This window comes from Tinamus guttatus, unplaced genomic scaffold, assembly GCF_059628265.1.
Source record: "Tinamus guttatus ecotype Peru unplaced genomic scaffold, ASM5962826v1 Tinamus_guttatus_pri_ptg000056l, whole genome shotgun sequence".
Lineage (NCBI taxonomy): Eukaryota > Metazoa > Chordata > Aves > Tinamiformes > Tinamidae > Tinamus > Tinamus guttatus.
This window is the reverse complement of record NW_028288590.1, coordinates 2,962,569-3,033,985: the sequence shown is the minus strand read 5'-3', so window position 1 is coordinate 3,033,985 and position 71,417 is coordinate 2,962,569. Positions and strand designations below refer to the sequence as shown.

At 40.1% G+C, this 71,417-nt stretch overlaps 2 protein-coding genes across 2 annotated transcripts; one reads left to right on the top strand and one right to left on the bottom strand.

The window, feature by feature from the left end:
• The first annotated feature begins 15,714 nt into the window (after window positions 1–15,714).
• On the top strand, window positions 15,715–49,828 carry NSMAF (neutral sphingomyelinase activation associated factor). Its single transcript, XM_088540136.1, has 31 exons — window positions 15,715–15,798; window positions 24,276–24,365; window positions 24,455–24,533; window positions 24,626–24,693; window positions 24,782–24,818; window positions 27,489–27,539; window positions 27,941–28,012; window positions 28,421–28,468; window positions 28,573–28,625; window positions 29,110–29,239; window positions 30,195–30,266; window positions 31,070–31,178; window positions 33,268–33,444; window positions 34,425–34,504; window positions 35,660–35,750; window positions 35,842–35,905; window positions 36,037–36,088; window positions 37,062–37,182; window positions 37,447–37,578; window positions 39,170–39,212; window positions 39,648–39,811; window positions 41,408–41,516; window positions 42,375–42,433; window positions 43,216–43,283; window positions 44,941–45,008; window positions 45,243–45,366; window positions 45,962–46,045; window positions 46,535–46,685; window positions 47,328–47,430; window positions 48,410–48,519; window positions 49,469–49,828. The coding sequence occupies exons 1-31, from the start codon at window positions 15,746–15,748 to the stop codon at window positions 49,561–49,563; spliced, it is 2,757 nt and encodes a 918-aa protein (XP_088396262.1). The 5' UTR covers window positions 15,715–15,745; the 3' UTR covers window positions 49,564–49,828.
• A 1,915-nt stretch (window positions 49,829–51,743) lies between these two features.
• On the bottom strand, window positions 51,744–61,934 carry SDCBP (syndecan binding protein). Its single transcript, XM_010222326.2, has 8 exons — window positions 61,860–61,934; window positions 58,896–58,974; window positions 56,261–56,370; window positions 55,802–55,960; window positions 54,366–54,541; window positions 53,148–53,319; window positions 52,598–52,689; window positions 51,744–52,188 (listed from the first exon to the last, which is right to left on the bottom strand). The coding sequence occupies exons 1-8, from the start codon at window positions 61,908–61,910 to the stop codon at window positions 52,134–52,136; spliced, it is 894 nt and encodes a 297-aa protein (XP_010220628.1). The 5' UTR covers window positions 61,911–61,934; the 3' UTR covers window positions 51,744–52,133.
• Between the last annotated feature and the right edge of the window lie 9,483 nt (window positions 61,935–71,417).

Genomic DNA, 71,417 nt, shown 5'->3' with positions numbered 1-71,417 from the left:
AGTAGAGAGTTCAAATTTTGCAGGTACTCATAGTTTTATTTTTAAATTTTAATGGTCTAGATTCTCAGTTTGGGTAAATCATTAGAGCTCCGCTGATGTTAAAGGAGCTATGCCAAGTTACATTAGCTTAGCATCTGGCTTCACAACCTTTTTCTCTTGTATCAAATTCAGCCTTCAGAATTTATGCACTAATAATTTGTTTAAATCCTGTAACTATTTTTGTTTTCAATTTATTACAAGTAGATATATAGCTCATTAATTTGTGAAAAAAGAACAGGCTTTATGCAGGGAAAGTTGTGGGCATGAAAAGGAATAAACTGGACTTTCCCCATTCAGACCTCTACCGAAGTTAGTGGAAACGCTGACTGAGTAAAAACGAGCAAAAACAAGTGGACAGATTCTCTACAGTCTCTGCAAAGGCGAGGAGGATACCAATATTGCCTTTTCTCTTTTACACTCAGATACAAGGCTGTCCAGAGTTAGAAGATGACAACGTAATTTTTGCCCTCAGTCTCAATGTCTATGAATTTTAAGAGCAGCTAGACACCCAGATCTGTCAATTCCCTATCTATTGGTACTCATGGTTTGTTTTTGTTGCTTATTCCTTTTGACACCTGCGTGCTTGTATTTAATCATCAAGGATCTGAGCATCCTGCATGGTCCTCTGTATTCCAGGGGACTACTTAGGCCATGTTGCCACGTTCGTGGGTGAGAGAACCACAAAACTGAGTCTTCCTAGCAGTGTTCCTCAAGAGTCAGCAGGAATACTTCCAGTGAGTCCAAGAGGATACCTTTAGTTTTATTAGGAAGTTCTAACACACAACTCTTCCAAGTATGTAGATCTTTAACTATCATTACTTGCAATTAACAGTTGGTTAGCCAAAGCATATTAGGTGCATGCATCTTAAGAATTTCTGAGGATTTACATAATTATGAGAGAAGGTAGAATTGAATAGCAAGCTATGGATCTGCTCTGTTACCTAGTGGCTAATCAGGGCTGACTGAAATGGTTAAACAGTCGAGTGAGTGGAGTGGTTGAGCCACAGCCATCTCTGCATTTTATTCCATTTTACTCAGTTAGAGATTGAATACAAATCTGGTTCAAGAAGGAGCATAAGGTTCCTAGCAGACATACAGCAGCAGGAAGGATAGCAGTGCCCATGCCAACCAGGCAGTATACTCACTGCTCAATGAGACAGACCTGATGGGTCTCCCTGTATCCATCCTCCTGAAAATCCCCTGAAAAAGAAATAATCAGGAGATGCTACCTTTCGGTTCAAATGACTGTAGGTTAATTGCTTCTTGCATTTTTGAAAACCGTCTTCAAAAAATGAAGAAAGAAGAAATTATGCATATTTGCTGTACGACCAAACACAATTTACCAAACAGTCACAGAGCAGCAAAATAAGGAGAGGGCAGTTCCTGAGCTCCCGTGAAAAGCTATTCATTCCGAGTAGAACCATAATCAAAATTCCACAATTAATTGAAATGATGATAATCTTAACCAAAGCTGTAAAAAATCAGGTTTTGTGTTGTGTGATTCCGGCACACTTAGGGGAAGTGTAAGAGACTGAGACATGTAGTAATGGAAAACGTTTATGACTGTGTGTGGTATCAAAGGAGTATTTCCCAGCCTATTCTTCATTGTTCTGTTCTGGTTGTCTGGTAGTGGGTTTGTGAGTCTGAAGTTAGGTTTGATGACCTATACTTTTATTTACCATGTATAAAGTAAAAATGTTCATATTTCCTTACATATTTTCAAATACAGTTTGACTGTTACTGCATAGAACGATGTCATTTCTCACATGTTTTATTTTAGCTTAGCATTTATCTAGTTTCACGAACATGCTCAATTTGTTGTAGTCAGACTAAATATAGTGAGCACATAATCAGGTAGCCACAAAACCAATTCTTAAGCCAAGAAAGCCAAATTTATTCTTATTTACCCCCTGTGTAAACTCATTAATTTTCAGGAGTATAAGTGAGGGCAGAAATTGGTTGTACTCTGGAAATCAGTACAATTTAACATGGATAAAGGCACTTGACATTATAAATCCAATGAAAATTTTGACAACGGACTCACTGACTGGCTAGTTGCAAATGTAGCAACTAATGGAAGCCCTTGTGAACTGTGCAGAACTCAGAGCAGCCCCATATTTCATGATAGCTGAAAACAGGAAAGTGAAGGGATGTGACAAAGAAGTGAAGGCCATCAAAAGCCTCTGTCTGAACTAGTTGGATGTGGATGACAAACGTGCAGACAAATGATCCAGCGCTCCAAAAGTGGTAGCACATTCACAGAGGGTTTTTTCCCCCATCTCAGAACGAGTATCATCTACATCTCCTACAAAAGTGACAAGAACGTAGTAAGTAATAAAAGAAGTATGGAAAGTAAAAATGCTTTAGCTATGACTCTAAAGACTATCAAAAGAAAAAGCATTGCCTTAAATACCAAGCCAGTGTTTCCTTCCCCTTAAGCTAGGACAGACACATGTGACATCATGGAATTTCCCACACTCAGCTCTGTGAAAGTCCCTCTGTGCAAATGCTGCTCTTGCCGTCACAACTGCTCTTTTAGGAGTTTTGCTAAAAAAGCGGAGGGTAGTTGCAATCTGCAGCATCATTTCTAGAGCTGGCTGGGAATTTTGCCTCACAACATTCTGTGTTTACTGATTCATTAAAGCAAAACCTATCTATGGGAAAGGGCTGAATGTAATCTCCACCTGAAAAAAGAAAAAAAATCCCCCTCGCTTTTGAACTTTCTGACATCTGCTGTTTTACATTTCCAACATAAATGTTGCCTTTGGAGGTTACAAATAGTTTTGTTTTGAAATCTATATAGCTTCCTCATTGAAGAAGTCAAACTATGCAATGGAAAAGCATTATCAGAACAAAAATATTTTCTTTGACCTAACCAAAAGATTTTTTGACTTCTGCTCCATGAAAATTTTCATTTTTTCTCCCTTTTCAAGAGGGAAAAACATTTTGAAATCTCAAAATGCCTGACAATCATGTAATCCTTTATTACTCTTATCACAGCCTGGAAAGACCAGGAAAGGGCACTATTTAATTGACTATTTCTCAATTCTCATTTGGATTTCTAAACACAAATAAAGAGAATACAGATATTCTCCTGGATAATCCCCAAAGTGGTGGCTTGACTTTGAGGGTTGCGATCCCTTCGTAAAAGGCATCCCTACAGTGGATGGACAAAAACAATCTGCTGGCTGCAAACTTGAGCAGAAACACCACTGTCCTAAATTCACAGATATTTCTACTATACTTTATGCTGAAAGGCTTGATTTGGTCTTTAATACTTTACACTGAAAAAAAAAGAGATTATTTTTTCTGTTCAGAAATGTATTCCATTACTCCATGGTGTTTATAGTATGCCATGAACTTTAACAAGAGAGAAGGAATACAGCAAGCCAGATTTCACAACTGTTTCTTTGGTTTATGTTTGTTTATGTTTTAATCTCTTTTATGTCTGAAATTCTACTCTGAACAAAACAAAGCTCTTTCATCAGGCCAAGCCTTAAAAAAATGCATTTACACAAAAATATTCTTTAGCATCAGTGATTAATATATATACAGTGTTAGTTTAGTGCCATCAAGTGACCAAAAATGGGAAACAACACCTCTGCTTGCTTTTTTCTTTTTTTTTCTTTCTTTCCTTCTTTGTTTTTCTTTTCTTTTTTTTTTTTTCTTTTTTTTTTTTTTAATCTAAGGACCTGTTATCCTTTTGATACAAGTACAGAGAAGTAGCTTCACAGATTTTCAGGAGTCTATTTTTAGGGCATTTCTAATAAGAATACAGGTTAGTCTCAAAATGCCTTGTATATGTTGACAAACTTAATCCTCCTCTTCTTTTCCCATTTTAAAATGTTTGAATAATTTCACTCACTTCCCTGTCTGTAATTCAATAGAAGGTTTCCCCAAGGCCAAAATTCACACCAGTTTTTATCATATGGTACATTTTATCCTTCCTGAGGCTTTAAACTGGTTTTCTTAATTATTTTCTGAAATGCAGAGATGAGCCCTGTCAAAAAAAAGCATCCTAAATGGAACTAAAAGGATAAAATAAATAAAATTTGTGGGCTTTAGATTTTATTAGGCCCGCTTACATTATGTGATTGAACATTGCATAAGCAAGTTCATCTCTTGCAAATTTGTAAGAAAACATTTCCACAAATTGTTTATTTTTCCAGATTTTATTTATCTAAATGAATATATGTAAATTACTTTTGAAACGCTCATTAGTGTAATTGCTAGATAGAAATAAGTTTCTGTATCTCAGAATTCTTTTTGTTTTTCTCTGGAGCGCAAATAATTGCATTTTCTACTGGGAATGAATGTGTCGTAGTAATTTTCCACCAGCAGACGGAGCTCTATAGCAATCGCCAGGTAAATGCCAGGCCCAGGAACTGGCAGTAATGCAATGGAAAAAGCTTCACAAAATGCCCTCAAAAGCCAAGTGAGAAGTTTGAAGAGCTGTGGATCCACACACAGCAAAGTAATACAAACATTCTAAAACCCAAAATAATTCCCTAGAGAGTAATAAGCGAGCTTCAACACTGGCCTGCCAGAGCTCTGCTTCTCAAAAGCAGTGGGGAGTCCGACTAAAAATCATACTTTTTGCTTGATAGCTTCAAAAGCAGAAGTAATTCCATAGCGGATTTTGTAAAACTCTCAATGATTGTTCACAGCATCTTTACCTTTACACTTGAAACAAATCTACCCCGTGTGCCACAGAGAGTTAGCACTTGTAACACTTGTGCCTATAGATCCCGGTGAAATATAGGGAAGAAAAACAAACTTCTGTGGTGCTGCCATTTCACAAGAGCCTGTGGTTTACAGCTGAATCTACTCTGTGAACAGCCTGCTTGAATTAAATGCCCTGCACATCCCCTGAGCTTTTACAGTGGCTTCATGTGGCCTGTGAGTGTCTTAAGAGCACCGGGAGCTGGGCAATGAGTGTTCATTTCAACAATATCTACATTTTAAACGTGCATCTAAATGTTTTACAACATTTTTATCTTTTCATTGTACTTGCTCCTGTTTTGTTTCATGTTTCCCTATACATGGGTGAAGTTACAAAAAAAAAACAACTTGAATGCTTTTAGCTTCTTAATAGGGTTTCTACATCTCTCTAGAAAGTGGCTGTAGAGAACAGAACCTAAATTACATATCCTGAGACACTTAACAGGGACAAGAGCCTAGCAAGCAGCAGAGACAAGCCAGAGAAACCTCAGCACTAGTTACAAAGAGATACACCTATGTTGGCAAAAATTGGAAAATATTTTCTAATACAAAAATTAATTCAAGTATCTCCTCTAACTTGCAAGGTTTCAGGTTCTGGAGGGATCCAGCTACTGTTTTAACGACTGACTGAGAAGCGGTCACTGTAGTAAAGAAAAACATGAATATCAACCAGATGTTAACAGTGATTTACAGATTTACAGAATTTTGTCCTGTACATACTAACATTTTTCCTCTACTGACAACAACTGCTTATGATCTCATAACTTACAAAATATACTTACTTAAAAAACATTGTTGTTTTGGTTTTTGGGTTTTCTTATGGTCCAATTGCCACTGCCATCAGCAATGTAGTTCTACTGTCACTGTTACTATATAATGTAGTTCTACACTTGTTGTAACTGATTTAGTGTCCTGAATCTGAGCACAGAATCTGGATTTAGTGTCCAGAACCTCTGCACAGTATACAAGCAAAACCGAAAGATGCTCCCTGTCCCAGAGAGTTTACTATTTACTTAGCATAAAGAGGTAACAAATGTTTTCAGACAGAAGCTGGGGAATAATGAGTCAGAAATGTGCGGCTCATATGCAGAGCGGGCTGGGAGAATGCAACTCTATGTTGGGCACACATGTGGTGATCAAAAACCATACTCCTGCCTGGCTTTTATTTCTTCTCCCATCTTGCCAAGCCTATGGCTTCCCTCTTCCTCACTATGACTCATTCCTTAAGTTGTCAACACATCCTTTTATATTTGATCATTAAAGATCCTGAGTACACAAGCTTCTTTGCAGGCAAAGGATCTGAGGCTCAAAGCCTCAGAAGAAGAGCAGGTGACTTTTGGTTTGGGCTTTTAAAAACCCTTCCTAGTGACTTAAAAGTATGTCACTGCAACATATGAACCTTTCAATATTTACCATGCCTGAGTGACAAGACAATCTCTGCTTCACTGTCCAAACCATCTTTCCAATATCCTTTTGAAATGAGTGATCAGGTACCTTAAAGCTGAACAGCTCCTTTCATTAATGGTCTTTCCCTTTAGGAATCTCAAAAGTTGTTTAAATACTGGAACATACTGTGAGGAGCTGTTCAATTTATTTTCTGCATATTGCTAAGTGATGTAGTTCTAAGTAATTTCTTACATCCTTTTCTGTTTCATTTCTTTGAACAGAAGGCCACTGAAGTCAGGTTATTATAATGAGGCAGCAATATCAAATACTGTATTTCTCTTTCAAATCATACCAAGTGGGAACTCTAAATGCGGTACTGCAGAAATTACCGTATGCTTGTGAGTGCTGAGCAGAAGCCGAAATTGGTTTTGGAAAATGTTCAGAGCACACAAGACCCTAGAATTTCACCTCTGTTCTTGGATTAGAAGCAATCTACTTACAATGCACAAGCCTTGCTTTCCTCTCCCCCGCTAAGCAGTCAGCTGACAGTGGCTGTTCCCACCACAGCGCACGCAGGATTTACAGAGCAGTTGCAAGAGCAGAGCAGGAGTTGAATACCCGGGGAACTTCCCTCCGCACAGATCCCCTGGAGGCCAGGGCGCCTCTCCCGGCACCTCTGATCACCCTGCTCCCGAGGCCAGCACGGAGCAGAGGCTCTGACATTTCTGTTAGAGGTTGCTCCTCAGTGTGCGTGATATGGCCGGAAGGGCAGCTTAATCTTTGAGGCAGTTTTGAGGTTGCTGTTAACTGATAACATAACATAATCCATGACTGCTCTTTGAAAGCCATCTCCCGCAGCAATGCGGCCCATTTTATCTAGCTGCAGTTGTCTTAAAATTAGATGTCTAATTCAAGACAGTCATCTGGGCTCCTTTTGTTGTGAGAAGATCCTGCGGGCAGCAATTCATTCTCCTTAGGAGGGTGTCTGAGATAAGAGCAGTGAATTGCCCATCTTTCTCCATGTTGTACAGGAGAAGTCTGGAAGACTATCTTGGACTGGTAGCTTGACACATATATATGACTAAATTTAGGTGAGAAGAACTCCATCCTTAGTGCCTCAAATACAATTATTTGCTGAAGAAATTTGCTCTGAAAAATCCTTCTGAATAGAAGTGTTGTATTCATTAGTCACTTCTCCAGCTGTTCGAAAACAGCATAGATCTCTATTGACTGGTGACAGGAGTAACAGAATTTTCCAGTCAAGAAAAAATACCACTCTTGCATTCACCGCTATATTCACAGGACTTTGATATTACACATACAAAATGTGTCACACTTCCTAGATGGAGAGGCTGTTGAAGAAAGGGCCTTTCTTGTATGTTCTCCACTAAAAGATAAGCTGTTTAATTTATTTATTCCAGCTTTGGATGAGCTGATCTTACGATTCTCGCATATCTCAGTTAATCATTCAGTAGTAACTTCTGTATAAACTTACATTCCCATAATGAGCTTGCCCATTGTTTAAATTCTGATTTATGGAAAACAGGCTATAACTAATCATTAATTTAGAATATATGTTACAGAAATATTACATGCCAGCATGTAAGTGCACAAATTACCTAAATTATGGATCTGAACTGAAATGGAAGCACAAGTATTACTCTATCATAGCTCCTCTTTGCTGGAAGAATTCTGTTTGGTACACAGCAGTTAATGAATAAATGGTCTAACATAGCATAAATGGTCTAACATAGCGGGGATTGTTACTTATGGAAAAATATGCAGGCATTTAAAAAGATTCTTAGCCAGAATTTTTAAAATCTCAGGTCAAAACCTAACTAAGCAAATTAAATGGCTTAGTCTCTTCTCTAAGAACATTTCAGTTCTTCTTTTGCTTTCTTTTCCCTACCCAACCTCTAGCCAAACCACCCCCTGCCAGGGGAAGTACTTTCTACCTGAACGCTGAAACTGTTGAGGGAGGGAGGCTTCAGATTTGGGCAGACTGACAATTTATAGAGTGGGATTTGAACTTTCTCTTCCCTTTTCTTGTTTTGTCTCTGCACCTTCTTAAACGTGCGGTCACATGCACTTGCTCATAGGAAAATAAAACAAGGCACCAACTAAATGTTCTGCCATCAAATCAGCTTTGCCCCTACAATAGAGAAAACCAGAAATATTGTAAGATACTTTTTAAACTTTAATTGAAGTGATATGTGGATGGATAAAATGTAATACAGAGATTATCCTGAACCGTTCTATTTTTGTATCACTTCCGCATAATGTATCTCTCCTGAGCAGACGCTCCTCCTCCCCTAGACTACTTTGTCTCCCCATTACTATCCATATTTATTTTCATTCCTGTTATTTGGAGTACAAATCCATTGTCCCGAAGACTGTACAAATCTATATGCAATGAGGTCTCTAAAAGGCCTTTCCTTAAAATTAATGCTGGCTACAGAGAAAATCATTCATCTGCTTTTCAAATTTAACATTCGTGATGCCATATTTATCTATCCGACTCATGCATCTAATGACATGAAATATGTATGTGTGTGTTGGGAGGCAGCTAAGCCATTGGCTTTGTAAAGTAGCCTGGTTACTGAAGCCATTCCTTTAATACCAGGCAAACAAGGATAGTTAGGATATGAATCACTTCCTCCAAAGACTATGGGTTTAAACTTCAGCAGCAAGAAATGCCAAAATAGCTTCCTAAATTTTACCTCCAACAACAGCAGACATCTATAGCTCAAAGCAAGAGAAGAATTTAGTGACAGCTTAACTCTTCTAAATTGCATTTACAGTTGTCCCAAGAGATCTGCGCTGTCTGAGAACTGAGTAGAGTTTTTCTATGTCATGCCTTTGCCTATAGGCCCACAGTTTCCCACGCTTGCCTACACCAGCCGCGCTGTAGCTTCTGAACAGTAACATCCGAACAGTAACATTCCAACATCCAACCTGGATGCCGAGAATCCAGTTCTCAGCTTCTGCGTGGCTAAAAGGGCTGTGAAAACGGGCTGCTAGTACCATTAGCAAAGGAATACAGAGTACAAGAAACACCTAATAATTCTGTGACTGGTAAAACCCAAACAATTTATAGTCAAGCAATACATTTAAGCATGGATATAGTTCAGAGGGATATTACTAGAAACATTATTTTTATATAAAACCTTCAATTTATATTGCTGTGTAAAATGCTTGCATGAAAATCTTTTTCTTATACAACAACTTTAAATGCTAACACTGCAAAGTCGCCTATAGGATTGTTTTGCTCCAGGTAAAAGTGATAAATTTGCTCATCGACAAGAATTGGTTTAATTAAAATTGATTTTAAATCAGTTAAACACTTAAAAGCTTCGTTATACACACATACAAACTGATTTATAGCTAGCTCAGAAAAACATAGCAGAAGTTAGCATATATAAGCTGATTACAACCTGCCTAACTGTGTCCACACTAGAGCTTGCAATGGAATGATTTACATGATTTTTTTTTGCATGTTCCTCCAAGTCATCATTCAGATCGAGGCAACAGATAAGCCAAAGCACATCCAATTATTGCTGCTGCTGCTGCTGTTGACGTTATTGTCATGTTATTGTTAGCAAGATAGAAGCAACATGTATTAATTAGAGATTTACTATTGTAGTTTTTGAGAACACTTAAAATGAAAATAAAGCGCATGGTACAAAAAATTGGAGCTAGGAACTACCTTACAGAATTTAGTCTGATCTAAACTTTTTCTCAAAATAACTTTTCAGTCAAATCTTCTACAAAGTATAACTTCACTAAACTACAAACTTACTTTAAAAATGCTTCATAGCTAGGAAAGTTTGGAAGAAAATGCCACATAGCTTAAATGTCATTGAAAACCAGCGCGAGGTGACTATGTTATTTTCCATGAAAAAAATATGCTTCTATTTTTTGACTAGAACTGTAACAATATAACAATAGTTTATAACAATAAGCTAAAGCATCCTTTTCAAGATTTCCTTTTGGACAATGCGTCTTGGGTTGGCATTGCCATACATTGCAGAATAAATATACTATTGGGTGGATCCTTGAAGGATCCAGGAGTCTCATTATGCTCCCAGCATTTCAGTGGGAATTGTAGCACTGGCTCCAACAGCTTCAGTTAAGCCTGCCCTGAACACATCTAAAACTTCTCATTATAATAGAATGGATTGATGTGGAACACTTGAACATTGTATTTCATCACGCTTTTCAGGTACTTGGAGGACAAAGCTTTACTGGAAAATACCCTGGAGAGTATTTGCCAGAAGCTCACTACTGTAGAAACCTCCCTTAAAAAACAACTAACGTGGCATATACATATGTATATGGAAATACAGTACTACACCTGAGACCTGAAACCAATATTCACAGTTATATAAATATTGGGGAGATAAATATTGATATGTTCTCTCCTATTCACACACACAAAAAAAGAAAATCTGTTTAACTGTTTAAGCTTGTGTCGAGAAGTGGGCATTGATAGGTATTTAGTTGACACTACAGGAGTAAAAATACAATGGTACTACATCTTGCCATTCTGATGTTTGCAATTATTTGCTCTCTGCCAGTTTCTTCAGGAAAATTAAAATGAGCAGGGCTGTTTACTTAAAGAACATAAGCCAAGACATGGACTTCATTAACAAGGTGCTGACAATAAGATACAGAATGGAGGAAATTAGACAGATAGCCAGGATTACAGCAGCACTTTGCCTGAAGAAAGATCAATGTTTCTAGAGTAGGAAAGTGTTTTTTGGACAATCTGCGCAGAAGTAATGCCCCAGCATCCACAAAACCTCCTCTTCATCAGGATCAGAACTATTATGCATATGGAGAAGAGAAGAACTTGACACCATGTACTTAAGAAAAATAAACACAGCAATAATCAGAACCATCCTATGGAGGAATCAGACGTAGATTTATCTAAAGACCTGACAATCTTCTCTGGAGCACCACGGAAGTCATAAAACTCACCTACGCAATCTGAAGCTTCACCAGCGGTCTCAACTACTAATGGTCATCCATATTGGCACTAATGCTACTACCAAGGCTGAAGAGTAAAGAAGCAGTTTCAAGGCTATGGAGGATAGCCAGAGATTACACTTCCTCTCCCAGCCGAAGAATAGCCCAGCAGGGGTGACAGCTCCTGGAGCTGAGGGCACAGTTTTGTGGATGGCTTGACAGAAGGGTCTGAACTACTTGACCATAGGGTTTTGTTCCATATGTAGAAACGTTGTCCACTCAACGCAGAAGAGAAGGAGCATTTGAGGACACTGTTTCACAGAAATGGTGAGGTGTTTTTTCTACCAACATTTGAAAGAGACTTTGAAAGCAGACAGCCACCAAGAGCAAGATATAAAAGAGCAATCATGGAGAGAAGGAGAGAAGGAGGCGAGAGAGAAATTGATAGGCATTAAGACAGAAAAGAAAATCATGAGCAACTTGGAAAATATCTTGGGATATTTGTAGACAAATGAGTAAAACACATTAACTTTGGGGGGGGGGGGGGAAGTAGTTTAATAGCATCGCAAAAATGCAATTCCTCCTCTTCGAGAGGAGCAAGTCAACACTTTTTCTGAATTTTTCAGGGCAATTAATAAAGATATTTAAAAAGCTTTCTCATAAGATAAACATCAATTAGAAAAACAACATGGCAGTACATAAAAGGTCCATCAAGTTCTCCTAATGTTATATGGATGATTTTTTGCTTCAAGATACAGAGGAAGTTATGAAAGATATTACTAACTTGAATTTCATGGCAAGGAGGGAGGAACTGATTTTGATTTCAAAGACGGAAGGTAAATTGGGTGAAAGTGATCATGAGACAATCTACCCAAAATAGACTTCTCTGTTGTAAGAAGAAGAAGAAGGGAAACCATGCCCGCACCGCCAGCTATGGATTGCATTGTTAGGTAGAAATAGTTAAGCTAGCCGTCATCAAGGTAGCCTGGATACTAAAAGCAGGCTCTTCATAACAACAGCACAACTCATTCTATATGAGCTAATTAGCCTCCTTTCTGCATGGTCTACATCTGAGCTCGATCATTTAAAGCTAACCTAGATTGTTTACCGAGAAAATAGACTTGTTTTTTAAATTAAACATACAATAGCAAGCTATCTTGATATGAAAAAGAGGGAGAGAACAGTGCAAGCTGAGGGAGACTGTAAGTCCCAATAAGGGGACATAACTGAAGATGGATATAAAAGAATAGGATTAGCTTTTAAAAATAAAATCACAAAACTTGCAGGACAAAATAAGTGACAGGTGAAAAATGATATAAAGGACAGCAGGAAAATGTTCTGGAAATATATTAGAATTATCCAGATACTTGACTAATTTTACCTTTTTAAAAAAATAAAGAATAAAGACTATAAGACTATATTTATTCAAGTAAATAGAGCCTGAAGAATTTGCTTTAATAATATAGCTAAAATAATCTCTGAATTCCTAAAAGACTACGCAGGTTCCAGGAAACTGGAGAAGTATTAAATGTGTCTATCCAGAGAAAGCAAAGCTTTCCAGGTGAATTTTAATTCCTAGATGTATTCTGGAAGAAAATTTCTGATGAAGCAGGTAACTTAGGTTTGCCAAGAATACATAATCTAAGACTAATTTAATGTCTTTTAAAAAAATCTATTTCACTGGTTCACCAAGACAGACAGTGGATTTCATAAATCTTGAAATTAGTATAATTTTGAGGGATTAAATATTTATTAAAACATAAGGGAAATGAAGTTGTCATGAAATTACCAAGCAATAGACATGAGGCTTGTAAAGAGGCAGACTTGGAGAGTATTTTCAGTGAGATCCCAGAAGGATTGTTAGTTCAGTTCTAGTCAATATTTCCATTAAGATGTAACAGAAAGTAGTCGTATAAAAAAAAACCGTGTTTTCCAGCAACATAGCTAGAAGGTAGGATCAAAATTATTTTGCTAACTTTGATACATGTGTACAATTGAAAGAGTAAAATCATCAAGGCAAATGGTTACACATGAGAAGAATTCAAATGTAGAGCTCAAAATGGGGAGAATAAGGTAGGCAATATAGAAAAGTCAATGAGAAAAATTAATGATCTATCACAGAAAAAAAAGACAAATTTATTTCTGGAATGTATTCATAGAAGTCCCTTTCATGTGTAATACATAGGATATAATTACTGTTTTTGGTGCTGATACCTCAGGAGGATAAAGACAAAAGTAATACTGGAAAGAGCTAGAGGAAAGCAGTAAGAACCAACCATGCAATGAATGCAGTCTACGAGAAAGATTAATGAAATTGTTCTTCTGCGAGAAGAACAAAAAATTATATGAATAAAAATGTATATATTTACTCGTGCACACACATTTTTAAACTATATGTGAACAATATAATACAAATTGTCCATTTCCTCTGGTACGCGCATGTATGGACAACAAAGAATGCTTCAAAGAAATTCCAAGATGGATATTGGACAAAACATGCACATAAATACTGTTAAACATTGGTGCAAACTAAATGCAAGTGTTGTGGAATTTCACTCTAACAGCTGTTTTTATAAACCGATTAGAGAAACAATCCTTTTGGATGATCTATAATGTGGTTTTCAAGCTATGGTCTATCACAAGATCCTGTCTCTGAGAGGACCTACTCCATGAAGGACCCGAAAGGTGATTACAAAAAGCAAATCTATTCTCTGTATATACAACAGCTCTCTTATTCAGGTTCATGGGTCCACAGATTGAAAATATCTGAAAAACATTGGTCTACGTATATCCAATCTCAGTGCAGAGATATGATTAGATAATCTCTTTGAAGCCTACAGGCCTATAATTCTTTTATTCCTGTGTAACAATCCCCTCTGTGACTATATTTTTTACTTATAGAAATACAAACAACAATATTTTGTTGTTATGGCCACACCTGGAGTATTGTGTGCAGTTCTGGGGTGCTCAGTACGAGAGGGAGGTGGAACATAAAGAGAGGGTCCAGCATAGAGCAATGAAGATCATTAAGGGACTAGGGGAGCTGAGGCTGTTTAGCCTGGACAAGACAAGATTGAGAGGGGATCTTATCAATATGTACAAATATCTGAGGGGAGAATGTAGGGAGGATGGGGCCAAACTCTTCTCTGTGGTGGCCGGTGACAGGACAAAGGGTTATGGGTATAAATTAAAACACAGGAAGTTCCATCCGCATATAGGGAAGAACTTCTTTCCTATGAGGGTGAGAGAGCATTGGAACAGGCTGCCCAGAGAGGTTGTGGAGTCTCCTTCTCTGGACATCTCCCAAACCCACCTGGATGCTACCCTGTGCCATGTGCTCTAGGTGTCCCTGCTGGAGCAGGGGTGTTGGACTAGATGATCTCTAGAGGTCCCTTCTAACCTCAACCATTCTGTGATTCTGTTATTTTCCTGCCTCGCGAGAGATTGTGTCAATAAAGGCATTATAGCTTGTTCAAATAAAATGACAGTCATATGAATGACAATGTGCAGGATTGTATTTATTTCTCCTCCTGTAGAATTTTTCTTAGATTTGGAACACCTGGCAGAAGAACTTTATCTCCTACCTAGGCAGCATCTGTCACATAGATAACAGCCGCAATGAACCTCACAGAACTTGCTTTATACTTGCAGCTCTCATTTAAAGTAAATACTCTAAGCTCTTTTGGGATGTCATAAAGAGTACATAAAAGAGTGCTTATGATTAAGAGCATGTTTATTATTTGCTTTTAAGAAAGTTTTCACAAAGTATTCATTGCTGCCAGTAGAATTGCAGCTAATACTGGCTTTGAGCACAGAAGGCCCAGTCAAGTGTGCAGATGGATACAGGCTCCAGGGAGGCGCTCCAGCCTCCTGCCTGCTCTTAGGCTGCACCATCACATGTCCAACTACTGCTACTGTGGAGGTAAAACGTGGAGAAGAGCAACCTGAATGTGCTGCTGTGCCCATGCACAAGCAGGTTTCAGCACAGCCCTTGCCTCCCTCGCTTCCTGGGACACAGCTGTGTGATGGTGCTGGCATGGAGGCAAAGGCTGGTGGCCCCGTGGGCAGCAGCGATGGAGGAGGCAGAGGCTGGGTGCCCTGCAGGGTGGTGTGGATGGGGAGACAGAGGCGGGGGGCCGTGCAGGGTGGTGGGGATGGAGAAGGCAGAGTCTGGTGACCCTGCAGGGTGGTGTGGACAGGGAAACAGAATCTGGTGGTGGGGCCTGCGTCCAGGGCCACGTTTTCATGCCAAGCTGCCATCTCCAGGCCAGTGTGAGCTGGGGACACAGGCAGCTCCTGGGTACCAGCAGAAGCTCGAGCGAGACCGATGCGGTGGGTGAGTGGGTGTCCCGCCCCACGGAGACCCCGCGCCGGGCAAGGCTCGCTCTGCCCCCCGGGAGCCCATGCACAGGGCCGGGCCGGCCCGGGGCCAGGCCCGTCCTCCCGCCGGCGCCGCGGGCCGCAGAGCCGCGGCCGCCCGGGCGAGGGCGCAGAGCGCCGGGGCCGAGGCCGGGGCCTCCCTGCCCGCTCCGCGCCGCTCCGCTCCGCGCCGCTCCGCCCGCCTCCCCGACGTTATAACCGGGGCGGGCGGCAGCAGAGCGGCCGCCTCGGCGGGGCCTGCGGCGGCCCCATGGCTTTCGTCCGCAAGCGGCGGCTGGAGCGGGAGCGCTGCTCCAAGGAGAGGTGAGGCCGGCGCTGCGGGTGCCGGGGCGGCGCGGCCTGCGAGGGGCCGGGGTGGCTGCTCTCCTGCTGCTGCTGCTGTTGTTGTTGTTGTTGTTGTTGTTGCTTGTGCTGTTGTTGTTGTTGTTGCTTGTCCTGTTGTAATGGAATCGCCTGCGCTGTCCCCGGGGAGGCAGTGGAAGAGAGCTGGGAAAATAATAAGTGACGATAGTACACATAGGGTTTTGTGGCCCTTATCAGGTGACGTTACAGCCATGCTGCAATATGTATCGTGGTTTCTTTTCTTTTTTTTTTTCTTCTTATTTCTTTCTCTTGATGAGAATAATTAGCTTGTTTTCAGCCTTTAAATTGCAGACTCTTTGGCAGCTCCTTGATGTGTTAAATGCAATTACTTCCGTCCCTCTGTCTGACTGTAATCTCTATTTTTTTTCTGTTCCTGTAGCTATCAGAAGTGCATAGAAGAAAAGCGTGTCACATGTGCTTGCTGTGTATCCTGAATTTAATCTCCTCCTTCCAAGCTTTGCAACGTGTCTTTGTTTATTTAGTTATTTTATATATATGTATATATATTTGCGTGGCTTGCCTGCACCTAATCTGCTGCAGGTTTCAAAACCTCCAGCAGTTTTGGTGCTGCCTCAGAGGAGAGACCTGCCAAGCAGGAGTGACGGGAGAGGCTCCTGGCGCCACGGGGGCCGCTGGGGTGTCCCGCTGGGAAGCGGGGCTCCCAGGCGTCCCCTTTCCGGCACCGAGGCCGGACACCCCCGGATCCCGTGCAGGCCCCGTGCGCTGGCCACGCTGTGGTGTTTGGGTTGTTGCTGGGGGGAAAGCACATCACGGGAGCTCTGACTCACGGCTGTGCGGCCTCTGCAGCTCGTGAGGGCGGTCTGAGGTGCGCACCGACTCTCTTCCTCGGGTATCTTGTTGCTTCCAGGGGCTGCCGTGAGTTAAGTTACATATGGAGGAAAGCAGGCAAACTTCCTGTGCGGGAGGCAAAGATGGAGTTTCTCAGTTTGAGCTTAAATGCCGGAGGAAAATATACGAGGCTGGCAATAATCATTGTGATCAAGATTCAGAGTCTCTTACTGAGATCACTAGAAAAAGTCCAAGCCTGGTCAGATTTGTCCCAGAGAAAACAGGCTTTAAATCCTTTTCCAAAAGCCCTGGAAAACAAACTGACTTAAACCAGTGTTTGCCAGCACTAGGGATTTGCAACTATTGAAAGTCTCTAATAAGAACTACTTTTCCTTGGTTATATTTGCAAGCCTTTTAGATCTTTTGTCTTATTATTTGGGTTTGTAATTTGAGCACATCAAGATAAGTCTTGTTCTCATTTGTGCTTATAACTTTTCCCATGTAGGTATCAACAAAAACATTTCTCTATTGCTTTCGCTTGCTTAACAATGCTTGTGTTAAATAAAAATCAAGTTATATGTATTTTGTACCACGTATTGAATCTTTTTCTATGTTCTAGTGTTTTTTTTCTAAATCAGGAAACCTTGAAATATTTTTCCGAAGTGATTTAAAGTATGTTTTTCTTTGTGTGTGTGTGTGTTTTTTTTTTTTTTTTTTTTTTCTTCTAGTTCTGGCTTCTGTTTTCCTTATAGTCCTTCCTTAAAAACGCAGAAAACTTCATTTTTAAAACTTTAATTGAAGGGATAGCTACTGAGAACTTGTATGCTAGCCTTTTTGCTGGGTATTTGTTAGAGAGACATCAGAACCTGCTCAAATGTTTTATGGGGAAATGTCCAGGACTTCTTGAAAATCTATGGCAACAGTGTTGCGTTGTTTCTTTGTCCTTTGTTGGATAAAGCAGTGAATAAACATTTAAGATATAAAAACTGAGTAAGACTAGAGAAATTGCTTCAGCAGGAGGAATAACAAAAAGACAGACAAACCCATTGTGAAAATTAGTGGGTAAAAAGTTAATCTTATAGCTGGTTTAGAGGTGGGGGAAAGATGAAATTAGTTGCAAGTGGTCTGAAGAAAAATTGATTCCTCTGAACTAATTGGGTGGTCCACCTTAATATCTGGTGACACAAGCTCTTAGCTTATATACAGTTTTCCAGAAGAAAGCAGGAAAATACTAAATGGTTTTCTGTGTTGCTTGAAGAGTAAGGTTTCCTTTACTTTGTTTCATTAAACAAATCCAGCTCCCTATTGCTTCGAGATAAATCTGGAAGGCATCTTCACTTTACATTTGTGTACTGGTAGACGTCCATTTTTCCCAGGTGTTCAGTGTACAGACATGTGAGATTTCCCTTTTTGAATTAATATGATGCTGTGTGCATGCTTACAAATTTAAAGTATCTAACATAAATGAATATGAGTTTTAAAATAATTTTAATTCTAAAGTTTCAAGTGAAAGATGTTGTTTGTTTGTTGTTGTTGTTTTTTTTGTTTTGTTTGTAAGCTTGCTGCTTTCTTTAGAACTCTGTTCTTTGGGAAATTGTGGGCAAGGCTCGCAGCTGATACAGAGGTATTTTATAAACAGTTTTTTGGTCTGTTCGTGTGCACTGTCCTTCCTGTTGAAGGAGTCAATGTGTTTTGCTGTTAATATCCCTCCTGCAAGGCACAGTGTTGACAGCGTGTGGGTCCTGCAGGTACAAGGTCTTTGATGTGATGACTGACTTAAGTTGTTTTTTTAAAAAAATCTGTAGCCTTATCCCCCTCTCTTGGGGGAGAGCTTCTCTAGTAAAAGCTTTTATTCAAACAAGTGCTTCCTACAGCTGGCATAAGCAGCAAGTTTAGTTACTTTGCTCCAAGTAGGGTGAGGTTTAGTGTTATGCTTCATTTTACGCAGCTGTGGGCTGCTTGCTTGTCCTGGGCAAGGTGCTCCCATGGTTTCGGGTCAAGTGGTTGCACATTCTTAAGGTGTCAGCTCAGCCCCTTGGTTGGCTTCAAAGCATTCTGCCCCAGTCTTCCAGCTTGGGCCCTTCAGGTGGCCTGAAGAGTTGCAAAGGAGATGAAGCGATGCCTGCTGTTTCAGAGCAGCTTGTGTTTATGCTGAATAAGGTGTTAGCTGCATATTTTCATGCTGTGTTTTTATTTTTTAGAACTGTGCTAGAGTGTACAGGAAAAAATATGCCTGTGTTTGTTGTCTAAGTGTGCAGCGCTGCAAGCTGTTGAGTTCGGTGGGAGTTGGTAGGACTGTTCCCACAAGCGAAGCTTAAAAGTGCTTATGTTGGAGTCTGCAAACAGAGCTACTGTGTCCCTAATGAAGGGAAAGAGTTACTCAGAGTTCCAGGATTATGATATTCTCTGTCCTTTATAGATGGATTGATAGTTTGACTTTTTAATTTTAATTTAATTCCCCCCACCTTCTCTTTATATTCCTGGATCTTAGGTGAGGTCTTTGCTAACCGAAGTGTAGAAGGATGTTTGCATTAAGCACAAAATAATTCTGAAGCAGACTAAGCCTGAAACTCCTGTTTGGGGGACGTTTGGCTTCTAAGCCTCTGTATGTACTTTGTAAAATAAGAACACAGTGCTTGGCTTCTCTGCTTTGTGCTTTGAGCAGTGCGGGGAATGTTTGGGTGCTATTTGGGTTCCCAAACCACGAATGCAGCAGGTGACATCATATGAGGTTAAGCTTTGAAAGTGTTTTCTTGCAACTTAATATCTTACCTGATTTTCTTGTGTGTCCTGGGTGTGTTCTTGACTCATGCTCCCTAGCATTTCTCTGAGTGGCAATTACACAAGAGCTTTCTTCAAAAAGGCAAAAATGAAACACTAACATCCTTGTTTTTCAGACAAAGCCTCGAAAGAGCAGCCAGAGTTCTCGACTGTTTTGTTCACTTGCTACACTTATGTGGTACTCATTTCTTTCTGCTGCTGTAGATAAACTTCTGTTTTTCTTAGCAAGGCCCTTTCAGGAGAGAGGAGAGGAAAAAAAAAAAAAAACACCTGCTTGTCTCTACTCATTCCATTTGCATGAGAATACCTTTAACATCATTTTCATGTGACTTTTTCAGGCTTTATTAATCAATACTTTTTTTTTTTGCTGGGAAAATACAGAAATAATTATATCTACAATAAGTTTTCAAGCAAAATTATATTTTGCTTTCCTTTATTATAGTCACTTACCTCTTCATCTCAAGTAGGTCTGTTGTGTATTATTAAAAGATTAGTGCCTCACTCCACAGGTTCTGTGTGTTTCTAATGCCAGTTAATGCATGTGAGAACTGAAGATGCTGTAGCACAGCAGATGTTAGGACCTTCCACAAGGTTTTCTGTGGGGGGGAAAATAGCACGATATAAAGCTATATAATTATCCACTGCCTTTTCCCCTGTCCCAAGTCCTTAGATTGATACAACTGTGACCAGGTTCTGAGCAAATATTTAATTTATTTTTTGACTTAGAAATAGCTTACTTCAGTTGCAGAACTGAGAAAGTTCTTTTGTTCTTTAAAGTTGTGTGATTTTTCTCCTTAGCTATGCAAGTTCTTCTTACAGAAGGTGCTACCTCCCCTAATATGTCCATGCTCTTTAATAGCATGTTTCCCCTGCCTTTTCCCCTGCCCCACACTTCTGCTGTTGACTTCAGTTGTGGTATTCTCATTAAATTTGAGTCAGAACAGCTAAAAAGCCCTTCCTGCAGCTCTGAATGTCAAAATTTTCCCTGAATGGATTAACATAACTGCACCCATGGCCAACTTCCCTAAACTGAAGTTTTTATTTTTGTGTATGTGCTAATTTGATGTTGTCTTTGGGTGAAAGTAGCTGGTCTTCACAACTGTAAGTAGCAGTTGCTGAGGCCTTAACCATTGGTAGGGTAGGTTGGACAGGAGAAGTTACTGACCCTTCTTTTAGGGTCAGCTCCTCAAATGATCAACTATATTAAGCAAATCCCTTTCTGAAAAGTTTCCTGAAAGCTTGCTTGTTATTGGTGAGGCTTTTAGGATGAAGCCTGTTAAGAAGCTGAAGTGTAGGGCACTGAACATGTTTGAAACTCTTGCCCCTTGTAGTTGCTTTCATGGGATTTGGGCTTTCTTTGAAAATCTTGTCTAATTTATTCACATCTTTGTCTTCTACAAAATGAAATTACGATTTTTTGAAATAGCCTCATATGTCAAGTTCAAGTATACCAGATAAGTGATCCCTGAATAGATGATTGCAGCCCATTAACTTCATCATAACTTCATTAGTATGTTGTGAGCAATAAAATATCACAGGGACTATAAAAATTTATGAACTTAAGCATATAAAATGTCTTGATTATTAGGAAGCTAGCACAAATACATTCTACAATGCAGTAAGGTTTTACTGCTCAATTTTGATCCGTGTTAACGGATGCTTTCCATTGATTTTCCAGGAGAGTGTGTCTAGTTAGAGGAGGATAGTATTGTTAATAAATGCTAACTAAATGGTTTATACTTGGGAACCTTCAAGTATCACTTGGGTTATGCATTTTGAAAACGATTAAAATGAACTACTACTTGATGCTCAGAAAAATAAATCAAACTTGATCCTGATACATCTGCCTGAAAGAGAATAATTTCTATTATTCATCTTATTATGGTACTGTAGGAATACAAGGCAGCAGTGTTTGCGTTAGAGCCATGAGCTTTGTCCAGTTACTAGTGTTTGCTGCTGATTTAAAAGAGGAAAGGAAGGGAGAATTGCTGAGAGCAGCTGAGAGGAGATAAATGCTAAAAGCTCAAGGGAGTTCAAACACACTGTTAATGGCCTGTGAAAGAGTGAAACGTGCTTGACTTGTGTATGCAAGTGGTTGAATGACAGTAGAAGAAGGAAGAATAACAGTATTTTCCTTGGCTTGTGATGTCTTTAATATATTATTTTGTCTTGATGTAGAAGTGTTTCTTGGTTTGAAAAACACTGCCTATCCAAGATAGGTGGGACTTTTGAGAGGTGACATTTTTGTGACAGAGTCTTTTGATTAAGCTTTATGTAAATAAATAAGGGCTTAAGGAAGCTGTCAGGTTGGAGAAATGACTCTTAGAAGCCTGAAAATATCAGAAGAAAATGCAATAGGAATAAACAGGCTTCAGGGAGAGCAGAAGCAAACACAAATACCTGGAAGAGACTCTGAAATCAACTGGCAGGTCTGAGAGGTGATGGAGGAAGATGTGAAAACATGTATTTAGCCAAAAAACTCTTGAGTTTGAGGGTAAAATGCTTCCAAAGGAGTAAGAAATACTACCCATTTGCAAGACAGCAAGATATGAGATTATGAAGTGAACATGTTATGGTGGATGTTACTGGTGGCTGATACAGCCTTGCTGAAGAGCTTTGAATCCAAATATGATAGCGCTTGCTAGAGCTGTGTCTGCAAGATGCAAAATTTCAGAAATTTTAAATTTGTCCTAGATGATTTCAGTTGGGTGCTCTGCTGAAAATGAGCTTGAATGGTAACTGTGGGACATATGACCAATTCTCAGTCATGTTTAGCGTAGACTGTTTCTCCTGAAGCTTTTTTTCTCAAAATGCAGAGCTAGGCTTTCTATTTCAGCTTCCTGAAAATGATTGAAATAAGTATGAGGAGAATAATTAAACTACTTCAAAGGCACTAAGGCCTCCAAAACTTGTAAGTCTACTTTATAACTCGTAGATATATCATGGTTTTGTAGGTTGCAGTAAGCAAAGAGACTCTTTGGTCACTTGAAGGATGGGCTTCCATGAGAAAGGGGAGGCAACTGGTACTCTGTCTCTTGAAAAAGATTTGAAGGCAAAACCCCTAAAACTGAATCGGAAGCCAGAGATAGAGACCTATACATTAGCAGCAGTTGGGATAGAGGCTAAAGTGACTTTTGGAGCTTTGTGTTGAATTTTCTTTAAAAAACATTTTCGAGTGGCATATTCTGTTCTACCTTGTATGTTTTTAACGTTGTGACATTAGCTTTTCTCAAGGGATGAAATACAGGATTTCGAAACAGGAAAGGTAGAGAGTCCACCGACCTTTTTGAGGAAGCTGCACTGCGCTAGGGCAGCGGTCTTGGAAGTAGTCTCTCAAGAGAAGGATTTTTGAGCACATGCACTCAGTCTTGCTGGTAGTTACACTAAGCAGAATGGTTTGCTGTAACATAAACACGACCAAACTTATCGGAAAAACATTTTTTTCCGATAATACTGTTGTTTTCTGTGTGAAATAAGCTTCCTTAAAGAGCAGGCAGTTCAGTATGTAGCTCATCTTGAGGTGTTCACTGCGTGCCATTTATATAGGGCCGTGGGGTGTGTGGTATGTGTCACTGGCGTTGTCCTGCGCGTTTCACGTAAAGCCCCTTGCTGGTCCGATGCCGGATTTAGACTCGGAACGTGGGTGTGAAGAAAAGGAAAGTTCTTCTGCTAATCAGGCCTGTGTTGCTGAGCAATTGGTGCATTTGTAAGGGAAATGATTTAAGATGGAGCCAAATTCTTCTCAGTGGTGGCCAGTGACAGGACAAGGGGTTATGGGTATAAATTAAAACACAGGAAGTTCCATCTGCATATAGGGAAGAACTTCTTTCCTATGAGGGTGACAGAGCCCTGGAACAGGCTGCCTAGAGAGATTGTGGAGTCTCCTTCTCTGGAGATCTCCCAAACCCACCTGGATGCCACCCTGTGCCACGTGCTCTAGGTGTCCCTGCTGGAGCAGGGGGGTTGGACTAGATGATCTCTAGAGGTCCCTTCCAGCCTCAACCATTCTGGGATTCTGTGAACATCTTTCTGCTCCTCCTGCTATGCCAGTACTCATGCAGTTCTCTGCAGCTGGAGCTCACAGGTTTGCCCTGTTATAAAACGAATGAGAGTCACTTTTTAGTCACTTATAGTGGTTAATAAAAACTAGCTGTTACGTGATGCAGTTTCATGTTATATCTAATCTGCTCGGGTTTACCTTGTAGCAACGCTGGCCCTACTCTAATCTTACAGTGAGCTACTTCATAAAACTTCTTCAGGCCATTCTTTGGGGCGGGTTTAGTTCAGAGATAGGAGTGTTGTGTGTTTGAACCAGTGCCATCACTGGCACAAAAACAGTGGAGAAGAGTGACTGGAGAGGAAGGTGCTGCCTCCTTAGAGCCAGAGAGTAGCAGAACTGTGATGTAGAAACTATGCCTGTGTTTTCTGTTGCCACTTTAAACCAGTATAACCTGGTTATGTTTCATAAAGCTCTCATCTTGTTCATGCCAAGCTGCTCATTCCTGCCCTCCTTTTGTGTTGGTGTGTGTCTTGACTGGGCTAAGGTGATCAGATTACGCTAATATATTTTTTAATTTTATTGGAATAAAAAAGGCTATATTAGGATTGTTCTCACTCAAGATGTATAAAACATTCACATGCCTTGCCTTGCATATGCTGGGAGATCATCTATCCTCATGTGTACGCACATTTCCACATAAGTACATTCTTTTAGAAAGTCAGTTTAATTGAATTCATACCAAGGAGGGGGAGAGGGACAAATTGCTGAAGACTTCCAAACATATGGTGCAATACGATACCTGTTCTGTGCTGTTTTCTTCTTGAATAAACTATTTTTTGTTTTGTAGGTTTTCCCTGCTTCATCTTAACCTGGAAGAATATTATTTTGAGCATCACACAGCTAATCACATCGTAAATAAAGGCCGCAGAGATGAAAGGTACAAAGCTCTTACCTACAGTCGTTCACAGGGGTCGTTCTAGTCCAATTATTATTAAAACATGTACAACTACTTTTTGTTCCTTTCAGAAAAATCAGAGGTTCTCTAAAGATCTGTTCAAAATCAATTATTTTTGAACCTGATGAGATCATCCAACCCATTATCAAGGTAAACAGTGCAATTATACAACTTTTTGGTAGCTTTGGATTGCTTTCAAAAAGCTTTTTAAAAACAGTATATATTTCTATAACTTGCAACAGATACCCCTGAGAGACTGCGTTAGTATAAAAGCCCCAGAAGACAATGAAACAAATAACCCTTTCATGTGGTAGGTGAATTAAGTTACTGCATATTTGCATTTGACTCTCTTTAAAGCCCAAAGCCCTGTGTCTTCAGATATCTTATTTTCATTTCAGGGATACATCTGGAGGGATTTCTGTTATATGTAATCAGGTAAGGACTACATATAATAATTCCTTAATATATAAGTGAGAAGTGGTTGTGTTCTGTATCTTTTTTTTCCTTTAAGTGTGTGCGCTTTTTTCTTCTCCCCCTACCTGTTAACAAAATTAGTTGGTGTCGCAAACCTCCTATTAATGTGAAGCTATTGATGCTGGGAATCAAATTATTTTTGACTTTTAGTGGATTATTTTGATTAAGCTGAGCTTTTTGTACTGCGCAATTTGCAAAGGAGCTTGGGACAATTTTAGAATTGCATGGAAAGGGGGAATAAACTGTTTACTTAAATTTGTTAATACTCATCTCTCGTTTTGTTCTTGCTACGGTTTTCTGTAGCTTTCTCCTACTTTCTGCAGCTTGTAGTGATAAGGGCAAAGCCATCTTGATCCTTTGGGTTCAGCTTTGTGCAAACATTGAACTCTGCTGTATGTGTACCAGATATCCTTCTAAATATACTAACATTTTTGTAAAATCCATTACCTTAAACAAAGGAAAACTGATAGCCTCGCTCAGTTGAGTATTCCTGAAGACAAAAAATGAGCTCAAGCACTTACTTTGGTCTACTTTGTAAATGTTTATGGATTTGATTAAAGTAATCAGTATATTTAATTTCATATTTGAAACTGCTTCTATGAAGACTGTTGCTTAGTTAGTTCCTTGTGTCTTCATTTTTATTGTGTATTGAGGAATCCTTTTGTTTAAGGGATTTCTAATTATGTGCCCTGCAGACCTGGTGATCAACAACAACAACAAAAAAATAGTTGAAGTCTTGCCTTTTATTTCATTGCCCTGTTTTTTGCCTCCACCTTTTACCATCAGTATATTTTCTGAAAAGTAGTTCGAGTATAAAAATATCTTGGAGGAAAGAACTAACTTGTGAAATGGTCTATGTTGGTTTAACCATGTTTAGCTTGCCAGCCATTCTTATATCATTGGGGAAAAGATCTAGAATATCTTGATGTTAGTGTATGCTATATATTTTTTCTTATAAAAAGGGTAGACACTTCTGAATGTGAAATATATATTAGCTGCTCTTAATAGATCACAACCTAATTACAAAGATTTCTTTTTCCTATGTAGAATTTTTCTGGTGGGAGAGTGTATTTAGTAAACAGGTGGAACATATAAAACTTCGGTATTTTCTACACTCTCAAAACCCATTCCAAAAGCACAATTGGATAAAAAGATTTGTTTTAGTTAATACACTATGAAACAGAGCAAGCAAATAATTATGCATTAGATAAGCTTATTTTCCATCTTTTTTTGAAGTAGAATGGGAGGAAATTCTTCCAAATGAAGGAGGTGAATACTGTCGGCTAAAGCTTTACTGTTGTTTATATGTCCTAGAGTGTGCTTATGTGTACTGCACACTTCCTGTGTTTTGGGTTTTGGAGGCCGTCAATGCAGAAAAATGTTTGCTTATACAGAAGCAAGACAGGTGCAAAGTCTGGTCCGGTACTGATTTTCTTATGGCCTGATTCAGGTCTGTGAAAGTCCAGGTCAGATGAAAGGCACCAACTGCCATTATTATTTCATGTGATACCTCAAGGCAGCGTGTGCTAGTGACCCTCTAAGCGTTGTGCTCTGCTTCTGGCAACCTGTCATGCGGCAGTGGTTGGCCCCGTGGGTCAGCCCATGCTCTGATGTGGGCAGTGTTGGTGCGTGGTAGCTACCTTTTGGCTAGGAGACATTACCTGTCCTCATAGGGCTGGTGTTCCTCCTTGATGGAGGATGTTGCTTGAGATGGCTGCCCCAGAGCCTTTGGGTGGAATTGTGGAGCCCAAGCCCTAGTGCTGGGCCTGCTGAACCACGCTTGGGGCTGCGAGTTGGCCAGTCTGAGCCTGTCCTCTAGACAGAGAAACCTGGCTGAAAACATCAGCTATTTTTTCAGTTCTTTCAGGTGACAGGCAGTAAGGGGGTTTCTACAGACGGATGTATTGGGGATTAAGTGTTTTGATAGGGGGATGTGAGAAGAACCTTCTGAAGAAGGAGAGTAGTTTCATGTGTTCTGGGGAAGAGCCTTTCAAATCACTACCAGTGAAACAAAGCTGTTCAAAAATGTGCTATTGAATGAGAGGAGAAATATGATGATAATGGGTGATTTGAAACTGGAAGTAGAATCTTTGACAGTGCAAAAAGGCTGGGAGTTCATCTGAAAAGGCTTGTAAGTAATTTGCCTTATGCAACCTGTGCCGTGTGCTCTAGGTGTCCCTGCTTGAGCAGGGAGGTTGGACTGGATGATCTCTAGAGGTCCTTTCCAACCTCAGCTGTTCTGTGATTCTGTGCGATTCACTGTTACGTGGCAGAACATTAAAAGCATGAACTGCAAAAGAGGTGACAGAGGAACATTATGTTAAATGAAGTTAGAGCTATTGTCTTTAACCATATAATCTTCAAGGATTAGAATGAGAGAAATGAACTGTTTAAGTAAGCTGCTAATCTAAATTAAACGCTGCTTTTTTTTTTTTTGTAATTGGTAGTTAGCTGTTACAAGAGGTTATTGTGTAGTCTTTTGTGTAGTTCCACTAGGATAGCCACTTAATGCAGGACAACCCCTCCCCCCTTTTTTATTTTAACTTGCTTAAATGGTATGGTGAGTTTGACCATCTTTATCAGTAGTTAATATTTTCAGGCCTAAGTCTTCAACAATTTTTATTCTTTTAGGTTTTTCTCTTTAAAGAAAGAAACATTATTGGATCCTATAAAACAGTAAGAGTAAGTAGACATTTTTCACTGTTCTTGGGGAATTAATGAAGTTCTATGTCCATGTGAGGGAGAACCTCTTTCCTGTGAGAGTGACAGAGCCCTGGAACAGGCTGCCCAGAGAGGCTGTGGAGTCTCCCTCTTTAGAGATCTCCCAAACCCACCTGGATGTGACCCTGTGCCACGTGCTCTGGGTGTCCCCGCTTGTGAAGGGGGGTTGGACTGGATGATCTCTAGAGGTCCCTTCCATCCTCAACCGTTGTGTGATTCTGTGAAAGAAATTGTATTCTTATTTCTGAAAGATCAAAGTAATTGCAGCCTCTGAAAAATGTACTTTGAGTAGGTTTTATAGTGTTTTAATTTTGGTTTAATTGAGTTTTATACCTATTCATAGTGAACATACTTTTTTTTAGGGTAAAACTGAATACTTATTCCAGCTGGATGTTGCTGGGAAACTGGGAGATGTTGTACAAACTCTTCATCAGGTATATGCTATTTGATATCACTGCATGTTTTGTCACAGCTTCTTTTTTGATGTTTAAGGGAAAGTTTCTTTTAAGTATTTTGAGTAACTTCTCATTCTCAGGGTGTTTTTTTTTTTAAATCTCTTTTTAAAATGCAATAATTGAACATATAGCATCTAGTTCCCCTAAGACTACATAGAGCAGTCTTAAGCTCCTTCTCTCAGTTGTTTTCTGTGTAGAGTAGTAGTGTATATATGTAACATAATAACATGGTAATGAACAAACAAACAAGAAAGGCCAAGAAAGCATGTGTTTTCTTTCAGCACTCTGTCACCAAGAATGATAAATTTTCCCTAGTTTCTGTTGACTACTGAGTTGTGTGGATTTGAGGTGCCTGTGGTATTTCACTTAAAGCTTATTCTTCTTCAGCTCTATAGGGCCTCTTGTCTAGATAAGCTGGGAGATCAAGCTGCCATGGTAAGTACCTGATGAATTTTATTGCAGTCTGACTATTAGGAATGAAATGTTTGCATTTGGATCATGGACCATATCAACTTTTTTCTTCTCTCCTCCTCCATTAGATAACTGCTATACTGCAGTCACGTTTGGCTAGAACTTCATTTGATAAAAACAGGTATCTTTCTAACGATTTTCTATTGAAAAATGTGTTTCAGTTTGAATTAGCCCATTGTTTCAGTGTTTAATAAGTGCATATTTGGGACACTGTAAGCTCTCTAATTTGGAGAATTTTGATCCATCTTAGAACAGAGATTGAGAAACTCTGTGTTGAGAAATAAACCTTTTTTGTATTTATTCAAACTGTTAAGATTATCCATGAATTTGTTATAAATGAAGCATTAGTACGTGCCAGAAAGACTTAATCAGTGTAGTTACTGTGCTGACAAGGGTGGAGAATAACTTTCTGTTTCTGGAGCATCCAGACTTAAAGCAGAGGCCGGAACAAATGACTCTTGGTATGTGAAATAATCTGTTAGTAAGGCCCCAATCCAGATGTCCCAAGGTAATGAGTTAACCAAATACCTTTGTAAAGAATTTCAAAGGGTGACTTTCTCTAAGTTAGATCCCAAGATAAACTTACTGCCTTTCTTCACTTGCAGATTTCAGAGCATTTCTGAAACGCTGCATATGGAATGCAAGGCAGAAATGGTGACACCCTTGGTGACTAATCCAGGGCACGTGTGTGTCACTGATGCGAACTTGTACTTCCAGCCTCTTAATGGATATCCTGTAAGTGTCCAGGAAACAGTCTCTCGTGTGGATAAGTGCACCCTGCTCTCCTGGTGGACAGTTCTCTTTTCTGTATCATTTCTTTTAAATGCACACGGAGCACAGCTCTTAAAAGGCTCAACTTTCAATTACGGTCGAGGCTTTTAGTTTTCCTTTATTTTAGGCAGCTCAGCTATATTCAGCATGAGTTAATATACTGAGATGTTCTGTGTTTATTGTTTGAAGTGGACCTTTTGCTGTCAGAGCACAAAATGTCTTTGCTAATTGTCCATTAATGCAGAAATGCGGAGTAGAACACCTTTTTAACATTTCATTCAAGATAAATTCAAAATCTTACTCCACAGTGCAGTTTCTACCTAGTAAGAGCTTTGTATATATTTAGTTCATGTCAGAAGATCTTGGCTATGTGCAGAAGAAGGGTTTTTATTCATGACTAAATGGATCATTCCTTCCTCTAGCATGTCATGGACTCGTTAGTGCTTTGAAGCTTTGTTCCAGAAGTGGCTACAAAAATCTCAGCAGACCACTAATATGTTTAAAAACGTGTTGCATCACTGGTGAATGTGAAAAACTGCCATTCAGTTTCTGTCCATAAGATGGCACTATTGGTGAATGCTTTGCTGAAAAGCCCCATGGCTTCCTTATTTTAGCATTCTATTTTTTTTCTTGTGTGATTGTCACTAGCAGAAGGTTGAAATAGTAATGCACTATTTGCGTGTGTGTGAAATGCTTTGTTATTTATGGAAGAACCAAAATAATCTGTTTTTTAAAGTAGCTGTTTAAAAAACACTATTTTGATGATAAAATGGCATGGGTGGGTATTGTCATACTGCTAGTATTATTAGTCCAGAGGAAGGAGAGAAAGAGGAGAAAAAAAAGTGAAGGGAAAGGGTTAATATAAAAGAGTGTATAAACTAATGTTTCCTTTTGGAATATCTTTATATTTTCCTCACAGAAACCTGTAGTACAGATTACACTGCAAAATGTGCGTCGCATCTATAAAAGACGACATGGCTTAATGCCACTGGTAAGCTCAATTTATTTGTTACTTCATTCTGTGTATGTGTTTTCTTAAACTGACCAGCTGGCATGCAAATTTAGGTAAAACTTAGCTCTGTCTTAAGAACTGTGGATTAAATAGTGAACAGCACTCAAAGATGCAGTCTGGCTTTGAAGCGTTTGTTCCCTGCATTGTCAATAAGATGAAACAGGGAGAGTGAGCTGTGTCAAGGATGAAAAGTTTGTCATAAGCAGTCATCGTAGAGGGAGGGATAAGGGAGTACCTCTCAGAGGGCAGTTCATCCCACTTACCTCAAACCCCTCTTTTCCCTCTCCTGTTGCACTTTCTCTTGGGATTGATTCATAGATGGAACCTGATGACTAGTTTAGACTGACACTGACATGGAACACGAGTCCTGGTCCAAGTGACTGAGGGTTAAGGCCAGTGCTGCAGTGGCCTGGAGCTTTGTGCTTTTACTAAAATTGCAGTCTCAAACAGAAGCTTTGCCTCAAAACACAAACTAAATGGGCATGTGATGCGTAGCTTCTCTCCATTCATACAGACCATAAAATGCATAACCTGCCCCTAATCAGTTTGGTGGAGCTGATCTGTGCACAGCTGCAAACCTATTTGCTCCCTTAGCTGTAAATCGAGTGCCTGTGGGGTTGGGAATAAAGATGAAAAGCAAAACATTAGACTGCATGTGGGCAAAACTGCTGCTCAGTTTTTGTGCTTAAGTTCCAAGTAACTGGAACCTTCTGGAAAAATGTAAGTATTGTAGCTTGTCAGTAATTGTTTTCAATTTGTTTTTTCTGCCTTTAATTTTGAAGGGACTTGAAGTATTTTGCACAGAAAATGATCTGTGTTCTGACATCTATCTGAAATTCTACAACTATCAAGATCGAGATGAGCTCTATTTCCTTATTGCAACATATATAGGTTTGCAGCATTTTTATTATTATAATCATCATGGTGATTATTAATCTCCTTGTGAGGGGAGGTTTTCCATAGTTTGCTCTCTTGATACTTGGACAGAATTGGAAGGATAAACAGCTAAAGGTAGCACTATTAGAGCAATGTTTGTTAGAGGAAAGCAAAGTTCAGAATGAATACTCCAAAGCTGTGTATATTCTCATGGTATTTGAAGACCTAAACATGAAAGCTGAGATAATAGTATTAAATAAAGTGAAACTGATTCTTTTGATTGTGCAATTTTGTACTTTCCTAGAGAGAATAGTCTCTATCTTCAAGGCAAGGGATAAGCAAGATCCACTAAGCTAAATTGTCTTTTGTTGAAAGAATACCCAGCCAAGACTGGCTTGGATTTTGTTTTTTGTTTGGGGAGGGGAAGTCCTTCTAGCTAACTCTAACTTAACATGTAAAAATCATTTTGAGAAAATAAATGTAGCAAATGGCTTTCTAGTGCACATAAATGTTTGAACTTTCTTCTTTTCAATGTTTGAGAAGCACCTCACCAAAATGGTTCATTTCTATTCTCATTTCTATTCTATTCTATTTCTATGGTTCTCATTTCTATTAAACTTTGTGTGCGTCAGTTCCTGAGAAATGTTACATCTCTTGCAGACCATGAACAGAACCTTTTTAAAAGGTTTGTATGTATCCAGGAGGAGGGGTAAAAAATTATCCTTCACATTATAATGCAGTTACAAGTGGAACATTGGGACTCTTGTTTATTGCCAATATTGAAAGTGTTTGTAAGCTTTGTAATTTTTGGTTACTGTATCAGAACTCTAGTTTTGCTCTAACAAACTTGACTAAATATTAGTAGATGTTTTCCCTGCTTCACTCTGCTTAGAACATTCACTAGAGCCACAAAACTTGTCACTTACCCTGAGAATCCTTTCTAATTTATAGATTTCTTTTTTCTTTTGAAAATGACATAGATTTTGAAATGATTTTCACTATGCTAAAATAAAAATATATGTATGCTGTTATCCTATTTCAGACTTGGATTCTGGCAGAACCTTTTTCTTTTTTTCAAAGCTAAAATTTCTAGATGCACTGACAGAAGTAAAGCGTCCCATCCTTTGCAGATTTGAGTCCAGTGGTACCTCTAAGAGGTCACTCATTTCTGTTTAAAAATATATTGTGTGTCTGTATGCACATGAACAAAGGGGACATAAGAGTTAAGTCTCTTCTCTCAGCATCCTATCCCAAAACAGCAGGTTATTCTGTCTTAAGAGTTTGTTTAGTTAGTGACTATACAATTTAAAAAAGGGTAAAGCCTTTTTCCCAAGGAGTTTGTGATAACTTCAGTGTAAGATTCCCCTTCAGAAGGTGCTGATGCTTTTTGTTTGTTTGCTTGTTTTTTTTTTTTTTTTTTTAACTTGTAGAATTTACTCGTAGTGAGGTGAGGAAAATGGCATCAGAGAGCATCAAATAAATGTCATCAAATCAGTAGGCTTGCATGAGTTTATCCTTTACCAATATATCTGCCTATTGCAGCTGTTGATTACAGAATATTGCATTTCTTGCCTGCCAGCCTCATGTTTCAAATAGAAGACCTTTGTGTAACTCTTCCCTTCTGGTGTGGTGGTGAAGTTTTGTCTTCTAGTGTGTTCTAATCTCGCTTACATTCATGCCAGGCTCTTTCACAACCAGTTGTCCATGGGTGTTCTTAGCTATTCAATAGTAAAATACATTTAACTGTTTTCTTGTCTTTTGGCAGAATTGCTTCTAGAACTTTGAAATCTTGGGTTGTGCCAAGAAAGGTTCATGTTTTGTGGTCTGCAAGTGTATTTTTTCCTAATAGTTAAGGTTGTTTCCCATCCATTGCTTTCAGGGTCAGTTTCAACACTTTCTAGGCAATTTTGCTGTTGAATGCAGTGTTTAAATAGGTATTCTAAACTGTCTAGGATGTAGTGCCAGGAAGTATAAAGTTACCACTTAGTTGCTTAAAGCATTTTTTTCACTTTTTTCTAATTATTTTGTAGTGCCTTGCATAGTGTTAGTTGCCCTATCATTTGAGGGGGACCACACAACTTTTAATGTTTCATTTTTATTTTAGAAAATCACATTACAGAACATACAGCTGAAAGTTATATGTTACAATGGCAGCGGGGGCATATTTCAAACTACCAGTATCTCCTTCATCTCAACAACCTGGCTGATAGGAGCTGCAACGATCTCTCCCAGTATCCTGTATTTCCCTGGATTATAGCAGACTACTCCAGTTCAGTACTAGGTATGTGTGTATGAAAGACACATTAATTAAGACACATTAATGCATTGTGTGTAGCATGAATCACCACAAGTTAATGGTGGGTTTACTGCGTGCATCTACATCAACATGCACCTGGGCTTAGTGAACTGGGGGTTACCTTGTGCATTAGCCTTAAAAGTGCAGTGGGCAGAATATATCATCTTGTCTTCCTCCTTTTTTTTTATATTGTGCATGTGTGAAAGATGTTAAATACTCTTCAGTATTTCATTTATTTACACACTTTGCACATCAGAAGAATGGGTATTCAAAGTTTCTGTAGTTCTAATAAATTCAAAAGATTTTAAAAAGAAAAGATTTAAAAGTAATAAATTCTAATAAATCCAAAAGAAGCAGTAAAGTAGACTTTTATGGAACAAGCCAGATGGATGTGTAGGATTCAATTTTTTAGCATGAGGTAGCTTTTACAATTCTTAATATAGCAAGTTGGAACAAAGAGACTTAACTGACAACATCTGTGCCCAAAAAGGCCCTTTGAGAAAGAGTCTTGAGTGTGGTTTCTGTTGGAAGCTTGTTCCTTCAGGGATGTGCCCCTCAACAAGAGGAAGAATGAGAGCAGAGGAACTTCATGGGTCTCATCAGCACCTGCTCAGGAACTCCAGCTTGGTGGTTGCATGGGACTTAGCTATAATATAGCTAATAATAGTTAATGAAAAAAGATAATAGCAATTGCTTCTGCCTCAGGTGGCAGGATTCATACTGGCTACTTGTTGTTAGTTGCAATAGCCAGCAGGTATACATAACTTTAGCCCTGAGGCAGGAGCTTTGACAGTTAATCTGTGAGGAAGGAAGGACATGACTAGCCATTTAGATTTTATTCATTTATAAACTTTTATTCTTTTATAGCTAGGAAGAAAAATCCTGTCTAGTAGGAGCAGTGCGTACTCTTCTTTGGTATGTGGGGATTGTGTGGAGGTGTTGGTTTTTTTTGTTTTCTTTTGTAGATCTGACAAATCCTGAAACATTCCGCGACCTTAGTAAACCAATTGGTGCCCTGAATAAGGAACGACTGGATAGATTGTTGGTATGTACAGGTTGGGTTTCGTGTATCCGTTTGCCCATTGTTCACTTATTTACTGAGTATAAAACGTCACTGGGAAGTATAAAACTTTTAAGACCAATGGAATTTTAATGTATAAGTAACGATAAAGTATAAAGTATATGAATTAAATAAGATTAGTAAAAATTTTAAATCTTTCCTCTTAAAAATGGGAATTTGAGGGGAAAATTTCAAAGGGAGAAGATAGGGTAGTCAGAGCAGCCACTTGAATTTTCCACTTACAGCTAATGATGCATAACTCTTTCTAGTTCTCAAAATAGGTTGACTTTCTTTTCAAAATGTCTAATGCATGGTTGCAGTATTAGATTCTCAGCTTTTTGGCTTTTAGTTCTCTGTATAAAATTGCTGTCTTCTACTGGTAAGCTAATTATTCTGAAATCAGTTAGAGTATAACTGTATTCCATGGTTGGAAAGAATCATTAGTTACCAATGAGTCATTGAAAGAGAAAATATTGCCAGGCCTAGCTGCTTTTTATTGGCCAAAAAAAAAAAAGAAGTTTAAACACTTCAAAACCATAAAGATTCTTAAGGTTATGGAGAGCAAGGGCATGATACGGATAGGGATAGATAACATGTTTTCAATAACAGCAAATTAAGATCTCTTTCTAAAATACAAGTTTCCTCAACCCGCTACTGCCTCATTAACTTCATTAATATGCATTTTATTTTTAATGTGTTAATTTTTTTGATAATGTGTAGGAGCTTAGGAGAGCCAAAAAACTCCTGATAGAGTGCAGTCATGGAAAATGGAAAGGGTTATATATACATTAAATATAACCTTGGGAAAGACCAAAGGGAATTGGTCTTCCCACTACTCTGACACTGATGTTAGTCATTGTGTGTGTGTGTGAAGTGTTCCCCATCTTCCCTCCAGGCCCAGTACCTGTGCTTATAATAATAAAAATTAAAAAAAAAAAAAAAACCTTCTGAAAGATATAACATTTTTGGTTTATTGCCTTAGTGATCTGATTAAAGCTGCATGGTTATTGCATCTCTAAGGTGTTTTATCTAACAAAAAGAAGAGAGTTCTCATCTGTGTCTTTCTTAAAAGACTGTATGTATAATTTGGAGGGGAAAGCAGGAGCTCTTAATTTAACTTTTGTTTTTCTGTTGTTTTAGACACGTTATTGGGAAATGCCTGACCCTAAATTCATGTATGGGAGCCACTATTCATCTCCGGGTTATGTTTTGTTTTATCTTGTAAGAGTTGGTAAGCTACTTGTTGCATGCCCTCAGAGCAGACCTCCATCTTCAGGAGTGGACAAGGTTTGATGCAAACTGACTTTTTCCTTTCTCCCCAGCACCAGAGCACATGCTCTGCCTGCAGAATGGAAAATTTGATCATGCCGACAGAATGTTCAACAGGTTTGTTTAATTTTGCCTATACCTACATTGTTCATTCCCCTGTTGAAATTTTGGTTTTGAAATTTGCATCCAGAGGGTGCAGAAGCTTAAAATGGTTTTAAACTAATGTGTGACTGGTATGTGTTATCCAGTCTTGCAGAAACCTGGAAAAACTGTTTGGATGGTGCAACAGATTTCAAAGAGGTAAGTGGCCAGAACGTATTTCAAGCTATTCTTGGTGTGCATGCTGAGCTTTCTCTTCTTAGATGTCTCCTGTGGGTGTGTTTTTTTTTTCTTTTCTTTTCTGTTGGCTGAATTTTATGAAGCTTATGTGGTTTTGCATATTATTCTCTAATTGCATGATTTCTTTTCTGTTGGCTTTCCAGCTTTTCATTAAACAGGAATGTCACTGTGAATGTATTGTTGGAATAAATAGAAATGACCAGCCTGGATTAAGACGGGATGGGGGAACATGCAATTTTATGCATCAATTTCCTCTCCTAGAATCTATTTAGGATTTAGTTACATCATAACAATACATCTAAAGAAGTTAAGATATAGGATTTCTGTCTTGTTTTTTTAGCTTTTATAGGAACAGTAAATAGTGGGTGCTATTAAATTGTTTCCTTTTGGTAAGAGTTTAGTCTGTGTGTTTAATACTATAATCAAGTTCTTAGTGGTGGATTTAGCAGTTAACTGTGGTGATCTTAAACAACTGCCATAATGTGTAAGGCTTTTGTCATTTTTCTACTTATTTGCTCTAGACTTTTAGCTTAAGGCTTGCTTTCTCATTTTTAAGAATCAAGTATCTGTGCAGTCAAGGTTCTGAAGATTAGCTTAGGTACTGTGGATGGGTCTACCATAGCTTACATGCTTACATCTTTTTTTTTTTTTTTTTTTTTTTTTTTTTTTTTTTAAGTGCCACTTGCTTCTAGATACTGAATTGTCGTGATGGTAATCAAGAAGCCTAATACTTGGTAGAAGAGTAAGGGGAGGAAGTTTCCATATCCCTCCCTGCTGACAGAGGGGAAAGCCTGGATAAGTTAGATTAAGTCATGAAGTTGACTAGTTTGAACATCCATCTTTTTACTTTATTGTAATTAGTAATGATCAAAGACCGCCTAATCACAAAACTTGCTTTTTTTCTTTTTTCTTCTCTTCTCTCTCCTTCTTTCAGCTGATTCCAGAATTTTATGAAAATGATTCTAGTTTTCTAATAAACAGTTTGAAGTTGGACTTGGGAAAAAGACAGGGTGGAAAGACTGTTGAAGATGTAGAGCTTCCCCCCTGGGCATCAGGTGACAACATCATTCATACAAATAGCTTGACTGTCCTTACTGTTCTGTTCCTAAGATGATGATTCCTTTCTCCAGAATACTTGTTCTGTTTTCTTTTGAGGACTTTTTTTCTTAAATGTTGTGACCATTAACAGTTGCCTTTAATTTTATTAACAAATCAAAGTCTTGAATGTGTGTGGCATTTTTATTTGTTAGTTTTGAGTAGCAGCAGAGATGGTACTCAGTGGTGAAAGGAGGTATCTTCTCTATTCTTTCTCTTGCCAGGTCCTGATGACTTTCTTCAGAAGTGTCAAGAGGCTTTAGAAAGTCAGTATGTATCAGAACATCTCCATGAATGGATTGACATAATATTTGGCTACAAGCAGAAAGGAAATGAAGCAGTTGCAGCTCACAATGGTAAATACATGCTTTAAAACATGGCTTATTCTGTTATTTTTGTAATTAAGTAGATATGGGTGTTTAATAGCATAACCTAATGTCTGCTCTGTTTCAGGCATTCATGACTAGGCTTTGATTGCCTGATCCTTAATGCATCACTGGGAATAGTCACTAATCTAGTAAACTCTATTCCCTTCATGGTGATTGCATCTTTGAAGCTGTACTTAAATAGTAAGGAAAAAGCAGCTTCCTCAGCACTGTCATTGTTCGTTCACCCAGCTCAGTGTGAATCTAACATTGAAATCAGAGTTTTCCAGTTACAGATGACAGTGTAGAAGTTTCCCTGTGTCCATGCATTTCACACTTCAGTTACAGTGTAGTAGGGCAATAATTTTGATTGATTTATTTTTCTTCTCAGAGAATGGGCAAGGAAAATAATAAGCTACCAGTTGTTAAGGTTGGGAATGGAGGAAGAGGAATGGCTCTGTCCTGTGCTGAAGCAGCTGTAGTAGGGCCCTTGCCCTCCGTAGGGGCAAGCTGCTTGTTTGCAGCCCTGTTTCTGGGCATGCATGTAGCTCAGTGTCACAGAACCACAGAATGGTTGAGGTCAGAAGGGACTTCTAGAGATCATCTAGTCCAACCCCTCTGCACAAGCAGGGACACCTAGAGCACAATGCAAGCTACGTTTACAATTACATTGTCATTACAAAAGAGGCTGTCACCCTGTGTCTGCTATTTCTGTGTGGTTTGTTTCTCTTGACCTAGTGAAAACAGCAGTGTTGAATTCATTTGGGGGGTCTGGCACTTCGCTTTGAAAATCTGCCTATCTTTTGAGGAAATGTTCCCTTTTAAAGGAAGGTTACCAGATCACCTTGAAAGGGTGAAGATGCTTTCTTTATTCCAGAAGGCTACAAGCAACAGGCAATGAGAGATAGTGATTGGTAAGCAAAGTGTATGCACAGCAAGAGAGGATAAGCTTTAGGAAAAAAAAATAAAAGGAAAAAAGGAATATCTACTCACAACAGCTGGCAGGGAGGAAATAAGCAACTCTTTATTTTGGTGGTCATTGCGTTTAATTTGTAAGCTTTGACAGTGTGATACTTTCTTTAATACTTTCCCACATGTTGTTATTTGTTATGACTGGGTATATTTTAGGTTTGCAAGAATTTGTTATGATATGATTGGATGCAGTTAGTGTCAGTCACAACATGGCAAGGGCTTGAGGTAAGGCAGAGTGGCACTGAATTATGGTATCTGTTTTGTTTCACAAAGTGAGGGTACTTTTTAAGCACGCCAGGGTTTTTGTACCGAAATGTGGATGTTTGTTAGCGTAATGACCAGGAGTATAAAACACCTATGAATATGAGAGGAGGACTTAAGCATGAATATAGTTATGTCGAAATAAAAAATAAATGTTTTGTGCTAACTCCTCAGAGTAGTTCTGTGTTTTTTGGCTACTGTCCTCATTGTGAACCAACTGTGAATGCAGCAGCTTTTCAATGTTAATAATAATGTCTACAGTAATAATGTTAATAACATGTTTACAGTAGGTGTGTAAGCCAAAGAAAATAAACCTTGTGTATCTACATTGTACAATTCTTTTTTTCAGTGTTTCACCCATTAACTTATGAAGGAGGAGTGGATTTAAACAGGTAATTAAAAAGAGATCAGGATATTTTTGTTAAGCTAGTCAGCTATATTTCTCAGTATCCCTCCAGGTTCCCTGCTGTCTAAGTACTCTATATATGCATTATGTAGATGTAACATTTTATATTCCACAGTATGCTATCAGCCAGTATCAGGTTGTCAATTTTAACATTTTGAAAGCCTGTTACTTGAAAGCTTTTTCAGTCTGATTTCTGTGAAACTTTCATTAGCTTTTAATTGAAGAGCATACTGTCACTGAACAGAAAATTATGGAGCAGCCAGCACAGGAACCCCTGTCACATGTGTGACAAATCACTTCACTTTCAGTGGTGCTGTAGCACCTGCTGTAGCACATGCACGCTCAGGCTTTCAAGAAAATAATTATTGCCTTAGTTAAATGTCTTGTTGTTGTTTTTCCTCTCACACCTCTTCCCTTTTAGTATAATGGACCCCAATGAAAAAGTAGCTTTGCTGACCCAAATCCTGGAGTTCGGGCAGACACCAAAGCAGCTGTTTACAATTCCTCATCCCCAAAGGATAGTACCCAAGCTCAGGAGCTGGCCCCGAGCGTCCAGTCCCAGCGTTTCCATAGCTGAATCCCCAGGTAAGCACCTAGCAGGTGAACTGAGAGCCCAGCTGATGTGTTTGCACAAGTTCTTTGTCTTCCCTTGGGATCTCATTAGGTAACTCTCCTGGACACTTTCCATATAAACCAGTTCCAAATAAATATATGAACCGACTGTTGAAGAAAAGCTGTCTAGGCTAGTTTTAAATTTGAAAATGTAGGCGTTGTCCTGAGCTGCAGTTCTGCATTTTGCCCTATAAGACCATTCCAACAGTCTCCCCTGGGACTGTTCAACGTCTGTTTTTGACGTTGTGGGAGGGCATCTTCCCCAGGCATTTCCTGCCTCTTCAGAGTCAAGCTGATGGGATAGCAGCTTGAATGACTTTCTCTACAACTACTTCAAATTATGTCTTAAAAAAAAAAAAAAAAATCTGTTTTTACACAGGGCATATCTTTCAGCCTGTCAGTTTCCCTGGTCTAAACGAACCCTAATATACTGATTTTTAGCATGTGGATATGGGGGTTCTTTTCCCTCTTCTGTGACTCCTTAGGTTTTCACTCAGAAGTCCTTTCCTTTCGATATGTGGTACAGGGAGCAGTGTTTGAATAGCTGCCTCTAGAACAAGCAGCAGATATTTAATACCAACACAGGCGTCTGTGGGAAGTTCCTTGTTAAGTGTTTTTGTGTTTTGTGTGTGTGGCTTTTTTGGTGTGTGGTGTTTTTTGTTTGTTTGTGTTTTTCTTTTGCTTGTTTTTTTTTTGTTTGGGTTTTTTGCTTGTTTGTGTGTGTTTGGTGTGTGTGTCTGTTTTTTTTCTTTTTCTTTTCCTTTTTTTTTTTTTTTTTTTTTTTTTTTTCTTCCCTGAAATGGAAGATCCTATGGTCCTTATATGAATTTAGTAACTTTCTCTAGACAGGACTGAATTCAGCTCAGGAATCACGACAAGATGAGTCCCTCTTACCCCCAGTTAATTGTCCTCAATTCACTTAACTTCTGGTAGCATTTGATTTTTCTTTTTTTATACTTTTTAAGTAGAAAAGTGAAGGCAGGTGCTCTTTAACAGGGCAGCCTGTACCATTCAAATGGCATATCTGCCTTTGGAAATTGTATGTGGTATTAATAACATTAATATATTAACACACTCTGTAGCAGCAGTGCGCTGCCCATCTAAGTCATTAATTCAAAGGTGAGCAGTTCCTGTTGGGTTTGTCATTTTTGTAACAAGTGACATGTAATTGACTCGGTTAATTTCTCTGCCTCTTTCTCTCTTAAATTTTAAAAAGCCACAGTGAAACAGTTGTGACAGTCCCAACAAGACAGACTAGAGTAAGAAAGGCACGTGCTGCACATGTAGCAGCAGGAGGCCTTCCTGTTGCTTGTCTGTTTGGAAAGCTTTTGACATCTCTATGGCATACCGAAGCATCCCCTTGGAAAAGTGTCTTGCCATTATGGAAATGTGTGCTGTGAAGTCCTCAGTTTAAAAACCTGAAAGGTGTCTTTTCTAATTCCTGAAGTTCTACATGACTATTTCTGTACTTTTAGACTTGTGTTTGCAACTTTCAACTGTCTCACTATTCATAATTAATCTTTTTATTTCCTGTTTCTGATGGAACTGCATTGTGACATTTTGTTGTAGTTTCTCCAAATGAGGAATCATTTGAAGACTTAACAGAAGAAAGCATAACACTTGCTTGGAATAATATGGGCAAACTAAAATCGCATGAGCAATATAAAATTCACAAAGAGTAAGTATGACTTTTGTGCTGTATTGTTCATAGTCAAAGTTGTTTCAGTTAAATGAGGGGGAAAGGGAGAGCTGTAAGGTGCTGGGGACATTTGTCTGACAGTCTGGATGAGGACAAATACTTTTTTGTGAGACTGGTTGATGTGATTACACAAGATCCTTCCACAACATGAGGGATTATCAGTCCACAAGAGGTATTTATCAGTTTGGTTTTCGTGTTTGTGCATCTCTAAAGCTCTGCTCATTGGCTTCTTGGCATCTGAAGCAGATATTGATTACTGTTCTCTAAAACTGTTATTGCAGTAAATAAACAAGGATATTTGAAAGGTACAGATAAGGATGTATTTCTGAAATCTGTCATCATTTACACTTCCTAATGACTAACCTCCTGCTCTAATATAGTTGATGGGTACATTTTTTTTAGACTATAAGGGCTCTGACAGTGCCCCACTTGGGGAGAAGAGATGCAGTAATTCCTATTCTTGACTTTTGTGGTATTCAGCATCTGCTTGGAGGAAAGTTTTTGACTCATGTTGTAGTTTATCCCAAACTGAGAAGATGGGATGCGAATCTGTTTATCCTTGGATATAGAATAGGTCAAGGATATTCCTTTCGATGCGGATGAAATAACTGACAGAATAATAGGGGGAACCTACATTTGTTTCACATACTGTACCAAGATGTACTTTTTTTTCTCTAGGCATATAACAAGCTACTGTAGTGCTTTTAATCTCTTGAATTCCTGACTCTCACAGAGGTCAAATAACAAATTCCAGCTATCATAAGTAATCAATTTGCATTATAGTGGTTAAATTTCAAACCCTATGAAATCACCTGTATGCTTACTTGTGTTAAACAGGGCAATAACTGGGATAGCAGTCACTTGCAGCGGCTCTTCCGTTTTCACCACATCCCAAGGTGAGTGTTATTGCACCGCACGATCTAGAAAACACCTCTGCAAGTGCTTCAGTTATAGGTTATAATGCTTAATAATGTGTTGTGAATAAAACACTGATCGCTTCAAAAGTGGTTGAGACTGAATCTGTATCTTTACTGAGAGCAAGATGAGGGCAACCTTAAATGAGATTTTTGAAGAATCATCCAGGTCTTTTTTCACTATCCCTAGGGCCTATAAAAGGGATGGCCCTTGTCTTCTATCAAATGCGAGACTCATCTTTATTTCATGCTCTGTTCCCTCTTTCTTTTTGAGAGAGAATTTTCAGTATTCGCCAATAAATGTGAACGCCCACACACAGATTCACGTGCAAAGTCCTTTTTTTCTCTGACTTCTGGACTTGTGGGTTGTTAGCTTTGCAAGTCACCTATTCTGTGTATTTAACCTAATTCCTGTGTCCTGAGTAATTTTTCTTGTGTGTGTGGATTTATTTATTTTAGATCACCTAGAATCAATAATTTCTACGATGTCTGAATCTAGAGTTGGCTGACTCCTCCCCTGAGACACCAGGGTTCTCTTCCTGACTCTGGTGGGCTTGGGGCTCTGTGTAACTCATGCAAGGCAGCCTAGTTGTAGGACTGACTTACAAGCTTGTGTCTCACAAGGATTATGAGAAATCCTTCCCTACTTTTTATAGTTAAGCATTAGAATATATTCTAATTGGGGGAAGTTGGAGGAAAGTTACCTGTTTCTGTAATGCAAAGCAGTTCTTTTATCCTTTGTTTCTGTTGTCCTTTATTCTTAGATTCAACTTTGAAGATGTTTTCCAGAGAATCAAAAACACTCCAGAGAAGTGTGTCCTTTTCGAACATGGTGAGGCACTGACAAAGTAAGAGTGAGCTCCTTAGGAATCTTCTGAAAGCTCTCCACACAAAAGGCTCTTAGCCTGCACAGATGCCTCCTGTCTTCCCTTGCTGCTCAATTGTTCCCTGTGTGAATAATTTACCCGAGTGAATTGATACTGTCATGCTGCTAGCAAGAGAGAGCACATCTTGGGAACATAAAAAGGAAGCATTAAATGTCTGCACTCTTCCTTTGGTGCAGCTGGCTCTGTTCTGAATTGCTCTGCTATCTAGGGAATGTTCTGTGGTAGACAAAAATAGCCTGGCATGGTCAGAGAGGTTGTCCTGAATGCCCCAAAAGCGTCATTACGCCCAGAATTACAGCGCTTAAATGCTCTTCTGGTGCTCATGGCCAACACTGTTCTACTGCTGCAAGTTTTTGAAGACTGCAAGTTGATCAGTAGGGAAAGACCAACCACAAGGACTGAAACTTACACTGTGTGAATTTTGAGCCACGTTCTTTTAACGATCGGTGATCTCAGCAACTTTGGAACAATGTTTTTCTGCTTTTAAACCCGACTTTGGAGAGGTTTTTTGTATTTTATTTGCTGTGCTTGAGAGCTATGGCCCAACCTGGGTGTTAAAGATCCTCTTGCAACTGTCCTGGCGCTTTTACTGAGGTGATGTCCTAGGATGCCTCAGCCTCCCTCTCTGCCCTCGTTCCCAGGAAAGGGAGATGCTGGTTGGTGGCTGGCTGGAAGCTGAAGCCTGGCAGCCCCAGCTTGTTTCCAGAGTGGCAGGAATGGGGCTCTGGGCACACCACCTGAATTTAGATATAGCAATCCTAATGCTTTAGGCCAGACAATTTTAAGGATTTTGCTTTTTGCTTTTTGACACCATAAAAAGGAACTTCTTCAGGCCAAACCCTATGCCAAAAGTCAGTTTAAGTGAACTATATATACTTTGTTAGGGTTTTTTGTGTTTTTTTTTGTTTGTTTTTTGTTTTGTTTCTTTTTTTTGTACTTTTAGTGCTGATCTATTCCACCAGTACTGGAAGCAGTAGTTGCTTACGCTCTATCCAAATGCTTAAATGTTTACTACTTTGTAAAGCAGACTTCAAACATGAACAGTAATGATACAAGGAGAAGCATCAGACTGATTTTTTTTTTTAATGCTTCCACTGATGGTAATGTATCAGTGCAGTTGTCTTTGTTTAAAAAAAAAAAAAAAAAAAAAAAAAAAATCTTTCATGTTGGGAGTGCCAGAAATCAGAAAATCACCTTTAAGAGCTGTTGTGGCGCACGAGCAGCAGGGGAAAGCTGTCGCTAGTGTGTGCATCTGGAACTGGCATCCAGCTGACAGGGCAGAGCAATGACCTGGTTTCCCCTGCATGAGGAGTAGTGCGCCAGGTTCTTACCTGCCCCTGCTTGGAAACAGAAGATCCCTCGTAGCTCTGTGCGTTTCTGAACGTTAGTGCTAACTTTGCTGCTAAGGATTCACTGTCCTTGCTTTATAGCATGCTTAGCATCCAGCCTCTCTTTTTTTTTTCTGAAGTAATGTTCATACGACACCAGTATGCTGTTAGTGTAAAACATTAAATGCTCCTGTTCTCTGAAAGCAAGTTAATGTACTTCTAGTTGATTTGGGGTTAGAAGGTTTACACTGCTTTCTTCTCCTTTTTCTTGCAGGCCTTGTCGTCTTGTTTAATCTTGCCAGGTGATACCACTGTCATATGTTCTTCATGGGACAATCATATGTGTGTATTTACTTCCTACTGACTTTACTGAATTACACTGAGCAGCTTAGTAATTAAGTTAAGGCTTTTAGATAAGAGCACAGAAGTTCACTGTTTATCAACAGTGACTCTAGTTCTATGTTTTAATAGGTTCCCATGCAGAAATTGTAGAAGCAACATTGTTTTAATTTGGTTTAGAGCAAACTATTTGAGTTTTCTGAACAAGTAATGCTTTTATAATGCTCTCCCTGTTAGATATTTTTATTCAATTGCATTTGGAAGACAGCAAGACACCTTAATGGGACACGATGATGCAGTCAGTAAGATCTGTTGGCGTGATGAGCGTTTGTATTCCGCATCTTGGGATTCCACTGTGAAGGTTTGTACATCAGCTACTGCAGCAGCCAGCGCTTTAGTGTTCAGCCAGACAAGTGTTCTGGAGTGGATGTACCTGCTCTATTAGAAGCAGATAAGCCCATATTACAGTAAATTTAATCTGCATTAACTTTGTCATCTCTGTTCCAGAATTAAAGAAACTTAATTTATTCTAACTTCAAATGTCCTCTCTTTGGGCAAACTGTTTAAGTGTTCAAGTTTAGCCATTGTGTAGCTTATGCTCTTCAGTTAGGCAGACCAGGACCTCCTCTTCCAAAAGAGATGGAAAAGCAACTTGCCATTTAGAGGCAGGAAAGAAGGTGCCTTTTGGGCATGGCTGTTGGTAAGTCTGTGTTCAGGGCAGCGGTAGGTCCTTGTTCAGGTAGACGTCCACGATGTGTCTGGAGTCAGCGTAGTCATGGTTAACACATTGCTCTGCTTAGGCTCAACAAGCTCAGGTATCGCTCCCTGGTGCTGTGTTGTGCTGTGCAGACCTGCGCACACTTGCAGAAGGTGCCTCACTTCAGTGTAATTTGGTAAGGGAGGAACTTGCCAAAGGATTTTCCAGATGCTTCCTGAGCAAACTTAGTGTGTTGCAGGTGTGGCACTGTGTTCCTGGAGAGACCCCGAGCAATAAAAAACACCACTTTGAGCTGCTGGCAGAGTTGGAACATGACGTTAGTGTAAGTATGCAGCTGCAGCCACGAAGTCTCAGAATCTGAAGATAAATGTTTAATTGGTCATTAAAATTAAAGTCTAGACATGAGACTGATGCAGCTAGGAGAGAGAATAGGCTGACGGCATGGTGGAAACCAGCTCCGGGATCCTCTGCTGCTTGCTTTAAGTATTGGACTGAAGCAGCAGTATTAAACGGGGAGGTTTTTGATTTGTCTTGCTCAGCTTGTATAAAGTTCCTGTTGGTCTGTTGGGGTGGGGACAGGGGGAGTGATGACTGCAAAGAACAGGACTTTCTTTTTTAGGTAGGGTTTTGATATTTTAAAATAATGTTTAAGAATTGTGCTTTATTAAAGATGATGCAGAGCTAAATGCAAAAGCCTTTTGTGAATAAAGTAGACTTATGAGTGATGGGCTTGCTTTGTGCATGTTTAAAACATCTCTCAAGATGGCTTACATGAAAGAGTAGGAGAATAATGAGATGTTTAACTTCCCAGGTAAATACCATCGACCTAAATGCTGCAAATGCTATCCTAGCCTCTGGAACCAAAGAAGGTACCATTAGTATCTGGGATGTTGCTACAGCGACAGTGTTGCACCAATTGCCCTGTCATTCTGGAACTGTGTGTGATACTGCTTTTAGTCCTGGTATGTGGGATTTCTTTATCTAATCCTAACCCTAGGCAGTTGTGTAGGGAGGATGGGGCCAAACTCCTCTTGGTGGTGGCCAGTGACAGGACAAGGGATAATGGGTACAAATTGAAGCACAGAAGTTCCACCTCCATGTGAGGAAGAACTTCTTTCCTGTGAGGGTGACAGAGCCCTGGAACAGGCTGCCCAGAGAGATTGTGGAGTCTCCTTCTCTGGAGATCTTCCAAACCCACCTGGATGCCGCCCTGTGCCATGTGCTCTAGGTGTCCCCGCTTGTGAAGGGGAGTCAGACTAGATGATCCCTAGAGGTCCCTTCTAACCTCAGTCATTCTGTGTTCTGTGAATCTCACTGCCACTTTCAATTCTTATATTCCTGGTTTGGGGATTATAAATATGATGGGAATGGTCAGATAAGTTGTTTTGACTCACCTCTCCGCTAGCTTATTAGCAGTACCAAGGCTGTGCTAGACCCTAGACCTAGGCTGATCACTGTTTTCTTGAAGACTTATTTATAGATACTTTAGAGTAAATAAAATAGGTCAGGCAGTATCACATCCAGCACATGCTGTGTAGCCAATTACTTTGCTAACTATGACTGAATGTCTAAATGTGCTATCTTTTTTCTTCTTTTTGGAGCAGATAGCAGACATCTACTGAGTGCAGGAGAGGACAGCTGTTTTAAAGTAATAGATGTGCAAACTGGAATGCTTATTTCTTCTGTAACTGCTGATGAGCCACAGAGGTAACGCTGAGAAAATAGCGTGAAGTTGCATGGCCAGCTTAGTGGGGAAACGGCTGGATGGTTGGCCACAGCAAGGGCCCCGAAATCCCTGTTTCAGAGAATGGAAAGGGCAGTACTACTAAAGATTTCCAAGAAGTATGTCCGCTAAATCAACAAACCAGGGTGCAAAAGCTGATGTGCTGGAACATTCTATGCTGTGGTCAGGGTTTCCAAATGTGGGTGCAAACAAGTATCAAAGGAAATACCTCATTGTTTTCAGAACAACTTTAACTTCCACAAAAAAAGGGAGGGGTGGGAGGGGAGGTGAGAGCTGTGGCTAATAAGTTCTTGAGTTATGAAAATTTCTAATGGGGAGACAATATTATTACCAGAGACGATTCCAGTAAAAAAATAATTTAGCAATGCTTCCTTTTTGTTTGGATAAACTTAGAAAAGGTTGCCTGATATAATTAAATGGCAATTACTTAATACTTTTTGCATCTCTGTTAACTAAATTACATGCAATACTATATAGTTAGCAGACAGACTGCTGAAATGGAGTAAAATATAGCAGCCATATATAGAATCCTGTTGAACATCCTGTTGATTCCATCAGTATGTTGTACAAAATTATCCTGGGAAGTTATTTTTTTCCATGTTAAATGACTGTTTCAGAAGCATGAAATGACAAATGGAAATGTAGCTCATGAGGCCCTTTGAGAACCGCAGACAAATATTCCTGAATGGATCCTCCTGTGTGATGAGGAAATACTTTATCCCCTGGCAGAGGAAGAAGCTGACTCTGCTGCAGTCAATAAATGCTTTCGGCCATGACCCTTTTAAATAGTTTGGGAATAACCTTTCCAGAGGGACTTGTTAAAAGCAGGAGTTGCTTTCAGTTTCATACAGCCCTCTCTGAATCTTTTTGGCTTGTTTGATTCAGAAGTGTGCAGCTGTCTCCATACAAGATAGAAGTGAGCTAACTGGAAATACTTTGCAGGTGCTTCAAATGGGATGGAAATACCATCTTATCAGGAAGTCAGTCTGGTGAATTACTCATTTGGGACCTTCTTGGAGGAAAAGTTATTGAAAGAATCAAAGGACATGCAGGTATGCCTGAACTTGTCTGGTACTCAAATGCAAGAGTCATGTTATCTAAATGTGTTTGCTCCAATAAGTTTGAGGAAAAACTTCATCAGTAACTGGTTCCTGGTATTAGTATGATCCAGAACTAAAGGTAGATCCACTGGATTTTCCTAAAATAATAATAACAGTGGAGGAATCAGTCTGCTACAAGACTGACCTAAAGCAAATGGTCAGTGATGGATTGAGAGTGGAAGAGTAACAAGCAGTTGAATTTGTGTATCATCCCAAAAAATCAGCATTTCTAACTCACAGGTCTAATAAATTGCAGTATAGACCACATAATGTATCTTGATGTTAAGTGTGTCCAGACCGAGTCTGACAGCCACTGAAGTACAGTTCTCCAGCAAAATTGTTACGGATAAGGATTGGAAGTCCACAAGCCTGAACGAGCTACACTCTCAAAGCTCTTAAGGCTGCTTTAATGAAGTTATTCCTGGTTTCCCCCCATACAAGGTTGTGCTCTTGAACCTGACCCACAGAGATCATTCTGTAGCTAAAATGGGCTTCTTGCCATATGCCAGAAGTGCCAATACAGTTTTAATGGGCAAAAAGTCCAAATGGCAGAGTCTAAATTTAAACTTTCTCAAGAAATCCTCTTTCCTCATCCAAAGGACTTATTTTGCCACAGTGTTATCTACATCTTACTCGGCAATTCACATTCTGCCCCCATTTCCCAAAGAAACGGAGGTGGTAGGGCAAGAGCAGCGTATTGCTGTGGGTAAGGAAAGCGGGCAGCTCTCACACCCCTGTGTATGCTGTATGTATGGTATATGGTATGCTGTATGTATGGTATACATGCACAGCATGTATGATGTCAGTGTAATCCAAGCTAAGGATCCTAAATGGTTATAAAAGATTGATTTTGTCATCCTGCCATGTATTTCACTTGTACTGGAATCTCTTTTTGCCCCAGGTGCTGTAACATCCTTGTGGATGAATGAGCAATGCACCAGTGTGGTCACCGGAGGGCAAGACAGACAAATCATGTTCTGGAAGCTGCAATACTAAGTGCCTGTCCCTGCAGTCATGGAAATGAACTCTTATTTTAAACCAAACCTTTTAACGAAACTTAACTGTGTGCAATGATGGCTGCTGAAGTTCAACCTGCAAGGAAGCTGCAACTTTCTAGTTTATGGTGACTTCACTGAGAGCTCTTAACCTTCCCTACTGTCTGCATTGGTTTTCCATTGTACTTGAAAGTGCTTGTCTTAAATGATATCAGAGATGAAATTAAAGACCTATTTTTCTGTAATTAAAGAGCTCTTAACTTGCAGTCATTGTTTGATTGGCAGAGGATGCAGCATCACAGGTTCCTTGTTTCAGAAAATAAGGATTTGCCTTTTTAACACCATCTTTAAGGAAGCTTACAACCCCCTGTCATGTCTCACTCCATATTATGTCCACCCCTAGTAAACCTTTCAGCCTACTTGCACAATAGCAAGTATTACTTAAACACTTAAGGCAGCTACTGCTCAGATTAGATGTTGATCTGTTCCCCAACTTGTCTCTAAAGAAGACTATGTGCAAAGACAGAGAAAGGATTATACATCTTCTGTCTTACCTAGTAAGAGAGAGGAGGGGGGAAAAAAACAACCAAATAAACTCATATTCTAATTCAAGATGTCCCTTTGATAGCAGGAAAAAGTTTATTTTCTTTTTCCTGAACCTGTCTTCCCTGTCTATCTTTATACCCTATTATTTAACTAAACTATCACTTTAGCTGCCTGGCCTTACAGGTAAACTAGCATGGTGCAGGTGGCCAAACACTGTCTTTGTTCTAACAAGGAGTTGCAAAACAAGGTCACCCTGCACTGCACACAAGGGTGAGAGGGGCAGAGCGGATTTCTTTACTGAAGCTCCTGTGCTAAGGGCCTAGGACAGGCTACAGCTCCAACCACCAGCAAGGCCACAGTCCCAGCCCCTCTAACTGAAGTCACCACCTCCTGCCCCTCTCTGCTGCTTGCCTCAAGGGTTCTGGAGATGAGACATGGAGTAGCAAAGCTACCTCACTAAGCATCTCCCACAGTTACCCTTAGAAAGAAGCAAGGAGAGGTGCTAACTACATCTCAGCCCTTAAAACTTCAGCTGAGAAAGCAGCAGCTACAGCACAAAGGAGCTTCCTGCCTTCAGGCCCCTCCATGTCCTTGTCAGCAGGGTTACAAACACACACAGCTGCACAGGCAGCACAGCCAGAAACAACCTGGCTATGGGGCTGACCCTCACACAGAACTAAGAGTCAGGACCCAGGCCTAGCACCTCTTTCCATTTTTTTTTCTTTTATAAACACACACAATTAGGAATAATAGCTTTTACACACTTCACAATAACTCACCCTAGGACCTCTTATATTAATTATCCTCTGAAGTGTTTTATCAGTTCAAGGAGACAGACAAGCAAAAAGGTACCATCCCTCTTGCCCACCCAAATGCTGCAAACAAGTTTGGAAACATTTTATTTCATCCATGCTTGCCCCCCCCACCCTTATTACTAGGGAAGATAATTTAACCATAAACAAGAATCACAGGGGGCTAACTTCTAATTAAAACACATACAAGCCCACCCCAAAAAACACACAAACACCTCAGAAATCTTAGAAATAGACCAAAACCTTACCAAACCATTACCTAATCTGGTACTTCCCATCACTTTCAAATCTCATTTGGCTCCAGCATTAGAAAAATTATAACTAACTACACAATTAAAATCTAAAATTAAAGAGTATAAGAAGAATATATAAAAAATAAGAGTATATTCTTAAAATGCATTGGAACTGTACAGCTTGGATGTTAACACAGTAAGGGCAAGCTTGGAGTGGGATCTTCAACTGCATTTTGTAGCCTGTTGCTGCTGCTGTTGAAGCCTTAACACAATCTTAACACAAATCTTTCCTTGCACCTCTCATAAGCAAACACATGATCCAGAGGGTCGATCATTTATTTGGTTACTTCTGAATCCTTAAGAACATGGTTAAGGCAAGAGATTAAGCATATTAATTACAATTTGGGTAACAAGTAATAAAAAGATTTGAGTATATTTGTACACTACTTAATATGCTCACTGAATGTCATTAGCTCTATGCAGCTTAGCTGGCATTCTTGTATAATCTACTAGAACAAAAAAATAGACTAGTACTAGCCATATTTCTAATATGCTATCCCAAATCTACTCTTGCTAACAGAAAGCAATAAAAAAATACTCATTTTGTCTGCAACTACAAAGCACAGCATTGTTCTGGGGTAGGGAACAACACATAACTTTGCAAGTGAGAGCTGGTTCCTTTAGTTGCAATGGCTTAGCGTAGTAGTAAATTAAGAGATCTATTAAAGGAAGTCAGAACACAATTGGAATTTCACATTTGTCAAGCATGTAAGGCTACAAGTTTTACAGTTTGTGAATAAACAAGATGATAGCGTGTTGAACTGTAACATTCCCAGCCATAAGAGATGCAGATGCCTGATGCAGCATAATCTTCTCTGGGCCTCCAGAAAGGCTCATGTGCAGAAGGAAAAATCACTGAGTACAACAGCCCAAGTTTAGTGGAGTTTTCATGATGCATGTACAGACACACAGCCTGAGGCTCAGACTTCAGGAATTGAGTGATCCATCAGGCTTTTCATAACGCTAGTTGCCATCCTAGAGAGAAGGACAAGACATTCAGTTTTGTTTGACAAACATGAACTGAAACAGAAGAACCCACAGCCCACACCGTAGCATGCCAAGGATTATGGTTATGTCACAGTGAACTGTATTGGAAATAATTTCTAGTTACAAGGTAACTAACAACTTGTTCTATCCGCACACTTCAAGAGTTCTTGGAGGCTCAAGTTTAGCCAACATACTCTTAGAACTGGTTGGATTCTTCATAAGAAGGAAAAGCAGTGTTCCTGCGCTAGCAACAGTTCAAAAACAAGACCAGCACACCAGTCTGTTAAGTTCCCACTCATGACAAGACATAATTGTATTTTATTTAACCTGAAAAACAAAGCAATCATGGTGTTGGTTATTTTTATATATATATGTATTTTTTATTAAAGCCACCTACCTCTTTATTATATACTCATAGATACTGGAAGGCATGATGGTGATGGTCACTACATTCCCAGCCGTTGCCAAGATGTCTGCTATCTGGGGGTCCTGTCGTTAGACAAAGTCTCATGAGCAACATCACCCAGGACAATTAACAAGGCAGCAGTTAGGGAGGTTTTCCTCCATAGGCTTATGCAGCATTAGAGACCCACGAATCTTAGCTCAGGATATTTAACCTCAGGGCAAGCCAGCGACCCTGCACTACTGATACAGCTTCATAAATGTTTAGCTTATACATCCCTGTTTAGGAAGGAATACATGCACAGACAGAATTCCTGCTTGTGCTTTAGGTTTATGCCATGGAAGTTGGTTAAATATAAACCCTGAGAATCAGCCTAATAAATGTGAAGGAATTAACTGTTCTACCTAGAGATATAAAACAGCTGAACAAACTCCAAATATTTTTCTCTCCAGAGAAATACATTAAGAAAAATAGAGAACATGAAACTAGGAATGTTCAGCATTATGTTCTGATCCTTTTGTGTAAACACACACTCTTATTTTACCTTCAATCCAATTACATTCTGGCCATTGATTTCACAGATGTTGTGCTCTGTGAGGAGCCCATTTCTTGCAGCAGAGCTGTCTTTCACTATTGACGTTATTTTTCCATTCTTGAATATGAAACCAACATGCCCTGTGCTGTCTTTATGCATAGTAATAATTCGTTCAAAAGGCCTGTGAGAAAGACACAATTCACACACAAGAACATATTCCCAGTCTACTCAACCACAGAAATAAACCAAAATACTGTTCCAGTTTCTTTGACTTTAGAAAGGGATTATAATGTAATGCTCATACATTTACTACTGCTCACAGTAGTTTGGTTTAGCGTTTTTTTTTTTGAAAGGACAACTATTCTCTATCTTAATCTCCTCTTTCCAGGCTGAAGTCACATTAATGAGTAGGTAAACTTATTTCTAATCCTATTCTACCCATTTTCCACCCTCTGTGTAAATATTAAAGTAAAAAATAAATGAGTGGTACATTAAAATGCAAATTTTGTCTACATGTTAGAAAGCAGCTGAACTAGTGCAGGCAGTTTTGACAGCTGTGGAGAAACCGCAGAACCCCACCAGCATTACCACTGCCTCCAGGTTTCATGTTTATAGGGTTGTGATTTAACAAGCTGCTAAATCCAGCAAATGGTTGGGAGGATGAGAAGCTGGCAGGTGGAATAGGGTATCTCCTGGCCACAGCACTTCAGTTTAGTAAGTGACAGAAGGAGTATGTTAGCAATCTTACTCTATCAGGTTCAAGAAACACTGGAAAAACAAAACAACAACAACAACAACCACCCCCCACACACACACTTCTGATATGTGCTTAAATCATATCAGGTGTTTTCTTCACAGCCTACAGGCTTTGTGTTGAATTTGTCACATTAGCATTACACACAACTACATGCTCATATCTAGTAACAAAAACTGCTATCGGTTCCTCAAGGTTACTTTCTTCGAAGCTGGCATAAATCACACATAAGTAGAGCTCACAAGAAAACCACCAAGTACAAAGGACATATTTGCTCCCAAAGTTTATGGGTTAATTATTATTTCCACAGCAACCCCTGAAAGAGAAGTATTAAAGCTCCTGAGAAGCATAGCCCTATGCAGGTAGGCAGTTTTTGTAGTGCCTGCAGTGCTTCAAGCAAGCAGATGCTCACATGCTACAGAGTTACTCCTCAGTGAGCAACCAGCACTGCCTGTGTCTGTGGTGAGTTTTACCTGTCCCGAATGATCATGGAAATTCTTTCTCCAGAAGCCTGTTTGAGAACTTTGTGCGCTTTATCAGAGCTCCATCCTGCACAGTTTTCACCATTGATCTGCAGAACTTGGTCCCCAAATCGCAGACCAGCTAGAGATGCTGGAGAGTTTGCCTGTACTAACTGGACAAATATACCCTACAAAGAAAGAAAGGGCAAATATCTTTAACGAAGGTTATTTCTGGTTTTGTAAGTCAGTAACAGAACACACAGCCTTTAATTTCTCCATTTTCAACATAACACCAACCAAATGGACAAAAGGATTTAATCATAACGTTAAGATACACTTTGAAACATTCGTCTCCATTTCTAGATGCCTCTAAAAGACTATGAAAGATAATTAATGCTGAAATAAAGTTAGAAAGAAGGATTTCTCCTTCAATAAACACAAGCACAGTTAAGTACTATTCTGTTTTAACAAGTCCAAACAACTGGATCAAGTACTGGCAAGGTGGGTAAGATCTGCTTGCATATTTAACTGAGATTTCCCTTCTAAGGCACCAAAAGTGTATATATGCTCAAAGAAATACATCAGCAGGGCTAGGAACTCTATAGCAAGTTTTTCAGTATTTTTCAATTCAGTATTTTCCAATTTTTCAATATTAGTTTTCAACTGCAGACTGCTAATGACTTGCTAGCATTTCAGTTAATAACAAGGTGCTAAATTTTATTTTTTGGGGTACCTCCAAAAACAAGTAAAGCATGTCATGTAAATTCAAAGAAGAGATAAATATTACTTTCTTTACTACGTATAGGGACAAAATATAACGTCTAGGAAATCTCCTAGAACCTCCTATGTTAGAAGGGCTGCCAAAGCACTTTAAAGAACTTTAAGACTTGAATTAAAGTTTTATTTTTGTTTGGTAAAATGGTCTGGCAAGAAATAGAGAAGTAGCACTTTTCCACATTGAAAATTAAAGAGGTATCAAAACAGAGAATGTCCAGAGCACTTCTTGCAGCTGCATCCAGGGTAAATGAAACCAAAAAAAGCTTACTCTGAAATTACTCTTTATACTTTGCAAAGATGAAGCTTTCATATCCTTTTCTCACTAGTAATATACTGGAACAGTACATGGGAAAGTACTTAAAACCTCCAGCTACCTCCCTGTAATATCTGCAAGTGTTACCCAATGTTTTCACAAAAATGGAGGTAAGAGCCCTGAATTACTAACAAAAGACCAGAAATAGATGCTGTAAATCTAGACGCAAGTGTAAACAGCTTAAGCCCTCTACATTTCTGAACCACAGGAATTTTTTTTAAAGTTGATAATAGATAAGTAACTTACACAGTCCAAGTTATCTAGTGTAATTCTAATGTAAAGTTATCTAGTCTAATTTCACTACTAGCTGGTCTCAGTAGTAGTATTCCTACAAGCAGAAGCAGCCTTCTAGACTCACATTGTCAACAGACTTAAGGCGAAGTCCAATTTTGCCGTCTTGGTCCTTACACAAAATTGCCTCCCGGATGCCTTGCTTAATTTCTGCTCTGCGAATTCCAATATCATTTCCAGTCACCGGAGCTACCATGTAATTAGCAGAAGGTCGTGTTACCAGTTGCTGATTAAAACAAAATAGTCAGACAGTTTAGTCTCAACTTCTGTTAGTAGCTGCAGGCCTGCTCATACCAAGCAGTACTAAAAAGCACAAGTTAAACCATAACATCGGTTTTACTCCCCAGCCCCAAAATTGGAAATATACAGTGTTCAGTTTCTAAAAAGCAGAGCAAATAGACACCAATACTTAAAAAAAAAATCAATTAAATATGGTACTTAATACAGTTCCAGAGAGTAAACTACTATCTGGAACATTTAACCTTTATATTTTTTGTTTACTAATACACCCTTGACTGGTACCTACACCCTCTGACTGAGCAGCTGCTGCCACTGGTAGGTTTCTCTGCACCTCTTCTTCATTGAGGCTCAGTCCCATGTACTGAGAAAGCTCTGGATACAGTCTTGGATATAAGCCTGCAAGAAGAAGAGAAAAACAACTCACTATAATTGCTTAATAGAACAAATTTGCTCTATTGCTTTCACATATTCACTATTTCAACAAGTTTTGTGATGCTGTAACATTATTCTTGAAAATCTGGCTGAAAGACCATCTTGAACCAGGATGGTTATTCTACCTCAGCTTAGAAAAGCAACTAAACAAGTAGGTCTTTTTATCTTAAAATAAATAAATAAGTCCTAAGCTTACAGAGAACTTCCAAGTTACATCCCTAATACATTAACAAATGGTGATAAGAAGATCTGAAAGCAAGGACATGCTCCAGTCTATGGAGACTTGCCCTTCCTCCAAAACTTTTGGGCAACCGGTGGGGAACTATTGGAGAATACAGGAAACATTAAAGATAGTTTGAGAAGGCAACGGCACGGACACAAGTCTGTGTGTGAATGTTATGCTCTTCTGCCAAGCCCAGTGGGACAAAAGGACAGCATTGTCAAGAAGCATCCATGCCAAACACATTCTAAATTCCAGACATGGTAATTTCCTATAAAATGCAGGAAGTTAGGGTCTACGATGAATAATGTTAATAAGAGAGTAGCTGTCATTCTCCTCACAGTTTCAGGATGAAGTCTTTTCAGACACACTTCTATATCAAGAGAATATAAACAAAGCCCTTAAATAGTAGGCTGCTCTCTCCATTGAGTGATGGAGAGAGCAACCTACTATTTATTTTAAGGGCTTTGTTTCCACTACCCATTTTGACTAGATCAGTGGAGACTAAAATGGCTGCTTGGAGGAAAGCAAGGTGGTACAGAGGAAAGTCTTAAGAGAACAGGCTCACCAACTGAAAAAAAAAAATAGCTTTCTAGGAGTCATTAACCTGTTAAGTATGAAAACAGCAAGAGTGCATATTTGACCAGAAACAGAAAACGACTACTTAAGAAATGAGCATGAAGGTGAGCCCCATGGCAAGGTAAGGTCTAATATAACAGAAAATCATTTTTGCCCTGTGAGAGATTTAAGGTCAATTTTGCTTCCTATTTCACATGAGTTGTCTCATCTCATTTCAAGATCGAGATACTAAAGTTTTATCAATAAATAAACTTTCAATAAGTATTTCTATACATTTTTCCGAGCCCTTTTATTATATACACTTAAAGCTGTATAACACTTTTGCAGCTACTATATTCTTCTCTTTTGTTCTTCAGAGAGAATGAAGGATGCATCTTTGCTGGCTCTACTGCATTCTCATTTAGAGCAGTGAATATTGCCAGTAGCAGGAAATGCCTGAAAGCTCTTGGTGTTGTATATTCTCCTGTCTCTGCCAAGAGGGACCAATTCTCCTGTAGGATTAACATGTCCTGCAGACTGACCTTCCTTCCTTGGGAATATTTTGAATGATTAATCAGTTTTCAGTCACACACAGCTCCAGAGATATCAGCACACAAGTCCATGTCAAAACTACGATATGTGGCCAACGGTAGGGTATGCACAAAAACTGCAGGACAGATTATATTCTAGACAGCAGAGCATACTGCCAAGAAGCTGAAGCAAACAAGGTCTAATCACACAGTGTTAGGACGATCTATATCTGTTCTGGAAAGAACCAAAGAAAGGTTGATTTCATGAACTTCCCACCTTAAAAAAAAAAAAAAAAAAAAAAGACTTCTTGGACACCAGTGCCAAGGGGAGAACTGGAGACAAAGTTACATCCACAAAGCTTTAATATGTGATCTACCAGCATTCCCAACAACCACTGCTGCTGATCATCCTGATGGAAGGTTTCATGCCTTTCATACCACGTATAACTCACTAGCTCAGAATTCTGACCTCAAACATATCTGTGTACTTCAGAGAGCCACTTGGAGAGTTTCATAAGGTTAGCTTGTACATGTACATATGTATGGAGAAAAAGGAAGAAAAATGGAATGAGTCAGACAGATTTAGATGTGTAGAACTTCATATTAAACTCACAGATCTCAAAAAACCTGCAGGAATTTATGCTGCTAGTGTGACAAAATTAAGTTTCACTATCCTGGGGGCTTCTCCCTTGACCTAGACTTGTGTTTTCTTTGCTCCCAAGATAGCTCATTTTTCTCACTGTGGAGAAGAAAGTCAAACTTATGCTGTCTTCTAAAGCTTAAACACACAGGCGGTAAATAGGAGAACCAAGTGTTGGAGCTAAGAGTTAAGAATTTAGGTATTACAGATCTTGCTATGTTAGGTCTCCTTGGAAAAGGTTTCAGGTTCAGAATCTGAGAGACTTGGAGACAACTTGGAGAGGTGACCATTTGTTACAATTTGCTTCAGGAAATAAGCACCATTTCATGAATTCTAAGGCTTCCCCATCATGAGGTGTTCCCCCCCCACACACACACACCTCATACCGTCTAGAAAAAAAAAAAAAAAAAAAAAGTAATGTCTCATCCTAGGTGAACAGAGTATAAACCTATATTTCATAAACATTTGATTGTTTTGGAGCTTCGGTACTTCCTAACTGCTTTCCAAAATGCTTAGGATACTATACAGTACATAAGCTTACCTTCATCATGAGGAATGGGAGCAGAAGCTTCAGACAAGATTGCTAGATTAGCTGTATTTGAAGAAAAGGCTGTCTGAGCCTACAAGGAAAGAAACACATATGTATTATCTTGTATAAGTGGGGAGGAGAAGAAAAAAAAAAAGAAAATGAAGCCAGAAGACAGAGTATCTTTAAAAATAATAATAAAAAAGTTATCATTTATCTTAGAGCTCTGAAGTCAACCTTTTTCTTTGAAATAAATGACTTAAAAGCTACTGTAGCACATTGAACTACTTCAACAGATCAACTTCTACCTTCCTCAGAAAAGGAACTGCAGTAATGCAGAAAGACTTCACTGTCAATCCAAGCTCTGGTTTTATTAAGTTAGAGAGCTTAAGATCTCCTTAAAAGGCACATTAAGCTTCATTGAAAGAACTTTAGGAAAGTCAATTGCATTTTAGGCTTTTGCAGAGCATTTGTAATTTTTTTCCAGCTGAATCACAGCAATTGTGATATCTGCAATTTGCAGGGTCTATTCATGAGTTAATGTGTCATAGCACCTTATTGCTTGCAAGTTACTATCACCATAATATTTAGAAATTACTAGCTTAATATCTCTGAAAGAACTGAGCGTTCAATTAGATTGATTCAACTAGATTGTTTTTTCCCCTAGAAGGGCTCCCAAATGCCCAGCTTTACAGCACGCACATTGATCTTAGAAGTTTCTATACTACTTATTGGCTTGCAATATAGGAGACATCACTAAAGCAGGTCTATTTCCTTCCTTTTCCCAATAGGAGAGCTCTCCTCTTTAGGACCCTGCATACTCATAACCAGTGAAAAAAACTCTCTCACAGAGGCTTATTAGCTGGGAGGGAAACAGCTCTTCTGGTATCTTCAGCACGGTTGAAAGACTGTGGGTGGGGAGGGAAACCACTAAATGCTCGGCGAAACACTATGCAGAACAGGATACATGAATCACCTAATTCAACACAATGGTCAAGTTACTCAGTATTTTTAAGGAAATAATGCTTAAAAATAGTAGGCTTAGCAGTTTTCTCAAGGGAGTTTCTTTTAGAAAGAATTTTTAGAGCAAAAGTGACTACCATCTACAAGGAAAGCCTCCAATTAAATGGTGGACAACAGAAATAGCTTCGAATATTTGATATAACTAGTGCTTCTAGTTTAACCAGCAGTCCTTTTAATCTCACTCACTCGACATAACAGATTTAGTCTCTCAGTACTCAGCAACCTCCCCCCAGTAAATTGCCTCAGCTATATTTAAACAAGATCTGCACACTGCACTTATATGTAAGGCAAATGATTTAGGCTTTCCTAACAAAAAAACAGCGTAACTGGAACAGCTCACTCGTGCAATAATGACGTTCTCCAGAAGTGTTTTTACTTCCCCATTGAAGCTCTGTCTTGTACACAACCTAGTTCCTCCTAAAAGTGAGACACTGTCACATAGCTGTTCAAGGACAAGTCTTTTGCTTTGATGACAGCAGTAAGAATATTCAACTCTTTCCCTAGGGATCTGCAATCGAATGCTCCCGATTCCTTTCTGTCCCACCTCTGCATGAATTTCCTTACACACTTAAGTGTCCCATTTAACTGGCAGAAATTCCTGCAATCCTACTATTTGAAAATTGTCCAATCAAAATTTATATAACAGCCAGTATGTCCATTATTTTCTGGGAAAATAATCTTTGATATTACAGTGTCACTGAGGATAAACCTAAATTAACAGAATAATTTGTCCCACTCTCCACTGAAATATCTCTGAGCTTACTTTTATTTGTCAGCGGAAGACCATAATAGAGCTGACAAAGTTGTAGCCACATGAACATGAGCCTCTGGCCAAGTTAATAAGCCCGGCTGAGAATGTGCACAAAATTTTAGAGCAGATGAGTCCCTGCTCTGTATAACCTAGATAAGTCTTACAGTTTCATGTTTACAGAACTCAGCATCAATACCCTCTCTGCATTTCATCACAACTTCTTTAAGTAACAAGAAGAGTTAAGTAAAAAGACCGCATTATTTGTTTCACTGTAACATGAACACTAACAGATGGGCTATGAGAGACCGAGTACGTTCTTGGCTCCAGACTGTTTTTTAGTTGAGCATTACCTGGTCATAGCAAGTTTGGAAAGATCAGAAGAATCTGTCACAGGAGAGTGACACCGGCACAGCAGCTATCACTTCAAGGCTTCCACCCCACACATAAAATAGTCAAGACAAGGCATTCTACCAGGGGACAGCCAAGAAGTTAAGAGGCTGTTCTGAGGGTTTGCTCACTTGCTTCCCGAGGAGATGGAAAAGGACACCTTAGAATTGATTATAATTCATTTCTGTTGTTCAGGCAGGAAAGTAAGAGAGTTTACATTTAAGAGAAGCATAGGGGAAGATGCTGAAGAAGCTGAGAATCATTTCTTTAAGGTTAAGTTTCCCTGTTTTTAATTCGTTAGAATATCTTTCTTTACTTGCTTTGACAAACATTGCTTTTGTCTTGTCTAATAACAAAGCTGCCAATGCTCTTATGTGCAAAGAGCGTTAAACAAGTGTGATAATATAGTGCACTGTGAGAGCTAATCCCTACCCTGGTGGTGGTAAGGGGCGCAGTACCAGTTTTCTGAGCCAAAATGATCACAAAAGTTTTCAGCCACATGTCTGGACACCAGGAATGAGACACAGCAAGCTTACTGGTTCAGCCAGGCCCTGAACCCCATCACTTTGGAGTTGCCCTGCTGTGCAAGTGGAGACTATTCATGTTTGTCTTGTTAAGGTCATACTTAAAAACCAGTAGCACGCACATTAACACATTAAAGAACTTCCTGAGCTAGTAGAATGAGTATATTTAACAGTATTAATCATATTATACCAAACCATAACTGTTTCTACCTTCTAGAATGTAATGGCAAAGTTAGCTCTGTTTTTGTCATTAAGCCTTATCTCATGAAAATCTACTATCACATTTTACCATACCTGAATAACCTTGTCCACCTTCAGATCTTCCAGGGAAGGGTAGAGAGACATTTTGATGCAATCTCACTAGGGTAATAAAAGGAGAGGAAAAAAAAAAAAAAAAAAAAAAGGTCAGATGAGATGTATCAAAAAAGCACTTACTCAATATTATAATTTAAAGCAGCAATAGAGACACAAAGCATTAGATGAGCAAGTTGTGAAGTCCTCAGCTGATCTGTGGCCTGCAAGTCTTGGCATTCCCAGCATGTAGCAGTTGCAGTTAAGCCCCATTAAGACTAGCCATTTAATGTTATCCACAGCTGCCTTTCTGTAATAGGCTTTACTTCCTACACTCAGTGTTATCAAAGCTTAGATCTCAGCTATGAAGAAAACCTATCCAGAGAAACTGCTCCAAAAGAAGGACTGCAAAGCCTTTAGGATGCTGGGATGCAGGGATACAGAGGTACAAGACACCTAATCACATCCCTTCTTGTAAGGGGGCGTATACTTTATAATGACTGTCGAAGATTTCACACTGCCATTCAAACCTATCTAAAAACAGGTTCTGAAGTTTCGGCGGGTAGTCACCAGAGACAACCGGCTTCCAGAGAACACAAGCCAGACGGCCCGGAGCGGAGGAGCATTTTTCAAGACGCCAGGACTTCCGCCTGCCTCTCACGTGACGTTGGAAAAGGCCCGGAGCAACGTAGCAAGAAGGGGGCCGGAGGTGGAGAGAAATCAGAGACAACCACCACCACCCCCACACACAGGTCCACGGGACTTCTAAGGCACCACAGAACCTTATTTGTGTAACCGTTTAGAAGTAACTCCAGGCTGAAAGGGACCACTACTTAACAGCTATATGCAGAGAAACTCATTAATTTAAGTTGATAAACACCCCAAGTACTGATATTATACTGCAGTAATATAGCTGACACTTCTTATCACACCAAGGTCATCAACGATGTTTCTAGTTATTCAGCAAACTGCCTGACAGCCCAGTGTCATGTCAGACCATAACCAGAGCATCGAAATATGCCAAAACTCTGATAAGAAATATCAATTCAATCAACTGTGTAGGTGTGGCCTATTACTTTGCAAAAGCTAATTGTGACTGATGCTTCTTGTCAAACCAATGCAACTAAACTAAACATAAAAGAACTTCCAGGTATCAAAAATTGAACATGCACTGTTAAAAATATCAGTTTAAAATTCTGTTTAAAGCCAGTGTTGACCTGAAACAGTCATACGTTTTCCCTCATCAGAGCAGACAACAGGAAATGCAAGTCCAAACCTGATGAAAGCCTCACACAGATAAGCAGTCCTCCAGGCTTGGCGTTTTGCTGCCAAATTACCTCTAAAACTACCCACAGAAGCAGACACACAATGTACTTCTAAGCTACCTCCATGCCAGCAGGTTTAACTACAGCTTCAAGTACTGCCACCCAGTCATTAAGACTAGTATGATCCCCAAGCACTGCGAAGGCACATGCCGCACAGGTAGCAAAGACACCTCATTTTAGGGTGATGGGGGGAAGGGAAATGTGTTCTGCTAACAGAGAACTACATTTTCATATGCAAGGGAGAGAACAGCACAACATCTGTTGGTTTCTGGTCCCAATGACCAATTTTTCTTCCACAAACCACTTCCACTCTACACAGCAACTGCTGGTAATGTTCGTCAGAGAGGGCCATCGCAAACCTCTTCCATGTACCAAGAGGAGCATGGTATTTCCTGTAGGACAGCACTAGCAAAGTTAAATACACATTTATTCTTGGATCGCTTAGGAAGAGCTTACCCAGTTATTTCACAGCCACGTAGGCCCCCTCATCTCCTCCACTGGAGGTTCACAAGAGACCCAAGCACTTGTCAACACTACTGAGGAGCTGCTCTTCGCTTCCGGGCTATAATCTTAGAGGTTACTATTCTTGGGCTTCCAACTAAATAGCTGGAATTACAGTGGTGACAGTTATTACATTTACTGAGCAAATATCTTTATTCAAAAACAAGTATTTTCAGCTACTGCATCAGCAGTTTTAACACTTAACTTCCTAATTACAGGTCACAAGAGTATATAAGACTCCAGAAAGCAGTGTATTTAGCTTAAAATATGGCCCTTTGATAACCATTTTCACTATAGGAGACCACGAGTAATCTCAGGCATAGCCTGTCCATGACCTGTACCTAACGTTATTCACAGGATAAACAAGAGTTTGAACAGACTCTGAAAGGGACAGGAGCGAGCTAGAGGGTTACTGCAGCAGAGAAGCCACTAGCTTCCTTCCCTCTCTTAAAAGCCCACGGTGATTTGCCTTGACCTGCAGAATCATTTGCCTTGATCATTCAAATACTCCTAAATCTTGTAAAAAACAATGCATGTAGTAACCTATTAAAACCTTAGAAAAGAAAGAGTAGAAACAGAAAAGAGCGGAGCAGGATCAATGCAGCCCTAACTCTGCTAGGAGCCTCACAAAAAAGCTCTTCTGTAAAGACTTTTTTTTGAGGGGAGTATCTTTGGCTTGGAAACGCTACTGCGCAGCCCTTCTGACTAAGTAATCTTATTTACAAAGGAGAATATCCAATCACCGGTGCAGGAGCCGTGGAAAGGCCGCACTCGTGATATCCTTAGGCTCCCAGCAGGAAGTTTGGGAGGTGGAAGTAATCTCTAACAAAACAAAGTGGCATAACTGGAAGATGACGGGATTTTGGATAGATTTTTTTTCTGGTCTGAGATGACAGAGCTAAATGCAGCGGTTTAAGAATTGAACTCTGACGCTGGGCAGCTCGTAGGAACTGCTGCCAGGGCTTGGGAGGGAGGGGAATGGAAAAGAAAAAAGAAAAAACAAATGACCGTGATGATGAAAGTTAATAGAGGTAGTGGTTTTACTGTCTACTTTAAGCACTGTTTTTGACTTCCTGCAAAACAGCTAAAAACCTTTAAACTAGGAATTTATCGCTAAAGAGGACACATGACAAAATCTCCTGAAGGTCAGGAGACACTGGGAACAGGCGATTATTTCACAAGACCCGTCTTCCTCTCACAGCCAAGTTATTTTGTTTCCTCCCTCTTTCTGATACGTGTCTAATTAGCTTCTGAGAAACTGCCCTCATTTTGCACTAAGCTCTGAAACTTGCCGCCTCCATCTCAGACTCAAAAGCCTCCCTCTCCCAGCAAGGCACATCCATTCCCCCTTCAAACAACTCTAAATCAGCCTAAAATGAGGTATTACAGCGGCCTGCCAGTCCTCTCGCGGACACACAGGCACCAGCTGGGAGAGCTCACATGAGAAAAGCCCGAAAAAGCCCCAAAACGAAGCCTCGTCCGTAACAAAGCGACCCCCAGGCACGGGCTCCCCGCGCGTCGGTACCGGGGCAGGGCGCGACATGGCGGCCCGGGGAAACGGAGGGAGGGACGCGCCGCTTCCAGGGGCGGAAAAACGAAACCGCTTCTCCTTGGCGGCGGCGCCCGGGGCGGCCGCGCTCCCCCTTCTCTTCCCTTCGCTTCCCTTCCCTTCCTTTCTCTTCCCGGTGTCGCCATGGCGCCCGCGGCGCCGCTCCGCGCGGGAGCCGTTAGGGCCGTTGGCGCCGCCGCGACCCTCGCCCGCCCCGCGTCCCGCGCACAAAGGGCGGCAGGAGGGAGCCCCGAGGGGCGCCCGCTGGCAGCACCCCCGTTCCCCGGCGCTCACCTCAGCGCGCACAGCGGTCGCGGAGGGTCCTCGGCGGGCGGAGAGGCAACGGCGGCGGCAACGGCTCCCGGCGGCGCCGCTGCGAGGGGAGCGGGGGCACCACGGGGCGGCGCCGCGCATGCGCCGGCCGCGGCAGCCGTGACACGGCGCGGGGGCCGGGCCGGGCCGGGCCGGGCCGAGGGGGCGGCCCTGGCGCGGGGCAGGACCCGCCGCCGCCGGAGGGTTTCACAATCTTCGCTCCCCGCGGCATTTTCCACTTTTTGTTTATTTATTTTAACTCGTTCTGCTTTCTATCAGTTACTGCGTGTTTGGGCTTCTCCTTTTTCCCCTCCCTTTGCGTATTTATAAAGTGCAGCCCTCCCCGGCTGACGCGCGGCTTAGCGCCGCACCCAGGGCTTCTCTGGCCCCGTGTTCTTCTGAGATAACGCACGTCTCTTCGGGACAAAACACCCCGGGGAAATCACGCCTTTTTTTTTTTTTTTTCCTAAATACAAACTCAGCCCGCTATCGTGGCTAGTTCCTCAGGCAGGTAGCTCTGCTGACCACCAAACAAGTGCCAGGGCAAAGGATGGGGGTTGCTACAAACAGGGAAAAAACAAGGCGAAGAGGAAGGAAAGGGAAGGGAAGGTCCCTTTCCCCCTTAGCCACAGTTATCTAATTTCCAGTGCCCATGAAATTATAGCTATGTTTGAACAGGTTTTGGTTTAATCTATGTTTTTCAGCCCTCCCAAGCTCTTTGGATCTGCCCGGTTGTTAGCATCCTCAGGGAGCATCACGGTGCGTTGTGTCCTGGTACCAGACACAGCAGTGCCGGACTTGGAGGTGCAGCCCCTCTCCAGCTGCTCGGGAGGTTTCTGGTTTTATTGCCAGTCATCAGCCAGATCTGTCTGAACCGTTACCTCCCGAGTCATGCAGCTGCAGGCCACTGAAGAAGTTTTTGAGAGCAATTTTGGACTTACAGTATGAGCTCATAAAGTTTCTGTTAGGCACCTTTTGGGCAGGGAGGATGGAGAAAGGGAGGGAATCTAGCACTGACTTCATACTAACAGTTACTGCTACATTTTTGTGTAGTCAAAAGTGGTTTTTAACATAAGCAAAAGACTGAAAAGTGTGTATGGAGCTTTTCATCCTGTGGTGAGCTCAGTGCGAGTAAAGCCCTGTGTCCACACTGGGTAGTGGTGCACGATCAATGCACGTCTGGATTTTACCTAACAGGCTGTGACAGAACATGCTTTATTTTTTTATTTATAATGATGACCTAGCCAAAACACTGGGCTCCATATGGTGCTCCATACAATTTATTATTTGTTTGGCATAGTTTGGGTGCACTATTAACAACATGTAATCTAAAAATAAGGAAAGACCAGGCAGGCCAGTAGCTCTGGTACCACATCCAGCTGAGGGACTGAAAACACTTGCATGGTTCTTCCTCTGAATGCATCATGAAACACAACTATTAAAGATGCTCTAGGTTACCCTGTGTGTGCAGCGGGGTTGGACTTCAGATGATCTCTAAAGGTCCCTTCCAACCTTAAGGATTCTGTGATTCTATGATCTTAAATTATACCAGTATGAGGGTGCAGCCTGGCTTAAGCCCTGGTTTTGAATAGAGAAAGATTAACCTTGTTGTACTGAAATGGTTTCTTAAAATTATCATTTTGATAATGATCAAAAATGATCAAATGATGACCAATGATCAAAAATCATAGGAATGAAACATAACAAAACAGAAAGATAATTATTAGAAGAGGGCTCTTACTAATCTGTGCAGCACATGCACTGTTCAATATGTTTCAGAGCCTTGATTCTTTGAACACAGAGACCAAAGAGTCTTCCAAACACAAGCCCACTCTACCCTAAAAGTCTGAGTTTCCTTCCCAGAGAAGCTGAGACATCAAAAGCAATATGCATATCCCTCAGTCGGGAGGCGAATGCAAAATCCGTGAGAAAAACATACTTTTGTGCTCCAGAGTTTGAACTCTGGCAGCAGCAGGACTTGGTTGTACCTTTCTGTGAACTCTGCGAATATTGGGGAGCTCTAAAGATTTGGAGCTGAAACACCCAAACAAGTGGCTCGCAATTAATTCCTAAAGTATTTGCAGAAAGGTTTCCAGATTACCAATTGTTTGAGAGAAGTGGGACAATTGACATTGTTATCAGATTTTGCTCACTGAAAATGAATACCCATGGGCAATAGCACAGTAATTTTCCATTGTTTATATACTATTATTATTTTTACTAGTCATAGGACAACTTCCAAAGAATAATAGAAACCACCAGATGAGTATCAGCAGCTGCAAAAATCTTAATCAAATAATACATGGTAATCACCCAGAGATTCACATTCCTCCTTGGAAGCTGGAAGTAAATTATGCTTGTGTTTCTTAGGAAAATCTCCACCTTTGCAACAATGAGACATTAAAACTGGTCACTCAAAACATATAAACACTGTGCAGGAGAGCACCCTGGCAGCACTAGAGGTAGAATAACTGTATTAAAGAGGTTCTCTGCCTTTAGGTAGAGTGTGCTAGAGGGTGTTAACTGCTCCTGCCCTAGGCTGGGTGCAGAGAAAATCCTGATGACAGTTTGCATTTCTAGAACAAACTGGCCCCAAGCTAGTTTAAGCAGTTCTCAGGTGCTGCATTGCTCTAAGTAATGATTCACGCCTATTTGTTGTAAAGAAGCATTTGGGGAATTTGCAAAGATTTAAAAAAATGAATTCCAACATGAAAGAAAAAAAAAACTATTATGCCCAGTAAATTACAGTAGAAGCACTTCACAAGCCAGGTTTTTAACATTAGAAACTGACAGAATTAAAATTGCCTGGATCATTTGTGTTCTGATTCCCTGTTTGTATGTTAAAGATCCAGTCTTTCCATGACAAAATAACTATTTTCACTCTCATCAGCCCATAGGATAGACGGTGCTCAGCGAACATACAATTTTCCAGTGACCAGTTTGTAGTTCTGTGCCCTGATTTCCTGCCTGCTATTCAAACTCTACTTTAAAATTGGAAATATTTAGGTTGTCACAGTCTTTTCTGAGTAACACGCTAGTGTCTGGTTCCTTTGAAAACAGTCATTAATTATTTTTTTTCTACTATAATTGCCAAGATACAGTCAGGGAATTGAGACAACTCAAATATGCTCATAATGCTCTGAGCTCTCAGCTCTACAAACTTTTTGTGAGAATTACTGAACAATATTTGTTAAATCAGAACCTAAGTGATCTCAATCAGCATCACTTCTGCACATTAAACTCCAGGGTCTCTACAGGGCAACTGAAAAATGAGAAAAACACAGTGGTCACTTGAGAAGAGTCTGGCTAAAGGATTTGTTTGTCATTACACAGGAGCCCTCCGGCACAGGTGGGAACAGCATGGGATTCTGCAGACCAGCTTTCCATGGCTCAGTCCCTGTGATCCCTCTCCTCATTCATTAGATACCTTTCAACTTTTATAGCATATGAAGCAACCATCCTGCAGACAAGAGACTCCTTCATGCACAACCCTGAATCGAGCCTAAGGGAGGGGAGGCAGGAAGGGAGACTCAGGAAGTGGGTGGAATTGAGCTCTGTGCCTAAACGCAGAAGGGGTGACTGTGCTTTTCCTGTACCTAGTGCACAACTGGGACTTCACTGGAAAGGTCTTTAATAAACTAAACAGCTCTGTTCTACATCTGACTTACACATTATTATGTTTTGAATTCTATATCCTATATTTTAATGTAACAAAACAGAAACTGGAAACAGAAGCTATTAACTATTAGATCCTGCTTCCTCGGGAATTTATTTGTTTTCCTTTCTCTTGTGAGTGAGCACTTTCTATATTCACCTTAGACATGCCCTAGTTCAGGCAGAAGGTGTGGTCCATGATTCAGGCAGCACTGGTGAAGTTCTGTGGTCTGGATGAAGTCTGTGTGTGGACTACACATGCATCCAGCTGTCCTCAAGATCTACAAATAAAATAACCTGAGATTTTACTGGATCATGATGATAAACTGCAGTCAGCTGAAAATGAAAATACAGCAGGAATTTCAATGCTACAACCCATTCATTGAAATCACCAGGCAAATCTTGCTGTGGCCATAGCTGCCCTCAGGGAGGACACTCCTGACCAGGTCTCCTTCGCATTTCGCTAACGCAGAGTTCAGTAGTAGCAAGAATGGAGTGAGGAAATCTGGGCTCTGGGATTCAGTGGAAGCCTGGTATATTCTCCTAAAGCAGTGATGAGGATATATTTGAACAGACACCAGACTCTAAATTGGGGTAGCTGAGACAGAGTCAGATGTTCTCCCTTTGCTGCTTTTGCTATGGGAACTGTAATCTCTGGCAGAGGGAGAAGAGAGAAGCTAAGCATGAGAGTGACTGTGTTATAGCAACATACAGCAGAAGGCATCTGTCAGAACTGGTGTTCGTGGGGACCAGGGCGTTAACACTGCAGTGTTCATGGAGGCTGCCTTGGGAACTCAAATTGCCTTGAGTGATGGGAACCTCACCTTATTTGTGACTCACCTGCAGGTGCTGCGGCGGGGGCAGAGCGTCCTTGCGTGCCTGCAGCGCTGCTGCAGCCCTCGCTCCCAGCCCCGTAACTCCACACTTTCTGTTCTCGCAGCACAGGAGGTTTTGGAAGCCCGCCAAGGCACTTCTGACGACATCAAAAGTGTTTAACTTTCGAGAACAGACTCTCGAGCCATATGGCTACTGAGCACTTACGCTTGTCAGTAATGGGAACGTTATTTGTTCCTATTTGTAAACTTTCTGGCTGTTTCACAACTTCGGTCTTTTGCCTGGAGTTTTATGTATCATCTTCACCTCCTGTCCTCTCTTACATCTACCCATCATCCCTTATCCATTAGTTCTTTCTTTTTCTTACAGTATCATATTTTTTGGTATATATTTTTTCACTTCTCTTTTTGTGGTTTAAGTCTTTCCATCTGCGAAGCCTATTTAGGTTGAAAATATATATACAAACATGGAGAAATAGATGGATAATATGCAATATTCCAGCAGTTCTGGTAGTGAAAAGTCAGGATTACTGTGGAGGCCTGCTTCACGGACGGTAGTGCAGGATGCCTTGTTAGTAGATAACCAACCTCAAAGACAGCAGTGCGGGTGTTCTTCAGCAAACAAGGAGAAAAAGCAACTGTATGGCTGCTGTGGGACCGAGAAGCTGACTGGATAGTCTTAGTGTAAGCTTTTAGATTATTGGCTTATTCAGTAACGGTGCTTCGTGTTGTATCCGGGACAGCACGGTATGTAAGCTTTATCTGATGCTCAATAAAACGTCTTTGGTTCATTATACCAGAGGCCCTGCTCTCAACACACCATAAATAGTGCCGGAACAGGGACGTGAATAGGCGGCAGACACGCTTGCCATGCGGTGGCGAAGCTCGGCTGAACAAGGGCTGAAAGGAAGCCGGCGCGCACAGTTACCTTAGTGCTGGACGGGAGGTAAGCAGCCAAGGACGATGGAGAATTCCATGACTTGAGAGCAGAAAAATGTAGTAGAAGTGCTTAAACATGTGTTGCATAAGGAGAGGAGGATTTTAGAAGAAATGGACTTGAAATGCTTATTAATTTGGGCTCAATAATGTGCCACAATTGAATGCCCACACTGTTTATGATCCCCAGATCTGGGACAAGATTGGGGTCCGCCTGTGGGATAAAGCGACCAAAAATGATAAAATAGTGGCCGACCCCCTTGGATCTTGGCAAACCCTTTTTGAGGTATTAAAAGCCTTTACAGGGTCTCCCTCTAGAGACTCGGGCAAAACAAAAGGGGAAATGCCTCCTGCACCACCTGGGCCGGATCACAGTGCGGATCAAGGTATGGCGTGTGCTCGTGTGGATCCACCTGACAATCCTTTAGATCCAGGACCTGCAGACCCCTGA

What these genes read in the sequence shown, in the direction of transcription:
- SDCBP (XM_010222326.2), bottom strand. Translation starts at nt 61,910, where the DNA reads ATGTCTCTCTACCCTTCCCTGGAAGATCTGAAGGTGGACAAGGTTATT. An exon ending in CAGCTGCTCAGTCAGAGGGT is followed by an intron (nt 55,961 to 56,260) that starts GTAGGTACCAGT and finishes TGTTTTAATCAG; the next exon opens with CAACTGGTAACACGACCTTC. An exon ending in GCCTTAAGTCTGTTGACAAT is followed by an intron (nt 54,542 to 55,801) that starts GTGAGTCTAGAA and finishes CTTTCTTTGTAG; the next exon opens with GGTATATTTGTCCAGTTAGT.
- NSMAF (XM_088540136.1), top strand. Translation starts at nt 15,746, where the DNA reads ATGGCTTTCGTCCGCAAGCGGCGGCTGGAGCGGGAGCGCTGCTCCAAG. An exon ending in GCCGACAGAATGTTCAACAG is followed by an intron (nt 35,906 to 36,036) that starts GTTTGTTTAATT and finishes TGTGTTATCCAG; the next exon opens with TCTTGCAGAAACCTGGAAAA. An exon ending in GGAGGAGTGGATTTAAACAG is followed by an intron (nt 39,213 to 39,647) that starts GTAATTAAAAAG and finishes CTTCCCTTTTAG; the next exon opens with TATAATGGACCCCAATGAAA.